This window comes from Phoxinus phoxinus, assembly GCF_949152265.1.
Source record: "Phoxinus phoxinus genome assembly, chromosome: 20".
NCBI lineage: Eukaryota > Metazoa > Chordata > Actinopteri > Cypriniformes > Leuciscidae > Phoxinus > Phoxinus phoxinus.
The window spans coordinates 4,531,515-4,592,462 of record NC_136895.1 but is presented as its reverse complement, the minus strand read 5'-3'; the positions used below and the strand labels follow the sequence as shown (position 1 = coordinate 4,592,462).

The window sequence follows — 60,948 nt, the reverse complement described above, 5'->3', positions numbered from 1 at the left end:
AGAGTAATTTTTTTGAGTGTGATTTAAATATAATTGAATAATAATGTATTGAATTATTTTATAAAACATACATTTTACAACATTTTTTAAATAAAAACTATTTCATCTTCAAGTGTGCAAAATTAGTTTCTATTAATTTATACGGGGAAACCGGGAGTACCCCACTAACACTAACGTTTAGGGAACGTTAGTTTATGGTTCTCTAAAGGTTAGTTTGAACCAAACCAAAAACGAACGTTTAAGGAACGTTCCCTCAGGGTTATAACGTTCCCTAAACATTAAGGGAACCAACCAACTAAAATGATCTCCTGTGGTTGCACTGTACCTCCACACAACGTTCCCGTTTGGTTGTTTTTGGTAATGTTTATTTAAACAAGCTCCATTTAAGTTTTTGACGTAGCATATAAAAGGTTTGCAGTCAGTTGATTTAATTCACTCAAAAATGATTGGTCTTATGAAATCCAAGTAAAATAAGCAGATTATCAAAAGAATACATTTAATTTTAGACTGATCAATTTAGCAAACAATACTTTTGTGCTTGATTTCGTTTTTTTTACTGTATTAGTTGGAAATACTTAAAACAAAAATCTATCAATCGAACGATTTTCACAAATAAGAAAATTCACTTCCAACAAAGTAGCTAAGTTCAGTGTACAAATTCAACCGTTACACCCCCACGCCAGTAGGGGCAAGTGCCTCTGTTTTCAGGTGACCGATTGAAATCCTGTCCTGTGTCCAGACTTCCGTGTTCTGCGATTTACACCAAAGTCCTTCTGGATACACAACTTGGAATCCGTCTTCTTTCAGTGGCTTTCGTGTAAATGGACGCTCAAGATAAATAGTTTGAGCACAGGTATGGAGCCCTTAACGTTATAGTGCTAGTTCATTTTGTATGAGGATGTTATAACACACTTCCTGTTTCCAATATTCGCCATAAATTCGTTTCCTCACCACGACCAAACCGTTCGAGATATCAAAAATCCCCTGGCAATTTTTCATCCTCAATGTCTTGAGTTCATGCACACCGAGTTTCGTGGCGATTGGTTGAATTGTCTAGGAAGAGTATTTTAAATTCCATTGCATGTGTTTTTTAAACTACCCCAAATAGCCGACTTCCTGTTGGGCTGGGGTAAAAAGTCAGAGCATGAAGGATATATGAACCGATGAGATCTATAAGTGTACCGAGTTTCATATTATTTCATGCAAGCGTGTTTGATTTATGGACCAAGTTTTCGGACCCCGTTCCAGGGGGCGCTGTCGAGCCCCCCTGCCACGCCCGGGTACCAGCTTCAGTCCGGCTCTAATGGCCGCGGGTTCTGACCCGTGTGCAAAGTTTCAAGAGTTTTTGAGCACGTTAAGGCCCCCAAAAGTGGCAAAAACCTTGAAAAAAAAATTACTATAAAGAAGAAGAAGAAGAAGAAGAACAAAAAATTCTTAGAAGAACAATAGGGCTCTGCGCCCTTTCAGGGCTTGGGCCCTAATAACAAATAATCCGAAGAAAAACAATAGGGCCTTCGCCTTTTTAAGGCTTGGGCCCTAATAATAATACAGGCTAATAATAATGCGGGTGAAATGGTGGCTCAGTGTGCATTGTCTATGCTAAGTTTAATGGTTTCTCATGCGCACACGAAAGTCTGCATATGTGTTATTTTTGCAAAGATCGTTTAGTGGCTCTGTAATACGCTGCTAAGAACATCATGAGAAGAAACAAAACGCTTATAACCTGCATATTGATGCCGCAGCCAAGGCGACATCTAGTGTACACATCTATGGCCTATTGGAACGAAAGTGGCGAACTTCTGTCAACCTCATCTATAAGTAACAATTTATTTTAATTCTCTACTAAGCAATACATTAAAATGTAGCAAAATTAATAAGCGCTCCAATCATGAGCACATTGGATTATCTAAGATAATAAACTGAATGAATGTCAAGTGACCTATATATATATATATATATGATGACGTTATAATTTGCATCAGATGACGTTATTATTTCCTCAGACTAACATTACTGTACCCTCGACATTTTGATCAATTATCACATTAATAACCAGTAATTAGCAATTAACTGTATATATTTTGTATCTGTTCATTCGTTATACGTGTTATTACTCCTGTTGTTTTATTAATTCATTATTAGCCGGCTTTAAGTTTGTTCTTCATCGTCAGTTCGTCAAGTTGTAGGTAAGTATGAATTAAGCAGCCTTTTGACATCTTAAAGTTTATTATAAAGAATTATTATACATTAATATAACACACAGACACAAACCACAAACACCGTAACTAAAACAAATAGCGGAAAATATTTTGCGTTTTTTCCTTTCCTCACACAACAGCGGTGAGTGACGACAACACGGAGCGGGAAAAAAGCTGCTCTGATTGGTCTAGACCGGGGCGCCCAAACTCGGTCCTGGAAGGCGCTGTCCCGTACAGTTTAGCTCCAACCTGCCTCAACACACCCAATAAAAGCTCGATAAGCTGGTCCGGGTGTTTAATTGGGTTGGAGCGGATTTCTTCAGGACAAAGGCTCAACAGGAGCAAGATTGGCCGCCCCTGGTTAGACGAGGAGAAAGAAACAACTGTGAAGCGCTGTTCTACTTAACACTGGTTTCCGAAACCTTAGTGGACGTTATCGAGTGTAAAATCACTCCCATGTTGCACACTCAACGAGAAGGGTATTCCTGCACAACCGGAGGCTGCAGTTTCAGGACCCTAGTTATTTTGTTACAGCGCCACCTACCGAACTGGATCACCAAAAACAGTAATTTATGATGGACGACATGGACACCAATCAGACTGTGAGTATTCAATTAAGTTTTATTTTATAACGTTTAAACGAAGCAGAGTTTACATAGCCAAAGTGAGAGCTGCTAACTATGAATTAACTAATTTGCATGAATTTAGAATTCTTGTTTTAGTTGTATTAATTACTACGACGTTCGTGGCCATGATGTAATAAATCCTTGTTGGGTTTTATAAGTATATCTAGCCAGCACATTAATTAAACTTAAAAAGATGACACTAGCATGTTGATGTGAGGTGTGTAATATTGACCTGCTTATTCTGTATTCGTGTGAAAACTTGCTTGTTGTTTGACCATATTGGTTAAGTATAAAATAATTAAACTGCCTGGTTGCACTACAATATGTGTTATTGTCGTCTTGGCGTTGTTTTGCAGTCATGAATGAGACGTTTGGCAGTTTTTATAGTTACAATTTATAACAGTGCATAAGTGTTAAACCAGAGATTTCAGTTGAACATGTTAAACAAATGTTTCTTATGTAATCCTCTCTCTCTCTCTCTCTCTCTCACACACACACACACACACACACACACACACACACACACACACACACACACACACACACACACAGAGTTGAAGCCTACCTACAGCCATATGTCTGTGCAGCAACTGATGGAAAAAGGGGGTCTTTTTGGTGCTGTTGTTATTGATTGCAAGAATGACATAAATATATACATTTTTGAATCATTCTTGAGTCTTGTCTTGCCTCTCTACAACCTTTAAAATATCTGGCTGTATTTTAGTGACTGCATAATATGCTGATTCCATCTTTATTTTACCTGATAATGAGCTAATTAGTTAAACTTGAGGTTAATCAATATACAGTATAATTCAAGAAACTAAGACTTGTTCCACTTTTTCAGCTGTTTAAAGATTGATATACATTTTTCATTTATATTTTGTGTAAATTAATTTGTTTAAATGTAAAATTGTGACTCACTGAGATTAAATATCTTGATACTATGTACAAACTAAACCACCTGGTTCCTAGAACTGCGGTCCTGAAACTGCAGCCTCCGGTTGTGCAGGAATATACATAGACATGTCTATGGGAATATACTACTGCACTCAACGGCTGTCAATTACTCGTTTTCCTTGACTCCTCCGAATTAACTGTGTTGAGTGAGCCGTGTTAACGTTACCATGCAGTGGAAAGGCGCCATTGGCCCAATGTTGGGACGATGTGTGCACGAGGCGGAGAGCGGCCCGGATTACACAAGCACTAAACATGATGGTCATTATGCAAAACACACTATTTGTCAACAAGTGGTGTTAAACACGAATAAGTTACCTTCACGACGATGACACTCATCACCGTCCTCCACCGACTTCGGGACTCCCCGAAGGACGGAGGCGCGCGCGCGGACATAAGAAGAGTGACAGCAGCGAACAGCCAATCGCATGCGCTGAACCAGAGAGTCAGAACTCACTTCTCGCGAGACTAAGCGCTACTCAACTCTCTCATCTGAAGATTCGACTGAAGAATATAAAATACATAAATGCATTTAGACAGCAAGAAGAAAATATCTTGCTATAACAAAAACATTTGTTTGTCTCATTTATACTCCACAATATAAACTAAAGACTAAATTTATTTAATAAAAAAAAATGCAGTAAAACGACAAAATTGTATAACAAATTAATAAACTTTTTTTTATTTTAAAATGCTATTTATTCCTAGGACGCAAAGCTGCATTATCGGCATCCTTACTCCAGTGTCACATGATGCTTTTGGAAATCATTCTAATATGATTTAATGCCCAAGTAACATTTCTTATTATCAAAGGATTATCACCATAACCCCTGGAATAAATACAAAAATTAGATATTTACATAAAATTACAATTGTGTTTATTTTGATAAAATATATGTACCCTTTTTTTAAACAGGGACAATGTGAAATATACATTAAGCTTAAAAGGAGAGATGCAGTATACCAGTTGTAGCACTTGTGCTAATGTCCCCCTGTCGCTGGGCAGGCTGAGGTCAACAGTCTTACAAAACATAAAACATAAATAAAAAATGAAATACACATGTTAATAATACCTTTATCCCAAAAACAGCACAACAATGATCACACCCTTCATTCATTCCACAACATTTACAAATACAATCTCACATACATATCAATTACAATACATTATGTAAACATGTTTATTTTAAAAGAAGCCATTTTTTGGCCCGATGTGAAAAATGTTAAATTGACGCATGTGGTCAGCTCTGTTGGCAGTTTATTCCACTGTCTGATGGCCACAAGAGAGCATAAGAGACTTATTTCAAAAACTATATACATATTCTTCTTACCAACTTTTGTGTAGACTTCATATGCAAAAGCCTCTACGGGCCGTCTGACCAGTTCTTATAAAAAGAGCATTTTTATCAGACATTTCTTAGGTTCAGTAATTTCACTTTAATGGAAAGGAATAGGTCCTGTTCAACAAAAAAATCACACACGTGGCATTGAATTCGTTACTAGATATACTGCGTCAGCAGAGTTCAAACCTGCCAAAAGACTCGAGGACATTGCTACGAACACTGCGTTTGAACCCTGGAATACAGGACAGGCTGGGGGCCAATGTTGCCATTAGGGATTGCTGAAGTCCAGTAGATCTGCTCCATCAGAACATCGAGCTCCTGAGCAACACACACTGCAGCTGCAGATCAACACTGACGGCCCTCTTCAAGAGTTCAGCAACACATCTGGCCCACAACTTCAGTGCTTTTAATATGAGGAACACCTGAACAAAAGACTTCTGAGGAAAACAACATGCCCTCTGAGTCAAATAATAGAAAGGTTCTCAGAGTCAAGTCACCTTTATTTATATAGCGCTTTTTACAATACAGATTGTATCAAAGCAGCTTCACAGTGATAACATGAAAATAATACAAAAAACAATTTCATCATCGTCCACCTTTAAGGCAGATCTATAATATTGTTGAATAGTTTCAGTCAGGATTCAGGCCACATCATAGCACAGAAACTGCGCTGGTTAAAATTACAAATGATTTACTTTTAGCTTCTGACCAAGGCTGTATCTCAATACTAGTTTTACTCGATCTTAGTGCTGCGTTTGACACTATAGATCATAAAATACTCTTAGATCGACTTCAAAATTACACTGGTGTTCAGGGACAGGCATTAAGCTGGTTTAGATCGTACCTATCAGACCGTTACCATTTTGTCCAATTAAATGGGGAAAAATCAAAGATAACGTCAGTAAATTATGGAGTGCCGCAGGGATCTGTATTAGGCCCCCTGCTATTCTCAATTTATATGCTGCCACTTGGTAATATTATAAGAAAACATGGAATAAGTTTCCACTGTTATGCTGATGACACTCAATTATATATTTCATCACGACCAGATGATAACACTAAATTATCTAAAATGACAGAGTGTGTTAAAGATATAAAATATTGGATGACGTGTAATTTTCTTCTATTAAATTCAGATAAAACGGAGGTATTACTGATTGGTCCAAAAAACTGCCCACAAAACCTCTTACAATACAACCTTAATCTAGATGGACGTCCTGTTACTTTATCCTCTACAGTAAAAGACCTGGGTGTTATACTAGACCGCAACTTGTCTTTTGAAAATCATATCTCAAATGTCACAAGAACAGCCTTTTTCCACCTTAGAAACATTGCTAAGCTACGTAATATGCTATCAGTTTCTGATGCAGAAAAGTTAGTTCATGCATTCATGACCTCGAGACTAGATTACTGTAATGCTCTATTAGCTGGTTGTCCTGCATCCTCAGTAAACAAGCTACAGTTAGTCCAAAATGCAGCTGCTAGAGTTCTTACTAGGTCAAGAAAATATGATCATATAACACCAATTTTATCATCTCTACACTGGTTACCTATTAAGTTCCGTATCAATTACAAAGTATTGTTACTGACCTATAAAGCCCTAAATGGTTTAGCTCCTGTGTATTTAAGAGATCTTCTATCGCCATATATTCCATCGCGCTCTTTAAGATCGCTAAATTCGAGGCTTCTGGTCGTACCTAGGATATCTAAGTCCACTAAAGGAGGGAGGGCGTTTTCACATCTAGCTCCTAAACTCTGGAATAGCCTTCCTGATACTGTCCGAGGCTCAGACTCGCTCTCCCAGTTTAAAACTAGATTAAAGACGCATCTCTTTAGCCAAGCATTCACATGATGCATCTCATACCTTTTATACTACAGTTAAATCAGATCAAATGCATTCATATTAAGAACAGCAGCTACGCTAATTATTTCCCATCTGCCTTTTTTGTTGTTATCTCGGGACGCCTGTCCCGAGATAACTCAAATAGAGTTCGTCAGCTCCAGTTATGTATCCAGCCTCTCATGGAGACTTCAGATGCCCCAACGTCTGTGATGAGACGACTCGACGCTGTGAAGAGACGACCCAACGCCGGCGATATGTTATGCCCTAAATTTCATGATTAACTAACTGTATTTTTGTATGTATATTTTTGAAATGCATTTTCTGTAAAGCTGCTTTGAAACAATGTGTATTGTGAAAAGCGCTATACAAATAAACTTGAATTGAAAAACTTGAATATTAAATGTCCCCAACTAAGCAAGCCAGAAGGCAAGGCAACAGCGGCAAGGAACCAAAACTCCATCAGGGACAGAATGGAGAAAAAACCTTGGGAGAACCCAGGCTCAGTCGGGGGCCAGTTCTCCTCTGACCAATGAGTGAACAGTGTATGATTATGATTCAGGAGCATTACAGGTCAGAAGTTCAGAATGAACCAGAGTATTTGTCCAGTTCCAGTTGGTTGAAGTCGGAGTGGAGAGGAGGAGAGACTGGTTGACACTTCAGGTCAGCGTCGTCGTCGTCGTGTCCTGGCGCTGGTCCTTCATCAGATCTGGATACGGCCTGGTTCCGGAGGACAGCGGTAAACCTCGGGATAGACAGAGAGACTAATATTAGCGTAGACGCCATCCTTCTTATGATGTACCAAGTACATCAGGATTTACGGGAAGTGTTCCCGGTCCCAGCTGTTCTAAACTATGCAGCCTAACATTGAGTTATATAAGTCTATAATGTGTTATGTGTATGCTAGGCCGAAGAGGTGTGTTTTTAGTCTAGATTTGAACTGACAGAGTGTGTCTGCTTCCCGGACAATGTTAGGAAGACTGTTCCAAAGTTTTGGTGCTAAATAGGAAAAGGATCTACCGCCAGCAGTCGATTTTGATATTCTAGGTATTATTAACTGGCCGGAATTTGGAGATCGCAGTAGACGTGAAGGACTATAATGCGTTAAGAGCTCGCTCAAGTACTGCGGAGCTGAACCATTTAGTGCTTTGTAAGTGATCAGCAATATTTTAAAATGTATACGATGTTTAATAGGGAGCCAATGCAGTGTTGACAGAACGGGGCTAATATGGTCATACTTCCTGGTTCTAGTAAGAACTCGAGCTGCTGTGTTTTGGACCAGCTGTAGTTTGTTTATTAAGCGTGCAGGGCAACCACCCAGTAGAGCATCACAATAATCTAGCCTTGAGGTCATAAACGCATGAACTAATTGTTCTGCATTATTCATTGAGAGCATATGACGTAATTTAGGTATATTTTTAAGATGGAAGAAAGCGGTTTTACAGATACTAGACACATGACTTTCAAATGAAAGATTGGTATCAAAGAGCACACCCAGGTTCCTAACCGACGACGAAGACTTAACAGAGCAGCCATCAAGTGTTAGACAGTACTCTATGTTATTACGTGCGGAAGTTTTTTGTCCAATAATTAGAATCTCTGTTTTTTCTGAATTTAGTAGTAGGAAATTACTAATCATCCAATTTTTTTATATCAGCTATGCATTCCGTTAATTTTGTGAATTGGTAGGTTTCGTTAGGTTTTGAAGAAATATACAGCTGAGTATCGTCGGCATAACAGTGAAAGCTAATTCCATGTTTGCTAATGATATCTCCTAATGGTAGCATATACAGAGTGAACAGCAGCGGTCCTAGTACTGAGCCTTGTGGTACGCCATACTGAACTTGTGATTGATAAGACATCATTTACTGCTACAAACTGATAACGGTCAGATAAGTATGATTTAAACCATGCTAGTGCAATTCCACTAATGCCAACATAATGTTCGAGTCTATTTAAAAGGATGTTGTGGTCAATGGTGTCAAATGCTGTACTAAGATCAAGTAATACTAATAGAGAGATACAACCACGATCGGATGATAAGAGCAAATCATTTGTGACTCTAACGAGAGCTGTCTCGGTACTATGGTACGGTCTAAATCCGGACTGAAAATCCTCGCAGATATCATTTCTTTCAAGAAAGGAACACAGTTGTGAGGATACTGCTTTTTCTAATATCTTTGACAGAAATGGCAGATTCGAGATCGGCCTGTAATTGACTAGTTTTGTAGGATCAAGTTGCGTTTTTTTAACAAGCGGTTTAATCATAGCTAGCTTAAAGGTTTTTGGTACGTATCCTAGAGACAAAGATGAATTAATGATATTAAGAAGAGGATCTATGACATCTGGAAGCATCTCTTTCAGCAGCTTAGTCGGTATAGGGTCTAACATACACGTTGTCGATTTAGATTATTTGACGAGTTTGCAAAATTCTTCCTCTCCTATAGCAACGAATGAATCAAATTTTCCCTCAGGGAGACTAGAATGCACTTCCTGATGCGATACTGTATTAGACGGTTGCATAGTTATAATTTTGTCCCTGATATTATCGATCTTATAAGTGAAGAAGTTCATAAAGTCATTACTGCTGTGTTGCTTGGAAACTTCTGGGCTTGAAGCTTTCTTTTTCGTTAGTTTAGCCACTGTTTCAAATAAATACCTAGGATTATGTTTATTTTCTTCTAATAGGGTTGAAAAATAAGCAGATCTAGCAGCTTTTAAAGCCTCTCTGTAAGCAATCGAGCTCTCCTTCCATGAAATCCGAAACACCTCTAGTTTTGTTTTCTTCCAGTTGCGCTCCATTTTTCTGGCTGCTCTCTTAAGGGCCTGAGTGTGCTCGTTGTGCCACGGCGTTGGACTATGTTCTTTAATCTTCTTTAAGCGCAGCAGAGCAACTGTGTCTAAAGTGCTGGAAAAGAGAGAGTTAAAAGTTTCTGTTGCAATATCAAGTTCTTCTAAGCTATCCGGGATGCTGAGATGATGAAACTGATTAGGAAGATTATTGATAAAGCAATCTTTAGTGGCAGAAGTGATCGGTCTAACATATTTATAACACGGAGTCGGCTTTGCAGCCTTGGCTAAATGAAGTTTACACGAGACCAGATAATGATCTGTGATGTCATCGCTCTGAATTTCAACGGCATCAATATCTATTCCATGTGATAGTATTAGATCTAGAGTATGATTACGGCAATGAGTGGGTCCTGACACGTGTTGTTTAACTCCAATTGAGTTTACAATGTCTTTAAATGCCAATCCCAATGCATCTTTTTCATTATCAATGTGTATATTAAAATCACCAACAATTAGTACTTTATCTGCAGCCAATACTAATTCTGATAGAAAGTCAGCAAATTCTTTGATAAAGTCTGTATGGTGCCCTGGTGGCCTGTGTACAGTAGCCAGCAGAATTTTCAAACGTGATTTATCGTTTACACTAGATATTTTTACATTAAGCACCAACACTTCAAAAGAATTATATTTACAACTAGATTTCTTAGTGGTTTTGAATATTACTATAAATTACAGCAACACCTCCTCCTTTGCGTTTCAGACGAGGTTCATGTTTATAACCGTAATCTTGTGGGGTTTACTCATTTAAAGCAATGTAATTGTTTGGTTTTAGCCAGGTTTCTGTTAAACACAGCACATCTAGGTTATAATCTGTAATCATATCATCAACTATTAGCGCTTTTGAAGTAAGAGATCGAATATTCAGTAACCCAAGCTTTATCATTTGCTCATTTGTATTATATCTGTTTTTTATTTGTTGAACATCAATTAAATTTTTAACCTTAGATGGGTTTGAACGTTTTTTGGATTTCCAAGTTCGGGGAACAGACACAGTCTCTATATGATGATATCTAGGTGAAAGAGTCTCTATATGATGATGTCTAGGTGAAAGAGTCTCTAAATGATGATATCTAGGTGAAAGAGTCTCTATATGATGATATCTAGGTGAAAGAGTCTCTATGTGATGATATCTAGGTGAAAGAGGCTCTATGTGATGGGATTTATCTGACCTGGGTGACGTGAGGCCGCTAGCAGACGGTCGGTTTAGCCAGTCTGTCTGCTTCCTGACCTGAGCCCCAGATTGTCATGGTTGAGCTCAAGACTATGAGCCATATTACTAGAGAGAAGAGCAGCACTGTCCCAGGAGGGATGAATACCATCTCTTTTCAACAGGTCAGGTCTGCCCCAAAAACTTTTCCAATTGTCTATGAATTCTATATTATTTAGCGGACACCACTTAGACAGCCAGCCATTGAGTGAACACAATCTGCTAACTATCTCATCACTCCGGCGAACAGGAAGGGGGCCAGAGCAAATTACAGTGCCTGACATCATACTTGCGAGTTCACACACCTCTTTAACATTAATTTTAGTGATCTCCGACTGGCGGAGTCGAACACCATTAGTGCCGACGTGAATAATAATCTTAGAGAATTTAAGTTTAGGATTAGCCAGCACTTTTAAATTTGCTTTGATGTCAGGCGCTCTGGCTCCCGGCAAACATGTGACTATGGTGGCTGGTGTCTCTATTTTCACGTTCCGTGTAATAGAATCAACAATAACTAGGGCAAAATCAACAGGATTCTCAGTGGGTGTTTCACTGAGTGGGGAGAATTTATTTGTTGTGGTAATCGGAACAGAAGAGCGGTGTTTTGTCCCGCGACTATAGCGTCTCACGGTCACCCAGTTGCCCTGCTGCACGGGCTCTACTTCAGCCGGAACCGAACAATGTACAGTGTTCACTAAACTAGTCGCATCCAAAGCCGTATCTAAAGCCCTTGCACTTTCACTATCCTCAATTAAAGTTCGATGCGTGTCTCTAGTTCTGAAATCTTCTCCGTCAGCCTGACTATCTCCCTGCATTTATCACATGTAAATCCTGTGCTGACAGAGAAAGCTATGCTATACATGTTACATGAAGTGCAAGTGACAATAAGAGGAGAAGACTTGACTTACCGTGTTTGCTGACTGATCACTACTTACCACAGCTTTGATGGATTTGTAAAAGGCTCGAGCGAAATAAATAAATAAATAAATAAATAAAGATCGCACGGATGGCACGCTAACAGGCTAGCGAAGTACTACTAGCGCGTTGTACTAGTAACGATTTCGATTGAAGCTAGCGATGTCAGGTTAATATGTGATGTTGAGTAAGTTATATTTTAGCAGTATAAACAACAGGGAATGATAGTAAATAATGATTCAAAACGGAAAGATATACGAAGCTAGAGACGCAAATCAATCGGCCCGAGTGAGTGAGTGTGTGCGTGTGTGAGAATGAGTGTGTGTGTGTGTGTGTGTGAGATTGAGTGTGTGTGTGTGTGTGTCAGATTGAGTGTGTGTGTGTGTTTGTGTGTGTGTGTGTCAGATTGAGTGTGTGTGTGTGTGTGTGTGTGTGTGTGTGTGTGTGATTGAGTGAGTGAGTGTGTGTGTGTGAGATTGAGTGTGTGTGTGTGTGTTTGTGTGTGTGTGTGTGAGATTTAGGGCTGGGCGATATGTAAAAAATATGTTATCGATAATCGCCTTAAAAAATACCGCGATATCCGATTATATCGTCTACCCAAGCCCCGCCCCCAACACGCCCCGCCGGAGACGTCACTGCCGACATATACAGTTAACACAAGTCATGTTGAGTTTTGGCTGCACTTTATCTATAGCCTGCAATTCAGTTAGTTTAATTTAATGATTGACACGTTAAAGGTTTTACTTTGTTAGTTCTGTGTTAATCAGCGTCTCAGACAGCCGTCGTTTTTTTAGCAATCTCTGGGGTAATATATACTTTAAAACTGCATGAATTGATTACCTTGAATTGTTTTACATCTATTTTGGTGTTCATTTGATTTATTATTGTTTTTTCGTTGCTAAAAACGACGAACTAACGTTAAGACCGAGTAAGGTTAACTTAGTCATGATGGAGTCAGACATTTGTTTTAAAGTTTTAAATAGCGATGTAAGTTAAACGAGGATTTATGTAACGTTAGCGTACATAGTATACAATACCTAAGCTACACACTCGTTATTAAATCTCGTTACATATGATGAATGTATGTAACGTTAAATGATGTATAGCCATAGCAGTTTTGCCCATTTGGGCCCCCATGAGGATTTGCTGTGGGCAACCCACTGTGGGCTAGCCCACAGAAAACCCACACAGGCCCCCAGTGGGTTAGCCCATGTGGGGCCCATAGCAGTTTTTCACTGTGAGGCCACCATGAGGGTTTACTGTGGGCATCCCACCACAACAGTACAGATAAATCATTGTTTTAAGATTAGAAGCTCAGGATTAATCAAACTATTTTAACAATCCCGTAAAATGTCATAAATGTTATTTCATTCAACAGTCCATCCCATACATAACTAAAACTGCACACAGTCAACAAGATAGCAAGACAAGTACTATCTTTACCTGTTTGCTTGCAGCTGTTCCCAGACAGACTGATAAAGTCAGACAGATCAGTACATTACAGTAGTTTAAACAACATTAGACTATTAGTCCCCCCCAAAAAAATCACAGCACTTATATTAATACATTCATAAATAACATAATAACATATATAGCAATGCATGATGCATCTTTATAAATACATTCATGGAACTATAAAACGGACAAATTAATAAATCAGTGTTTAATGAATTAGGAGCATGCGCATTGAAAGAGCAAATGCATGACTTATAAGGAACTATAAAAATGTATATAAATATAACTATATCTTCTAATTCAGTAGGTCTCAATGAGTATTTATAAATATATTGATAGAATAGTAATATTGCTCATAAAAAAGTACAAATGGAGCTATAATTCATTATAAGCGTATTATGAAATAAAATTAACTTATTTGTCACAATATAACACAAGCAAATGGTGGACTGATTTGTTTTGGTATTCGTCATCGTCAGTGATCTATTTATTATTATACAATTATATTTGTTATATTAATAAATACATCACTGATGAATTTATATATTTTTATATAATGTTATATTTCTGAAACCGCAAAAGAAAAAAGTTATAATATAAAAATTATATTATAAGTAATACAGTAGATAGCGTCATCACGTGGTTAATTCTAACCAATGAGACTGCTGGAAGGAGCTGTCTTTCTGGATTCGACTCTGATTCGACTGTACCGCCCAGCTGTGCACCAAACAGGTAACGTAACGTTAAGCTTTTTAAATGTCCATAGTCATTTGAGTTTTCTATTGAAATGAGTGAAACTGGTAAAAAAAAATGGTAATGAATTAATTATTGGTATTAAATTACACTCATTTTATTGTTTATCTGATTATAGGCTATACAGTAGAGCTAACGTTACTCTGCTGCAGTTTAAATTAAACTGTTATAACGGTCGACTAGCTGCTCGCCAGTCCGTTTTTTGGTAATCTCCAAGGTAATTTATACTTTAAAACTGCATGAATTCATTACCTTTAAGTGTTTTGCACCTTTTGGTGTTGTTATAATTTGGTTTATTGTTGTTTTCCCGTTTACGCGATGAACTAGGACCGAGCTAACATTAGACACAATGGCCGGGCTGAATCAGTCATGTCGTTGTTTTAAAGGTTTAACCGAGGATTGATGTAACGTTTGTGACAATACATAAGCTACACACTCAGATTACATCTCGTTAAGTATGATTATGACCGTTCATAATTGATAGACATCAATAAACACTGCGCGCTGAAGACAGCAAATCATACAAGTTGCGTTAGGCAATTTAACTTAACGTTAAGGTTAACGTTAACTTACGCGCTTTGTAATTTTACAAAGATATGGTCATATTACTATACTAACACGACTTAAAAATAACAGACTTTATAATTCTAACTTTAATTGATAACTGAAATAAAATCAACCATCTGTAATATTTAATTAACTTAATAATTAAATTATATCATAAGATATAATGGAAGTAAAACATTTAGGCCATGAAATAATATTCACATTAAATATGAATGTAATAATTTATCTTGAATGTATACATTTCATCAGAACGTTTGTCCAGACAGAGCAATATTTGACTGAAATATTAATTTTTGTTTCTTTTTCTCCCTTTTCCTTGTGTGTAATCAGATCATACTGCTGTAAGTATTCTGTGGGAAACACTGTCTTTGACACATTCTCAGTTTTTGCATTGTAGATTTGTCATAGACATTTACAAAAAGTTTCTTTGCACCATATAACTGTATTTTCATAAACATTTTTCTTATGTAATCTGTTAATATTTTGTGTATGTTTTCTAAAAAATGAGATGATCCTCATCCACTTAACAAATACTGTATTTGTCAGTACAGTGGTGTCATATGTAGCATACATTCTCAGATGTTATTGTACATATTCATGATAAGTTTTACTGGGTTTATAACATTAAAATTGTCCTCTCTCTTTTCAGTATTCATTGCCATCTAATCCTGATTGCAAAATTGAGCTCCAACCCCAGTTAAGCAGACCTGCACCAGATGATCAAGTCTTCAGGGTCAGCAGACACTACAGACAGGCTGGAGCTACACTCCTCCATGACCAGGGCCGGGTTTCCCGATAACGATGTATTTTAGCTCTTAAGAGCGCTCTCTACGTGCAAGGTTTCGAACGCTCGCGGCAATTCCACGCGCGTTTCCCAAAAATGCACTTAACATGAACGCGCAAGAACACGTTTTATGTGCTACTTAAGAGTCGCTGTCCATTTGCGAAGTGCTGAAATATAACCTTATATGGATTCCTATTCTGAACGTTTAACCTAATAATCGTCATCTGTTGTGGATTAGCAATCAAGACAAGTCTATATAAAGCATAGGCGGAGGCACTGACAAAATGGCTGAAAAAAAAATAGATACCTTTCAAAAAGATTACATTAAAGAGTGCCCTTACTTAACAGTGAGGAAGATGAAGAGGTGGAAGAGGAGAACGACGACTAAGATGGCATGGGACCACATGATGGCCAACCAAGAAATCGCCAATACATGGCATTTCGTCATTGACATATTTTTTTGAATTCATCCCTATTGCACAGTCTTTGAAGCATATTTTCCACATTACTTCTTTTATATATTTTTTTTGTTAATTCATTTAATTTAGGTGTGTATTTCTATCTTTTTCTTCCCTTTTTAATTATTTCATTAATAAATTCATGTAAACAAAAAACGAGTAAAATAAAGTGTACAATAAAGTACAATCAAAACATTATGTTAAATCTAGATAAAAGTGTAATCTGCCGGTTGTCCTGCAGGTGTCATCATAAATCTGTCTTCTTACGATGCACTTGTGGATGTACGATTACTCCAGAGCACTCGTAGTTCTAAGAAGATTTTCAAGTGCTACTTAAGCTATGATGCTTTTGGGAAACAGACCGTAATATTAAGATCAGTCGTACGATCGTTTTTACGATCAACTTAGGCTTACGATGCTTTTGGGAAACGCAGCCCAGGACTGGACACCACTGTTGTAAGTGATCTAGCAGTCATTCTGGATCTCTGAATTATCATGTTCAGAACATATTGCAGGGATATCATCTCTGGCCCTCGAGGACCACTGTCCTGCAGACTTTAGCACCAACTCTGGTCCAGCACACCTGAACAAGCGAATCGAGCTCTTTTGGTTAAAAGAGCGAGTGAGATTGATCAGGTCTGGACATAAACTGCAAGACAGTGCACTTCGAGGACCAGAGTTTAGAACTCCTGACATATTAATTAGTTAATACTGATGAAAAAATAATACATATTTATTTGTATAGATTTATGCAATATTTGACTAATATTCAGGTGTCTTCTCTCTTTTCTCCTTAAATGTGATTGTGTCAAACAGCTAAATAAACCGAAAAGAGAGCCAGCCAGTCACAGGTCACTGCATCTTTTTCTGTGTAAGTACATTTTTGACTGTCAGACACATTCTCAATATTTGCAATTTTTTAAATAAAAAAGACATATTCATGCTGCAAGTTAAAGCTATTATTGATTTCTTAAATACATTAAAGGGATTGTTCAAAACGTTGTTCCAAATGTATTCCTTACTTTTTTCTGTGGAATTTAAAAGAAGATATTTTGAAGAATGATTAATCTGTTTTGTCCATAAAATGAAAACGGCATTGGATCCCATTCAAAAAAAATTCAATTTTCAAATTTCATCTTCCACAGAAGAAATCATGCAGGTTTGGAATGACATGAGTGGGAGTTCAAGTTGACAAAATTATTCTTTACATTGTGTTGATACTTTTTGTAAATTGTTCTCATGCTCTCATTTCACCATGCCCTCAATTGACCTATGGCTAAGCCACGCCCCCAAACGCGATGAGCCAATCACAGTGCGCATAGCTAACCCAATACACTCGGACATTCTCTGCTTCCACGTCCATTGAAATGCATTGCAGTTCGTCAGTTTTCATTAGTTTTTATATGTTTTTTCTTGTCATTTTAAGTTTAAAATGGTCAAACGGTGTGCATGGGGTACATGCAACTCCGACACTAGGTATCCCAAGAGGCTGGGCGACGTTGTGTATTTTTGACCCTTTCCCAAGCCACATCTCAACTGAGATAAGTGTCTGCTCTGGATTAACTTATGCAGTAGACCACAACACCAACTAATAGGTCAATTGGTTCACTCTCTGTATGTTTCTCTCTCAACAACACCAATAACCATACATTTGTTTTTAATATTAATAAACAACACCTTTAACTATTTTTCCAGAACTTAAATTATTCTCAGGTTTCTCCAGTCAAAGTGCATTTAGAGGTTCTCAAAAGATTCTTTGTTCCCTGTGGTGGAAATGTCCTAACCCTTGGAAACCCAGCCATAACCCTTGGTTAACATTTCAATTGTTTTTTTCTTTTCTTCCTTTAGATGCTGACACAAAAAAACAGCCAGGCTGCAGCATCCGAAGTGGTAAACCATGGCTCCATAATGCAAGAGACTGGGATGGTGAAAGGAGCAGAAGAACCAGAAGACTGGAGATCTGGCAAAGATCTACTGGTATCCGAGGGGATTGATTTATTTTATTAGATGATTCATAATCCACTTAATGTGTTGTGGTTTTATAATATATATATATATTTTTTTTTACTCAAAATCTATTTAAAATAAATGCTGCTCTTTTGACAGTTCTGTTCAAACATTCCTGATTTTTTTTCTTCACGATTTACATGCTGACGACTGGATGCTAGCTACTGAAAATTCAGTTTTAACATCCCAGGGAAAAATTACTTTGTAAAATAGATTTTAAGTTGCAATAATATTTCAGAATATTACTCTTTTTGATTTATTTATCAAAATAAATGCAGCTTTGATGGGCTGAAGGGATTTCTTTCAAAAGTATTTTTTGAAAAACTTTTGAACGGTAATGTATTGTATTGTATATTTTATTTTTTACATGTGAATAAATGAAATTATTTGAAACATATGACTTCTGTACTACTTCAACTTTCAGTAAGTGCATGTATTGTGGCAAATGCAAAGTAGAACCAAACTAATCTTGTTGTTTGTTATCAATACCACAGGTATATTACAACACTGTGGATTGTCTGCAGTATGCCCACATTTTCCCCAGTGCACCCACAGTAAGCCCACACTTTTCCCAGTGCACCCACTGTATGCCCACACTTAACCCAGTGTACCCACAGTATACCCACACTTTGCCCACAGTGTGGGCTTGCTGTGGGCCCACTCTGGTTCCCATAGTGTGGGGCCCACACGTGCCCTGCATTTCACGCCAGTATCTGTGCCCTCAATGGTCCCACACGGGCCCCTAAGGGGTTTGCTGTGGGCCCACTCTACTTAGTGTGGGCCAGCCCACACTTTGGGCTGTCCCACTGGGGCCCCACCTGGGCCCTATAGTGTGGGGCCCACACGTGCCCCGCATTTCACGCCGGTATCTGGGCCCACAGTGGGCTGCCCGCAAGGGCCCCATTCGGGTCCCAAAGAAGCATGTTTGCTGGGTAGGCATCGATAAGTTACACTGGGCACTGACAGACAGCAAATCATGTAGCAGCTAACGTTAAGTTAACGTTATTATTATTTCTGCTAACGTTAAGTTACATGTGCTTTTTAAGTTATTTTTACAAAGCTACGGTAACGTTAATATTACTATCATGTTAACGCGATTTTACACAACTTTGTATGCGTTGTCTCACACACAAGCTGGCGCGTGCACCTCGGGGAGAGAGAGTGAAAGAGAAGGACTCTTGTGATTGGTTATACAGTATTTATCCGAAAAGATGATGATGACTGTCAAATAATATCAACCATTTGTAATATTTAATCAAATATTAAAATATGTAACTGAAGTAAATCATTTAGGCCATGAAATAATATTCACATTAAATATAAATGTAATAATAATTTCTCTTGAATGTATACATTTCATCAGCCCGTTCATCCATACAAAGCAATATTTGACTGAGATATTAATTTTTGTTTCTTTTTCTCCCCTTTCCTTGTGTTCAATCATATAATTGGTTCCGCTCTGTAAGTATGTATTAAGTAAGTATATATATATATATATGTCATATGACTCACTAACTGACACATTCTCAGTTTTTGTATTCTAGATTTGTCAGACATTTACAAAAACTTTCTTTGCACCATATAACTGTATTGTGACAAACATTTTGCTTATGTTTTCTGTTAATATTTTGGGTATCAAATTTCTTAAATGAGATGATCCTCACCCACTTATCAAATACTGCATTTGTCAGTACAGTGGTGTCATGTACATTCTTATATGTTATTGTATATATTCATGAATACAATTTTTAAATTGGGTTTATACCATTAAAATGTTGTTTGCCCTCTATCTATTCAGTATTTATTGCCATCTATCTAGTCCTGATTGCAGAATTGAGCTCCAACTCCAGTTAAGCAGACCTGAACCAGTTGATCAAGTCTTCAGGATCAACAGAAACTACAGGAAGGCTGGAACTACACTCTGCAGGACATTGGTCCTCCATGACTAGGACTGGACACCACTGTTGTGAGTGATCGATCTACCAGTCATTCTGGATCTCTGAATTGTCATGTTCAGAACATATTGCAGGCGACCTCATCTTTGGCCCTCGAGGACCACTGTCCTATAGACTTTAGCACCAAACCTGGTCCAATACACCTGGGACCGTATTTACAAAACGTTTTATCATGCACTTCGAGAACCAGAGTTGAGAAACTCCTGACTAGGGATGGGTACCGAAAGCCGGTATTAAACGGGCCCCGGGGCTGAATTTTGAGAGACCGCTGTATCGATAAGCTCGGACGTTATAGGTTCTGCTGTCGGTACTGGAGAAATTAAGAAAATACACATACTATTATTGCTATAAAGACGTTATTTTTAATAATTTTTTATCTCGCCATCCATTTCTAGCGCGCACAACACGACAGCCCTGCTTAATGAGGGACGACGGAGGACAGAACTAATCATTCAAACGTAGCCTGGTTATACTTTAGATCTGTGATATTAGTCTGATTTTATTTTAGATTTCGGCTTCCAAATATTATAAAAATAATATATTGAGGTAAACCATTAAAAACTATAGTAGCATTCTGTCCAGTGCAACTGCCTTCTCTTCGCAGCAGTGCGCTGTCATTTCTCCCTATAACTCATACTTAACGACAGAATCAGCACGATCAGTGATTGTTGTAAAATGCAGTCTAGCTACTGTTGCTAAATAATAATAATAATAATAATAAAAAGAGCTATTAGTCAGTAAAATGATCCGAACTTCCCATCACTCACTAAATTAACGTTATCTTACATAATTTCTAAACATTTTTATTTCGTTTTGTGAACCTTTTTATAAAACATGGCCATTTATTTTTATTTAAAGGGCTTGTCTGCTATTGTAGGCTAATTTAGTTAATGTAAGCAACTAATTTAGACGCAAGAACTGGGTGCCGGTGCGGTGAGATGTACATGCTCGGCCAGATTCGGCTCGAAGTCGTGCTTCTTCGGATGCGGAGCCGTGCACGCTAAAAAGCCGTGCACTGCGCTTGTGGCCTTGTGCACCCAACGCGCTCGACCACCCACACCGCAATGACAACATTTTTGCCGCGCGCACCATCGCGCTCGTGCGTCCGCACATAAATAAGAGATGCTTTATTTTCAGTTTTATAGATGGTTGTCTTATTTGTTTACATCTTACTTTATACACTTCAGGCTGTTGCAGCTGCTCATGGGAGAGACTGTATGATACTAGGTGGTACAGACTGAGACATGCACAATAAAAAAATTGCCTTCTGCATTTTTGTTTTGATTTCCCTCCATTGTACCGAACTCGTACCGTACCGTGATGTCTGAACCGAAGTATGAACCGAACCGTGACTTCTGTGTACCGTTCCACCCCTAACCAGCGCAGGTTTTTTTTTAAAATCAAGTAGAATTTCTATAACTCTGTGTTGAACTGATAATCACTATTTTGTGTGTTAAACACAACCAATACAGACAACTTCATTATAAAGAAAAATAACAAATCAGAATAATATATGATCATAATCTATGACAAAAATGCTATTATAAACTAGATTAGTGGATAATTCAGCAGTAAAATTTACTCTAGAAAAATCACATGCACAACAATTTTATAAAATCTGAGCATTTAGTAAAAAAAAAAAATGTTTAGTGAATAATAATTCATTACATTTATATAGCGCCTTTCTGGACACTCAAAGCGCTTTACATAGAAGGGGGTAATCTCCTCAACCACCACCAATGTGCAGCATCCACTTGGATGATGCGACGGCAGCCATATTGCGCCAGAACGCCCACCACACACCAGCTTACTGGTGGAGAGGAGACAGTGATGAAGCCAATCAGTATATATAGGAGGATGATTAGGAGGCCATGATGGACAGAGGCCACTGGGCAAATTTGGCCAGGATGCCGGGGTTACACCCCTACTCTTTCGAAAGACATCCTGGGATTTTTAGTGACCACAGAGAGTCAGGACCTCGGTTTAACGTCTCATCCGAAGGACGGAAAGAGACATAGTGGGGAACAATTAAGAGACATTTGGCTCTCATTTATCAATCTTGCGTCGAAACGGGCGTATATGTTGGCGTAAGATTATGCTTACACTCCTCTCACCGCCTGATTTATGAAGCTGTGCGTACCTTTGAAATTCAGGTGTACGCAATACCTGCCTCTTGATAAATGCCGCGGCTGAAAACGATCGTCATTAGATTAACACGCCCCTATATATTCACGTCTCCGCCTCCCCCACGCCCTCATTTTACGCCATGGACACGCGGAAGACGGCAAAGAGGAGAAACTTCTCCGGTGGAAATCCAGTTTAAATCGCTGGTTGGTTGAGCAAATTACCTATCACAATGCATTATTTTACAGCACGTGTTTTGAAACTATTAGCGTTGAATTTCGCATGACGTCACATGTTTTTTTAGTAAAGATGGTCAAAACGGTGGCGTTTTAGTAAAGACGGTCAAAACGGAGGACTTAGAAACGATGACGCAGAGGCTCACGCTCGGCTCTATGATTGGGTGTCATCAGTCATGGCGTATCCTTCCCTGATTCGTCAGACACCCATCACATGACCCGTCCCCGGGAATAAAACATACAAAAACAGCCGGGACTACGTAACGTTAGTGACTGCAACATGAATAATGAATTACAAGCGTTACTGACGTTGATGCCTTTGCTAGCAGCTGTTGTGCAAGTCAATTCTGCATTTTACAATCCTAACTGCCTACATGCGCCTGTTTACACCGGCACGCGCATGCCCAGTGTTGGAGAGTGGTCACGTGATCCGCGGTTTCAGTCGTTTTAATGTGGACGGAGATCAATTCTAATACGCCGCTAAAACGCTGGTGTGGACGGAGATCGTATTCGTTTTAATTCTCCGTTTCTAAACTATCCCCCTTAAAGGGATAGTTCACTTTAAAATGGATATCACCTACTACAAGTGCGGATATCGCTCATATAAATTTTTTTGACGACGTAGTTAAAGGGATAGTTCACTTTAAAATGAAAATTCTGTCATCATATACTCACCCTCAAGTTGTTTCAAACCTGTATGAGTTTCTTTCTTCTGCTGAACACAAAGGAAGATATTTTGAAAAATGTCAGTGACAAAACAGTTAACTGGTCCCATTGACTTCCATAGTATTTATTTTTTTCTACTATGGAAGTCAATGGGACCAGTTAACTGTTTTGTCACTGACATTTTTCAAAATATCTTCCTTTGTGTTCAGCAGAAGAAAGAAACTCATACAGGTTTGAAACAACTTGAGGGTGAGTATATGATGACAGAATTTTCATTTTAAAGTGAACTATCCCTTTAACTACGTCGTCAAAAAAATGTATATGAGCGATATCCGCCGCGTTACTCTGTCCTGTTTAGAGCTCAGATTTCTCTGCCCGAGCCGATTATTTATTTATTTAGTAGACCTTCCTGAAATTAAAGCACTGTGTAGGACTATATAATGTGTATCTTTATTTAATTGTTTATCTTTGTTTAATATATATATATATATATATATATATATATATATATATATATATATTAGGGCTGTCAAACGATTAAAATATTTAATCGTGATTAATCGCATTAAAGGGTAACTAAACCCCTGGTCAGAGCCTGACTCCTAATCTATCCTATCCTAACTGATGCAATTCTATGCTACTAACTAACTATGCTTCTAACAATACTACACTAACAACTATGCTAATTAACTACCTAGGCTACACTAAATAATCAAAATAACTATATAAATGCTATGCTAAATAGATTCTAAAATACTCTATCCTGATCGTTTTCAATACTCGCAATTCCAACTCCTGACTCGCTACAGTGGTTTTGACGAAACAAGATGGTTTTATACTGCCAAGGGCGTGGTAGCTCGTACCAAGGGCGTGGTGAGCTGGAACCTGCTTACGTCACGTACCACCGCAAACATCCAATAGGAAAATTCAACTGCAGTAGCCACCGTTCAACCTGAAGAGGGCAGCACTCAGACGTTTTTACATCATATATTGTAGAATTAAAAAACTTTCAAAAAAGTTACTCGAATCAATGAACAGCATTAATAAAGCCCCATTCTTACAGATCATTAACTAAAAAAAGTTGGTTTAGAGTTAAGTTTGCCTTTAATGTCATAGTTATTTAACTCGTGATTAATCACACATTTTTATCTATTCTAAATGTCTCTTGATTTCTTTTTGTCCCATTATTTTTCTCATTTTAATGCTCTTATCAACATGGAAAAGTGGATCGGCTTGCTTTGTGCAAATGTTTTTTATTGAAAACAACATTGGCATAAACTGTTCAATTTCACACTAACATTCTCACTTGGAGCAAATAATCTCTCACACAATGTAACTCTGTCCATCAATAAAAGGGTGAAAGAAATACTGACGAGGTGACGTTACTGATGTTGACGAGTGGGCGTAGAAACGCATCAGCTGTGTGTGTGTGCTTGACCATCAAGTGGTATTTAGACTGGACGATGATAGCTCAGTTCACAACGACAACACACAGATCACTTTGGTCTTGTCAATTGAACCATTTGGCAACTTTTTAAAAATAAACTTTCCATTCAGAATCTTATTGGCATCCAATTCGTCGACTCGCGCTCATCATTCATCAACTCAAAACGTAACGTTAAAGGGGGTCGCACACCGGACGAGAAGCGCAGCACCTCGTATTCACCTCGTGGTGTTGTAGTTTAAATAACGTTATTTGTTGTTGCAAAAGCATGTGAAAAAACGACAAAGTTTGCTAGGCGTGATAAAAATGTAAATAAAATCGTGATAAAAAATTGACGCCGTTAAAATGGGTTTGCGTTAACGCCGTTAATAACGCGTTTAACAGACAGCCCTAATATATATATATATATCAGTGATGCGCGGGTTCGATCGAAAATGCGGTCACCCGCGGTTACGAGTCATCCAAAAATATTTTTAATGATATTCGGGTCGCTGTCGGTCGGGTCCTTTGAAATAAAGATGCCAATTAAACCTTTGTCATTTATATAGTACTAGACTCAATGTTCTATGAAATACATAGGTCTACACTTTATTGTCTGACTAACTGCGCGAGGATGACGCACGAGCTCAGTCTGCAGAGATGAACGTGGGAAATCCTTATTTACCTTTTGAATGTTGAGCGCGTTATTAACTTTTGAATAAAAGCTGACGCGGGACAAAATGCCCGATTTCCCAACACGTTGAACTGAGCAATGTCATTGTGCCATTTTAATAGGCTACTTTTAAACGCATATAGCTCAGTAATGTCAGTTTTATGTATTTGCTGAGAGGGGGAAGGATTTTTGTTGGGAAAGTCAGGGGAGAGACGCACACGTCGATTAGACTGGATAAACACATGCAGAATCTTAATAGTTAAGAAAATGAAACGAAATAAATGAATAAATCAAGCCTTTATTACAAAACACTGGCTATATCATACAGCATTCAGAAAAATGCGCACTCCTAGTTCCTCCGTCTATGGCAATGACGCTACTATGAGTATTTACTAGCTACTTTAAAAAAACGCGGGTCAGGAAGCGGGTCGGGTACAATATTTTCTTTCTCTTTTTTTTGCGGTCCGAGTTGCGGACGGGTTAGTTGAAAACGTCGGTCGGGTGCGGGTTGTTTATACATTGACCCGCGCATCACTGATATATATATATATATATATATATATATAAAACAAAAAGAACCGATAAGAATACTGTTAAAGTACCGTATTGATAAGCAGTATCTGTAAGAGTAGTAATACTGTTAAACCCTTAATGATACCCATCCCTACTCCAAGCATACTGATTAGTCAATAATCACTGATGAAAAATGTATCCATTTTAATTTGTATAGATTTATGCAATATTTGACTGTAGGCCGATACCGATAACCGATATATTGGCCAATAAATCTAAATTTAAATTTTGACATACTTTGAGAGCCTGATTACAAAAACAAAAGTCTCATCATTAAAAGCCATGTCTCAAACACTTTAAAGGGTTAGTTCACCCAAAAATGTAAACTTTGTCAGTAATTACTCTCCCTCATGTTGTTCCCCGTAAGACTTTCGTTCATCTTCGGGACACAAATTAAAATATTTTTTTAATTACAGTTTTTCTCAGTCGCTTTGGTGCATTTCTCACATCATTATTTACATTTGCACAACAGTTAGTTCAACCTCCACAACATTTAGTCATGTGTGCACATCATAGTAGCAGTTTCTCATTCCTTAGAACAAATTGCAAATGCTTTTGGACATGCATCAATTGCTTTCATACAACTCTCTGCTGTTTTCTAACATTATCATTTGCTTATGTCATGTCAGTCAAAATTAACTATACTTGTGAATGCTGAATAGTCATTCCATATAAAACTAATAGTCCTCCTTTCATTGCTTGAGTCATTACATACAAAAATGTTGAACTAGTTGTCAAAATCTGTCAAAATCTGACAAACAATTTTTGTATGTCTCCTAAGTTGAACAATTTATCTTAGGTGAATCTCAACTTTCACTGATGCGAAGGGGTGTGTGAAGCATTACTGTAGTTGCATCCAATGATAAGCCACTTCTCTACAATCACTGTCAGAGCTGAATCCCATAAACCCCCACTTTACAAGCATATATGAACCAAGCAGGACATAGTGTGTACCATTTCAACGCATTCTCATACAGAAATGGAAGGCCAGCCTCGTGGAAGAGGGGTGAGGGTGCGGGTGCGAGTGCGGTGCAGGACGGGGACGGGGAAGGGGAAGAAGAGGCCAAGTACATAGGCGGATCCCTGATGAAATCAGGGGTACAATTGTGGATCAATTGTGGTACAAATGTTAGGGGTACAACAGGGGTACAAATGTTGTCAATCACGGCCTCACAATGAAACATCTGCTGACTTTGTTAGACACTCTTTACAGGGACATAATCCCTGAGAATGAGAGGGGTCTAACTGGAGACCATCTGAGCAAGCATGTTGTTGTTTTGGATTGCATTGCAAGAGATGATATTCGTTGTGATGATGAAATTATGTGGCCAGACAGAGGGGAACGTCTGGATGTGCATGAATGATTACAGTACTATGTATGTTGTATGTTCAGTTCCAATATGTACAGCAGTATAGTTTACAGTTGTGCACAGCTCTACCCAAAGGGAGTTTATGTTTGTTGTAAATAAGGGTGTATTTTTTCTTTTGCACAATGCTGTGAACAAATTAGAATTGCAAAGAGCATATGCAGTAAAAATGTGAAACATTCAGTGTCTTGTAGTTACCTCACTAAATACAGTAATGTGTAACTTTACTCTATTTTTCAAATGGCTGTGCAAATAGTATATAGTGCTGTCTTGAGCATTTTCAGGTAGTGTCACCAATATCTGACTTTTTTGCATTGGAAAACATTTACAGAGTAAACTGTCATAATGAAAACATGACAAAGCCATTTGACTATCTTGTTCATAAGCAATGGTGTCAAGACTTTTCATCTTGATGACACTGACACTTTCATTGACATGAATACTTGCTTTTGAGGAATGAGCGATCCATTTTGAGCAAGTGACACGCTTTTGCAGGTTATCAACTAGGTTTTGCAGTTTGTACTAATTGTTTTGAGAACTGCATTAACTGTTGTGCAAATGTAAATAGTGACGTGAGAAATGCACCAAAGCGACTGAGAAAAACTGTAAAGTCTCACTCCTCCATAGGCTTCTATTGTAATTGAAACTTGCCAGCCCAGAAAGTAAGACGATGTTTAAAATAGTCCAAGTGACTACAGTGGCTCGCTCAACCATTAAAAACCACCGTTTTATCAAGCGACGAGAAAAAACATAAAATAACGACTTTATTCAACTCTTCATTTTCACGTAGTGTTACAGCACAGCGCTTCTGTGTTGTACGTCAGAACGTAGCCTCACTATTTGCCAACGCTGGTCATGCATGTGATGCTGAGCCTACGTTCTGACGTGTAATGCCTGGTTCAGATTACACGATTTTAGCCCGATTTTGGCACGATTCGTTTGACGTAGGGTGTCGTGGAGATTCGTAAACGACAACGGCCGTCGGGACGCAAGATTCGATCGTTTCATCTCGTATAGTGTGTCATAGTGGGCGACAACCTATGTCGTGTCTGTGATGCTTCACGACATCACGACAAAAAGACTAGCATGTTTAATTTTTTTCCGGTCCTCCATGACGAGTGAGAGTGTGTGTGTGTGTGTGTGATCGCTAATAGGTGAGCGAGAGTGAGTGAGTGTGTGCGCGTGACGTGAGCATGTGTGAGTGAGTGAGTGCAAGAGAGTGCGTGTGTGCGCTAGTGAGTGAGCGAGAGTGAGTCTTTGTGTATGTGTGTGTGTGTGTGAGTGAGTGAGCGCGAGCGCGTGTGTGCGCTAGTGAGTGAGCGAGAGTGAGTCTTTGTGTGCGTTTGTGTGTGTGTGTGAGTGAGCATGTGTGCGTATGTATGTGAGTGAGTGAGCATGTGTGCGTATGTATGTGTGCGAGTGAGTGTGTGTGTGTGTGAGAGACGGCACGCGATGGCTGGTCGGAAAGCAAAGTGTAGTATGACATGTTTCTTATCCACGACACGACAAGATTTTACGAGTCAAAATCGCGTAATCTGACACAGTGACTATCGTAACAGACAAAAAAATAGTGTAATCTGAACCAGGCATAACACTACGTGAACTCACTCAAAGGCACACAGAGAAGAAAATGAAGAGTCAATAAGAATAAAGTCGTTATTTTTGTTTTACGACTAATTGTAATTACTAATTGCTTTTGTAATTCGACTTTGCTTTTCCAGCGAGTGTGAGCGGTACATGAGTGGAGCTGTATCATAATTTAAAACCTACACCAGGGGCCTCATTTATAAAACTTTGCGTAGGATTTGCGTCAGAAGTGGCGTACGGATGAAACATAGGACGTGCGTACGCACAGAAATATTCGGATTTATAAAACCGTGCGCACGCACATCCTACGCAGCTTTCCCTTAATAAATCACAATCAATTCTAAATGTAGCGCAGCTTTTGCGGCTTCATGTCACGCCCCTAGTTGCCCATAAATAGTCCGTGAAACGCCCACAGGTTAATATTCATCGATTGCGAAATCATGGCAAACACAGAGAGGAAATAAAAAAACCGTAACTTCACTCAATGTGAAGTAGAAGTTATCGTTGGCGAGGAGGAAAAGAGGAGATGTTGTTTTGAGGGCACAGTGTGGGCATTACTAATGCCAAAAAGGCACTTGAGTGGCAAAAGGTTGTAGACGCCGTAAATGCTGTTGCCTCACAACCTCGGACCGTGGCCGAAATAAAAAAGAAATGTTCGGACAAGATCAGCCATTGTGCGTCATTACGCATTGAGATGGGGCATTTTATTTCCATCCATTTAATTGCATCTGACAAGCTACAGATGTCGGTTATAATCTACGTTCGAAATAGTTCAGTGCAAATGTCATTTCTTGCAGCTTTCTGAATGGTTGAGACATACGTCATACGTAAACAAACTAAAGGCATATGCATGAATACCATGATTCCGTAGCTGATGAAGAAATTTTTACTATAAAAACAACTTTCCCAAATGGACAATTAATACATCTATCTATCTATCTATCTATCTATCTATCTATCTATCTATCTATCTATCTATCTATCTATCTATCTATCTATCTATCTATCTATCTATCTATCTATCTATCTATCTATCTATCTATCTATCTCCCTAATTATCTGTCTATAATTGCATCTATATCTGCTCCGCCAGACGGACACATTGACGAGAATATCAGTTTTGTACATTATTTCGTTCTGTTTACCATATTATTTATGAGGATGAATTGCATAACATGTCAATATTATTGCAGAACATATTTCACTTTTCTTTTTGCATATGTGTTCATTTGCATTTCTGTTGTCATTTTCGTTTGATTTTGTTTGTTACACTGCAGATCGATCGAACGGGTGTTCATGTAGGCTGTTAATTGTAAGACTTGTTTTGTGAAGTCTTCATGTTATTTATGAGAGGCAGTATTGCCATTTATTTTACACAGCGGTCTACAGTTTCACACACTTTCACGTGTTTCTTCCATCTGCCGACGGTGTCGCCATTTCTCATTACACCCGTTTGTGTGCGTACGCCTGGGTCAGAGCTTGCGTGAAGGACCGCACATTTTCCCGTGAAGTTTGCTTTTTATAAATACCAATTATTGCGTAGAGAGCGGCGTACGCCTTCTTTTGTGCGTACGCAACGTTTATAAATGAGGCCCCTGGAGAAGGTTAAATAACAGATGACTGTCATGCTATGAACATGACATGACTAATGGAGAAAGTTCACAGCTGTCAAGATCTTGAATTTGCTCTAAGTATATTCAAAGATGTTGGATGATTTTAGGCATGAGGATGGTTTGTCAACAACCAAGTTCTTGCAACTTCTTTGAGACCATAAATATATAATGTATGGATAATTTCATGTACTCATGTACTGGTAATGTGGTTTAAGAGGTACGGTACATTGCCCTAATGAATTCTCCTTCTTTTTGCAGGTCAGTGAGGTGAACACAGTGAAGCCACAATTCAAACACAATTCACAGTTCTTGTATTTCTATAATACATTAAGTAATAAAAATGTAATGTTACTGTTTTGTGTCAGATCTTCATTTCCAGCTGGGTTGAGAAAAAAAGGTCTTAATCCTGTATTTAATTTTGATTTCAGGTGTTGTTAGCTATTGAAAAGTTGGTGTGCAGTTTATATTAATTAACATTATATTATATTCTTGAGGGGTTTTTCAGCAGTAAGGACAAAACCAGTTTTGTAGTAATAATTCAAATTAATTAATTCAAAACTATAAGTAATGGCCTAATTACTAGCAGCTACCATTAAACATACAAATCAAAACCAGTACAAACTGTAATGGAAATGTTATGGAAATTTTACATTTAGATGTGTTTCTTTTGCTTTTGTATGGGTACAACTTGTATTAACGTTGAACTTTCATTTACTCATAAGCATTTAAAGGAATATAATCATATAAGCTAAAGCACAATAATAAAATATGTAACCAGAAATGCATAAGTTAACAAGCTTGAAGGAACAAAATGTTCAACTGGGTCATGTGAAGGCAAAAGACTATAAGTGTGAAAAATGTGTGCGCAGCTTTGATCGAACTAAAGATAGACAAGATGTGTGAACAAGAGCAGCAGCTAACAACAGGAAACTTTTGCAGACATGACGTTGCTCAGACCAGTTAGAATTTGGGTTGGACATGAGATAATGAGCTAAGACATCTCCATTTAGGGTAACAAAGGATTTTTACACAGGGTGTGTTAGGGTATATAACCTTGGCGAAAGGGACTAGCCTTCGCCTTCTCATGTCAGATGCTCTCTGTGTGAGAATGCCATAGACCTTCTCATATCAGACGCTGTCTGTATGTTGAACGTCTTATTTCATGCATGAAATAAAATACTTTGTTTAATCTCTTGAGAATCGACTTTGTCTCCTTCATCCAGGTTTTAATATTGAGTAAATTTCCACAACAAATGGCGACGAGGATGCGATTGCAAAACCGATGATCGTCGTGAGGGGAACAGTTGACTGGCCATCCCGAGAGAACACTCTACGGCTCAATATCCTCAAGCTTGAGGAAAGAGAATTGTTCAACTCCTCACGACGACCTAGGTGGACGCAATTCCAAGAACTCACAGACAGTGAGACTCACAAGACGGTGAGAGAAAATTTAAATTATTCACATGGTGGATAAGAAAATTATTTGCGTATTGAATATTTTTTCTAAAAGGGTCAGAGTTTTGGAATAAGCGTTTCCAAACAGGGTTTGAGAATAAGCCTAAAAGTAAGTTCTCAAATGCCATGTGTTAATTCTTCTCTAAAAGGGCCAGAGTTTTGAGAATAGGTCTGATAGAAAATTTCTCAAACACCAGACAAGGTGCTCGTTCGAAGGTTCGGACATTAGAGGAGGCACTTGTTTGGGAAAGACCTGCATCGACGGAGACAGGCAATTTTGAAAGTCCTAGATTGACGAATTTAGGCATGTCGTGGTGGCCACGCTGAGAGAAGAATTAACACAGTAAATATAGTGCGTGGTGACCACGCGGGGGAAAATATTTAAATACGCAAATATAAATACTGTTGATTAAGAAGAAGGAAAGAGGAAAATTTATAGGTAAATATAAAGTAATAAAATAATAAATAAAAATACGCAAATATGGATTAATAAAATTAATTAATATAGGGAAATTGAACAAACAAAATTGTCTAAGTAAAAATGTGTAACGAAAATTCAAAAAAGAAGGATGGAGAACAGGTTGATTTCTCGAAGGGTTCATAAAAAATAATGGACAAAGCAATAGGAATTTGGTATCATGAATATGTGCCGTATTTAAAAGAGCAATATGGGTTCAATGGGGGTTTAAGCGTGTCACATTTGACAAAAACAAAAGCAAAATTGGTCTACTCACGTTGTCAAGAGGAAAGACAAGACACATAGAGAAACGCATTATGCAATCTTAAAAATGACGTATCTTTGAAAAATGACGTCTGACATTGTTTCTTCTTCTCCCTATAATGGCATTGTTTTTTTGTTTGTTTTTGTTTTGTGAGAATAAGATAGGAGGACAGGATGTATCCGGCTCATCTTCCACCTCCTCGCAATCCTAACCAGATTCCAGCAGCCGAGGCAGAAGGACGGGGTCAAGCAGTTCCTAACGCACCACACAAAGAACCATACCACCGCTCTGCAGCCCTCCAGAAAATGAAAGTAAAGACTTTGTTCTTGGATGGATTGGACAGTGACATTTCAAAAGCAATTCAAAAGAGCTGTGTCGGATGGCAATGGCCTCCACAGCAGAAATGAGACGACACGCAAAACATCATGAAGACATCATGAAAGTGCAGTGAAAAATCAACGCAGCCAAGCAAGACAAAGACCTCATGTTGGCCCTGGTGACAATGCAAGGTGTGTATATGGGCAACAACGACTCCACCCATCACCAACAGAACCAGAGAGGCAATGGCAGAGGAGGAGGCAGAGGACGTGGTCGTGGAAAAGGACCAAACTGTCAACAACAACGCCAAGAGCCCTATGATCCAGACAAATGTTTCAAATGTGGACTTAAAGGACATTGGTATAATGATTGCCCACACGGCGAAGGCGGGAGTCAGGCGGATTGAAGGGAGGAGGAGGGGGTGAGCGACGGGGTTCCTGTCTCTCCAGCAGATGAGTATAATTTACCTTTATTTTCTGATTATGCTCTATGCAATGAAGACTTGCTTGCTAGGGTTTTTCTATAAGGCTAATTTTTCTTTACCCTTGATAGAAATGACTGTTAATGACGTATCTTTACTATTTCTGCTTGACACGGGAGCTTCCAATTTGGTAATTAAAGCGACAAAGTTTGAAAAACCAGTTCCACTATCTGGGAAGACGACTTCTTCCAGAAGTGCAACTGGTCATGTGGTCATAGAACCATATTCGAAAACACTTGAGTGTTTAATTGAAGGGGAAAAATAAAATAATAATGTGCATTGTTTTTTAAATTACTAAGTTATGCCCAGTGAATTTAATGCGAAGGGATTTACTTTGTAAGTAGGGTGTTTTTGTTTACTGTGGTGATCAGGGCTTATCAGCTGACATGAGAATGACGCATGAAACTGAAAGCACAGAGGATTTTTCTCTGTTTGTATATGAATGGCAAATTTCTGACACATGTCTGACCACAAAGCGGCTCATGACAGAGTGTTGCCATCTTCTGAATCTATGAGAGACTCAGATTTACATTGCACTTCTCATGTAAGCACTGATCATGATGATGAATATGCGCAGCGATGATTTAATGTTGACATTGATAATGTTGACATAGAAATTGTGACGACTGACTATGTGTATGGGACTGACCAATGGTGTGTTTTGAATGTGAAATTGACTGACAAACAGACAGTGTTTTATGACATGGAAAATGCACAAGCCTCATATCGCTGGCCAAACCAGTGAAGGCTGAATGGCGTGACGCGGGTCCCTTCATGGCCAGGTGCCATGAACTGACCGACTGGGTCATAATAGATCAAAAAAAAAAAAAGAATGATCTGCCAAAATGAAGGTACCAAAAATAGCCATGTCATGAAAACACAGAAGTTTGAGAGCAGTCACAGTGTTGGATGAGGAAGTGAAACTAAACAGACTGAGTTTAACACAACTCCCTGTCATAACAGACGGGTTGGAGAGAGTTTCCAAAATGTTTATGGGCTACTGATAAAAAAAAAAAAAATAGATAAAAATTATGTAGGTCTGATTGCAGATTGTGAGCCGATTAAAATAAAGCCTAAATCTGAAAATAGGCAAAATAAAATGCAGTATCCACTAAAAAGGAAGTGGCAGTTTGTAAGTGCCAGGCTCATACTTCGGGTAGTGATGACGTTTCTAAGGAAAACAGGGTGTCAGAGTTTAGCAGCGAAGGCTGTAGCTCGACTTCCTGTTCAGATAACCATAGCAATACAGCTGAATGAGGAACTAGGTGACAGAAGCGATGCAACAACAACAACGCTTCTGCCTATGATAAAGAGAAATGGAAGAAGGCAGGCCGTGAATGGAAAAATGGACAATGGGGCCCCAGAAACAAATGGAGATGTTTACTATTATGCAAAATAACTGATTTACCAAAGTTTTTTCCACAGTGGCAGCAGATTTTTGCAGCAGATGTTTGATTTGTGGTATTAACAATGTGGGGAGGGGTCAGGCAATGAGACAGGGGGGCATCCCAGGCCGCAGAGACCATTCTCAAATGTAATGCTCGATTATATTGAATTATCAAAATCTGACAAAAAGAGATACTGCGTAGTGGCAGTCGACATGTTTTCAGAATGGGTAGAAGCCATGCCAACAACAAAGGCAGATTCAAAAGGAATGGCAAAACTATTCCTACAAGAAATTGTCCCACCATGGGAATTTTCAAATCCTGAAAAATTATTAAGTGACAATGGTTCACATTTTGTAAACAGTGCAATTTCAGCAGTTGAAGCATTCCTGGGTACATCCGGAAGCGGGAGGAGCTAACTTACATGAGAATGAGAAAGAGGGGACGCGCACAGCTCTCATCATTTGAGATTCTGTTTGCTCGCCCACCTCAGATGGACTGGGAGGCACGAAATCCTCGAACATTGCCTGACACCACTATTTGTGAGCATGACATGTTGCAATATTGTGTTGAGCTGGATAAGGTGTTCTGTGATATCTCAAAACAGGTCCAGGCAGCAGTTGCAGAGCCAGCTGAGACGGCCCTGCACAGCTTCCGAGGAGAGTTCGTGTTGATAAAGGATCTGAGACGAAAGCATTGGAAGGCGAAAAGGTGGCAGGGACCATTCCAGGTTTTGCTGACAACTCAAAATGCGGTGAAAGTCGAGAAGCATCAGCTCATGCGGCTAGCTGCAACGGAAGAAGAATCCCACTCAAAGCTAACGAGTGCCAAACAGAGATCAGACTAACCAGAGACGTGTCATCCCGTAGGTTACCAATTTGAAAACCACCGTCACTGGAGAGCAGACGAATCAATAGTAAGAGACGATTGTGCAATTTTAGGAGTGGTCAGAACTGTATCAAGGACTTTGTGGAACTTTAACGGCGTGGGCATTGAAATAACCTGTCTGATCATATCAACTAGACCTGCCCTGAGACCAAAAATACATCGAGAAACGGGACTGATATCGTTCAAACAAGAACATTTTCTCGCCTGACAAGGTTGTAATGTGTGGCAATAGGTCACTAAATCTTATCCTCTTAATTAGTGTGGCTGTAAGCCTAGCACGAGATGATAGCATATAGAGGTGAAAATGACAAAGGGAAAATGGGGTAAGACCATGTATTTTTGTAAGGATCCATGTCAAGGGCAATATGTGTACGGAGGTAATCAGGATGCTATCAGAGAGGGTCTATTGACCAAGGCGGGGTATGTCTCACTTCAGGGTGATTAAATTAGAATATTAGAGTGATGCCAGAGTTTTTGGAATTAGAAGAAATCACTGAAAATTTAGGAGAATTAATAGGGCTAATTCCATGTACTATGTAGAAATTACTGAATGTGAAAATTCTATAGAAATCAAATTATCTCCAAAGAAAGTCAAATGCCAGAACCCATCAGAACACAGCACTAGAGACTTTGACAGGGTATGGGCAGTGAAAGCGCAATTAGGCGACGTATGTTTATGTAAATTAGGGACCCAACAAGGGGCAATAATGGCTGGTACAGCACACTGTAAAACTACGATAATCATGAATAATAACAAATGTATAACATCTAATGGTACAAATATCACATGTCCAGGTGACGACAAATGTCTCGGAGAGACAACAGCTTGAACAGTATGTGCACACCCTTCCTAAGAAATGGATGGGGTGCTGTTATCCAGGACTTTTAGATGTAGGAGGTTTATTTGAAAATATGCAAAATGTTAGGAACCTCTTGTTGTTTTAATTTGACTGACGTCTATCAAAATGTATCAGACATAATAGAACACATGAAAATGGCCATAGCCACTCCAGATGAAATGTAATCTTCACTAGATAATTGGTTCTTGGGCCTGCAGGGGTGGACGAAATTGTTAATAAGTACCATTATGCCAATCGGATGTTTGATTTTCATTTTGATTTTTCTTTTAATGATTCCATGTTTAATGAATTGTATTTCTGGAATCACTGCTAAGGCAGTGACTGTAACAATGGTGAGAATGAGTCCAGGGGAATACACAACAGTGATAAGTAGAGCACCAGAGGACGAAGTTAAGGTGTTAGTGGCTGATGATGATGAGGATTATGAGAACAAGAGCGAACATGAGTTTGACTAGGAAATTAAGTAACCATGGAAAAATGTACCTGTTGTGAATTACTATGATTATGGAAGAGTAAATGTAAAATTGTGTGTATGTTCTTTGAATGAACATATGGGGGATTGTTATGGAAATTTTACATTTAGATGTGTTTCTTTTGCTTTTGTATGGGTACAACTTGTATTAACGTTGAACTTTCATTTACTCATAAGCATTTAAAGGAATATAATCATATAAGCTAAAGCACAATAATAAAATATGTAACCAGAAATGCATAAGTTAACAAGCTTGAAGGAACAAAATGTTCAACTGGGTCATGTGAAGGCAAAAGACTATAAGTGTGAAAAATGTGTGCGCAGCTTTGATCGAACTAAAGATAGACAAGATGTGTGAACAAGAGCAGCAGCTAACAACAGGAAACTTTTGCAGACATGACGTTGCTCAGACCAGTTAGAATTTGGGTTGGACATGAGATAATGAGCTAAGACATCTCCATTTAGGGTAACAAAGGATTTTTACACAGGGTGTGTTAGGGTATATAACCTTGGCGAAAGGGACTAGCCTTCGCCTTCTCATGTCAGATGCTCTCTGTGTGAGAATGCCATAGACCTTCTCATATCAGACGCTGTCTGTATGTTGAACGTCTTATTTCATGCATGAAATAAAATACTTTGTTTAATCTCTTGAGAATCGACTTTGTCTCCTTCATCCAGGTTTTAATATTGAGTAAATTTCCACAACAGAAACCATTAAATATGTGCAAATCAAGACCAATACAAATTTGTATTGAAGCCATGTCAGAACCAATACAAAATTGTAATGGAAACCATTAAATATGTACAAATCATGACCAATACAAACTGTAATGGAAACCATTAAATATGTACAAATCATGACCAATACAAACTGTAATGGAAACCATTAAATATGTACAATTCATGACCAATACAAATTTGTAATGAAACCATTAAATATTCAAATCATGACCAATACAAATTTTTAATGGAAACCAATACAAACCAATAGATCCTAATGGAATATGGCCCAAAACACACTACGTAATGGACACCATTCCGTAATGGTTTTAATGGTTAACGGCTGATGGTTTGTAATGGTTTTGTAGTGGAATCCATTAGCATTTCTGTAATGGTTTCTATTGTTTTTTTCAGCAGGGTGGGAAGGGGTATATAAGTGCTGTGATTTTTTGGGGGGACTAATAGTCTAATGGTGTTTAAACTTCTGTAATGTACTGGTCTGCCTGACTTTATCAGTCTGTCTGGGAACAGCTGCAAGCAAACAGGTAAAGGTCGTATTTGTCTTGCTATCTTGTTGACTGTGTGCAGGTTTAGTTAAGTATGGGATGGACTGTTTAATGAAATAACATTTATGACATTTTACGGGATTGTTGAAATAGTTTGATTAACCCTGAGCAAATCTTAAAACCATGATTTAACTAAGTGGTGGCTTGCCCACAGAAAGCCCACTGGGCCCCAAAGGGTTTGCCCTAGCCCACACTGTCCCACAGAAAACCCGCACTGGCATGTTTGCTGGGTTAGGCTACCAGTCCATCATAGCTTTAAACATTTGTTTGTTAGCCAATGATGAAAGCGGGTAAAAAGATTAAAATATCTAATCCTGCTGCTCCCTCTGTTGGACAACAGCGATATTACAGCCTCCATCTTACCGTTGAAGTGAATGAATGAATGGGAATTAGGTTTTTCACTTATATCCCGGGAACAAGAAGGCGAAAAATTCTGAAACTCAGAGCATAGAGAGTGCTCGAGGAGCCCTGTTGAACGAGACCATCCCGGGGTTTTCGGACGATTGGGGCCGGGAGTTATGCCCGTTCAAATACATATATTTTTTTGGCGTATATCTCTGGAATGCCCGGGCCAAATCGCACCACACTCGGATCGAGGCTAGGTGAGGACGGGCCCTTTCCAACGAGCTCTCCCGCAAGGATCTGGGTGGTCTGGGTCGTGAGTTACAGCCGTTAGAAATTCGGGGGTCTTGCGAATTGATGGCGGACGCCATTTCGAATCGCGGGTCATCATGTGACGTCACAGGCGGGGAGCGTCTATTCTCTATACTACTCATTTGTAGAGCAAACACGCAGTTTTATAGACACGGTGAAATATAGTTTACAAACAGTATCAACATGGATCAAATGTTATATTGCCCTAAACTATCGACCAGCGCGTTATTTGACAGAAACGCCACATGCAGCCTAACGGATGGACCGGAGTACACAGGTAACAACATTAATACTAATGTGAAAATCAGAGGTGGAGGAATTTTTTCTGGAAACATTTACTTGAACTTCACTACATTTGAAAGACAAATATTGTACTGTTTAGTTTACTCCACTACATTTCTGTCGAAGTCCTTGAGTAGAAAGTAGTAACGTCAGTCAGTGGGCGATTCGGGTTGATGTTGGTGGGCAAGACTGCACATTTCGATCCGATACTTTTTCATTTTAAAAGCCTTTAATGTTAAAAGCCTGCACTTGAACTTGTAAGTTAGCACTTTCCTGGTCTGGAGCAGTGTGTCATGATTTATGAGGTGAATGCGTCATTAATATGCTAAATCTGAATACGTTTGCATGACTACTAAATATTTAGTGATTTGTGCGCTCAGCCCGCCTGTAATTAATCAGTGACTTTAACCAAACTACCATAATTATAGTAAATGTGCTATTGTACACTAGCCTGCTGTTCAAAAGTGTGGGGTCTGTAAGATTTTGAATTCTCTTCTGCATTTATTTGATCAAAAATAGAGCAAAACCTGTAATATTACAATTTAACATGGGCTACCCAGATAGCAATGAGTCGGCGGACCACCGGCGGTGCTCCGGAGGCAGTAGAAGCGTCAGAATGGCGTAATCGCAAACACGTTTGCGGGCGCACCGCTGGCGGCAGCCGCTTTTTAAAAGCGGCAGCCGCCTTCCTACCGCCTTCGTTCCGCGGCCGGCCCGCAGGCCAACCGCCGTTCCGCCACCGTTATACCGAAGGCGGCCCTTCCGCGGCCCGTCGGAGGCAAGCGCTGTTTGAGCGATCTGCCGCCGCTTATTGAATATATATTTTTTATATTTATAGCATGCAGTTTTAACAAGGATAATGATTGATCAAACCAGACAAATTTACATTTGACGTTTTATTTCCACATTTCAAAGTACAGTAACTGTCATTGAAACAAAATTTGTAAGATCACTTAAATATAAATAATAAAATTATATATATATATATATATAGACACGATAAAAAACATGCAGGTTTCCAAATAAATGTTGGTAAAAAAAAAACAGCCTTGCCAGTAAATTATAGCACTTGCAATAATTGTTAATAATGTAAAGAGGTCAGCTCTAAGATGAAAAGAATTACAGTAAACATTATAACAAGTAATGAGGATATTTGGTACCAAAGAAAGTGCAGGATAGCAAATAAATCAAGATATAACATCACATTTTCAAGCCATTTCTAACAATAGGATAAGTGGTAGCCTAATAATTTAGAGTAAAGCTCTGGACTAGAATATACCATTATAATGGCATTGCTGACCTGGGGCACAAGATTTACACTGTGCTGCAATAAGATCTGTCTCTAGTATCTGTGATAAACAAAACTTGACGTGTATATATACATGTATAAAATGTATATATAAAAATACTAAGGTAAAAACAGTAGTAGAAAAGACCATTATAACTACAATGCTGACCTGAGGCACAAGCATTTGCAAGCTATATTTAACAATAGAATAGTTAAGCACGGTAACAAATGAAATAAGCAGCAAATAGTATTTAAAGTAATTGAGATCCTTGGTAATGCAGGGTCAGGGGGAGAATAAAAAAAATAAAAAAATAAAGTTAGTTCCACAGTGAACAGTGTGGATTGGGTGAGTAGTCTGGCGCTTCTTGATGTTACTGACTGCAGGACAACGAAAGAGTTACAGTTGTCAGTGATGCTGGGGTGTCAGTAGTCAGCCTAGGTTTAAGGGGTTGGCTGTGGGTCCCTCTCAGCTGTGCGGCGCCTTTTTCCGCCTTCACGGTCAGATGCTCCTTTCAGGTAACGCGTAACATTAACCTGGACCGCCTCATCAGTGGCATCCTGGGTTGCCGGGTTCTTCCGGATGGCCCCTGTAGAAAATACAGATGTGTCATGCCATTCAAATGGAATAAGGCCATACACATCTACTTAAATATAAAAAAAAAATATTCAACTTACTTTGAACAATGGTCTTCAGGAACAGGTCTCTAAAACATGCTTTATCCCCTACACCAGTCCAGGTTGTATTAATGGAAAGCGGATTAGAGAATATACTCTGAAGCATTCGCCACACTGTTGTCTTTAGGTCCCTCCCACATTAGATAGCCAAAAACCGAAGCTGAAAATCCAAAAAAGTGTTACAAATTACATTTTTCTGAAGCTTCTCATAATTAAATATAAAATGTGACAGGCTGTGGATTCAGACTGTAGAATATGCAGGGTACAATCTTAATTTGACTTTTTAGATTACCCTACGGCGTTATAAACGAAAGCAGCACACTTACAAATCGTTCCTGGAGCTCTTTATCCTGCCTCAAACTATCGTCAAGCAACGCCAAATTTTCCTGGGTGTCTAGGGGGAGTAACAGATCCCCTGGCAGAGATAACTCTCCAACAGACACATTGGCACTGAAATGTTGCAGCATAGTGTCCATTTTGTGGTCCATGTGGCACAACATCGCCAAACTCTCCAAGACGTCGCAGCATTAGGGTCTGATCTGCACCTACAGGGGTTCCCGGAATAATAGAATAAAATAGTTAGTCCTGGTCCCTCAACTACTAAACTATGACATTACTATCTAGGTCTACTACATGTACAGGTGGCCCCAGTGGGAATTAAACCAACAACTACAGGTGTTGTTTGCAAGTTGTACCTGATTGCCCAGTGCGAGCAAACGTCTTCAACATTGTCCCAACTTGCTTCACCTGCTCTTGAAGTGAGCCACTGTCATCCGAAGCTACAAATTTAAAGGCATATGATAGTTTTGAACCTACATCACACACAAAAAAGTAAAATTTAAGAAGAGTGGATGTTCTCACCTACTCGTGCATTGCTTTCCCTTAGAGCTTGGTTCTCCTCCCTCAGGGCTCGGTTTTCAGTCCGGAGTCTCTGGAAATCTACATAAAAAAATAAAAGGCACTATTTTCAATACTGTTAAAACACTGGCCATTAAGACATAGGCCTAGAATATACCTTCATAGCTGAAAACTTCATGGTGAACACAAGATGCCAGGGGAGTCCAAGGACCAATAACGGAGTGATTACTTTCCCCTATTGATAATCATTGACGTAAAAATATGTTCGAAGTTATTGCATACATTTAATGAATTGGACTTAAATGTAACACTTAGTTTAGCGCAAAATCCTTCTCCTTTTGGCCCAGCAACTAGACATTGTGACTAACGAAGCATTTACCTTTAAAGCCAAAACGATTGTCCAACAGTAGGTCTCATGGGTGAAGATAACCAGTTATGCTCTGGTCAAGGTATCTGCAAGAAAATGTGAACAAAGCCGCATTGTTAACGTTAGGAATATACAGTAGCTATGCTGTGGGAGACAAAACTGATCAGCCAAACGTGGAACAGTGAAATTGTTAAAAAATAAAATGTATTCATTGAGTGTACGTTAGTGATTAAAGTGAAAACAGAATTGTCCTCAAACATAAAAAGTACAGAATTAGAAATCACAATAGCCTTAAATCCAGTACAGTAACACACAGCACAACACTTGCTAGCCACTGTAGCTACACGGTGAACTGAACTAGCCGCATATTTGTTCGGACAAAAAAATAAATTAAAAACACCTATATACATCATTCTGTTTTGTTAGAAAACACCAGAAGTTAAACTTAGTCTTTCTATATGTAAAATAGTAAAATTTCTACGTGTACTAGGCTAGCAACATTGCTTAACCTCAACAAAAGTTAAAAAACAGCATGTGCTAGCTAACACTTGCTAGCACCTCTAGCTAACGTTACTGGACTAGCAGCATTGTTCAGGCAAACAAAATAATTTAAATTACCTATACATCGTTATTTTTTATAAGAAAACACCAAAAGTTAAACTTAGATGCAACTTTAAAGCTTTGGCCACCTAACGTTACTGTAGCTAGTTATATTTCTACATGTAACGTTACTAGCAACATTGCGTAAACAAGGCTGAACAAAGATGACGTTACAGATTTTAAATATATAAACTAAAAACAATGTAAACATGCTATTGCGTTACACAAAAAGAAAACATGTACTTACTTAAACGATGGTAGTCGATGACTTTGCTAGTTAGCAAACTGCAGGCTGTAACGTAGTAAATACTGACAGTAACTCGCGATTGAGCGGCGACCTTCTTCTTCTTCTTCTTCTTCTTCTTCTTCTTCTTCTTCTTCTTTCCAATTTTACGGCGGTTGGCATCCAGCTTTTTGGTGCGAGCGGCGACCTGCTGCGAATGTGCTCGGGAGGGGCTAGCCTCAGTGGCTCCAGTGCGTCATCGACAGTAGGGGCGGGGCGGGGCCAGGAGCTATTTCACAAAACTATCAGCGCAGCTCTGAAGCCAGAGGAGAATTTAGAGTTTTTCCTTCCTTCAGGTCAAAACAGGGTTTTGATATTACCATGGTTGCACTTGCAAATGAATACAAATATATCAAGTAGGCCATACCTTTGGCCATGTTGCAGATGTATTTCACTGTTCACTGATTAGTCAGGCATTGGTAAAAAGTCTAACTTCATCAATTTATTCTGCTAAATTGTTCATACCATGAATGAAATATCTATTTTAAACCTAATCAGAATCAGAAAGTTATTTATTGCAAGTAAGTAAGTAACTTAAGTTTTACAAAATGAATTATTTTTGGTTTATTGGTGCATGTCTCAATTGTGCATAAATCAAAGAAATGTAAACAATTTTCACCTAAGAGCATAAAATAATTTGATATATTTTACATATAATCACTTCAGAGTTTCAACGTCATTTAAATGTAATTTCCTAAACCTTACCTTATGGAATCAAGAGTCAGGATTTAAACCCTAATGGCTTTGGAGCAAAAAAAAAAAAAAGCTATAATTTAGGCTATTATGATTTTATAATCGCTTCAAATGTGAAAAGTAGTTAAAATGCTGTCAGTTCCACTAACTCCCAACATGCGTTTGCAACATGGCTGGTCGATTTGAGAGTAGAAATCTGTATTTCAAAGCGGCTTGCCGCCAGCTGGCCGCGGTCCATTAGACGGAGGCAACCGCCAGAGAAAATGAAGCAGTCGGCCCGCCGGCTATTCGGCGGCGGCATCTCGCATAAAATGGGAGTGACGTATTCGGCGGCAAACGTTGTATCCCCGCCAGCGAGACGCACCTATAGCCGACAGCTTAGGGCCGGCGGCAAAAAGAAGCCGTGTGGATATTTTTTGCTATCTGGGTATCTGTTTTTTATGTCATAGTAAACTCATTTATTCATGTGATCAAAGCTGAATTTTCGGCACCATTACTCATGATGAGAATTGCTGATTTGCTGCTCAGGAAACATTTCTTATTATTATCAATGTTGAAAACAGTTTCATATTTTTGTGGAAATACATTTTATGCCGAATTATTTGATGAATAAAGTTGAAAGAACAGCATTTATATGAAGTAAAAAAAATTAACAGTGTAAAACCCTTGAGTGTCACTTTTGATCAATTTAATGCATCGATCATTGTTGAATAAAAATATTAATTTCATTAAAAAAAATCAACATTTCGAACCGTTATGTACACTTTACAGCACAAAGGTTTAACAAAAAAGAAATAAATACTAGTCCCATACATGCATAATTTCAGGAAAGAGAAAACGGGTTGAGATGGAGAAAGTGTTGTTATGAGTAGAGACATTTGTAACCAACACAGAGATATAACTCTAATATAACCAGCTCAACGTGATCATATTCTCTGATTATTTCTCCTGTGTTTTCAGACTCTTCTCTGTACATCCTTCTGGCTCTTCCGGCTCTGCTCATCGCTGGACACTTACTATGGTTTCTCTCTAAGAAGCTTCAGTCTCCAGGTAAAACTAGAGAGTAAAACGATTACTGGCGGACTTCTGAAAATCAACATGTATCTACTGTACCTAACACGCATCCAAACTGAATCAAGATCGGAATAAAACCACAAGAATTAAACTGAAATGGTCAAATTTGTATCAAGCTGTAATAAAAGCAGTAGCCTATACCAATTATTGCACTATGCTGTCACTAAACTTAATAAAATAGTGTTTAGTTGGGCTACCAAATGTTTTGACAATCACAATAGCTTACACTTATTGTTTGGGAGTCTCTAGTTATTACCTCTCTGATTCATGTCCGCTTCAGCCTGATGTTTCTGATTTTATTTGAACTTTTCCTTAGGCTTCATGCAGAAAGTAAACATCATGCATGCAACGTTACCTGAGGGAATGGATAGCAGCAGCAGCGACGTCTTCGTGGACTCATATGAGTATTTACCTGAGGGAATGGATAGCAGCAGCAGCGACGTCTCCGTGGACTCATATGAGTATTTACCTGAGGGAATGGATAGCAGCAGCAGCGACGTCTTCGTGGACTCATATAAGTATTTACCTGAGGGAATGGATAGCAGCAGCAGCGACGTCTTCGTGGACTCATATGAGTATTTACCTGAGGGAATGGATAGCAGCAGTGCTCGACCATCGACCAGCGATCACCAGGTGTTGTCACAGGACCGTCCTCAAACACCCGAACAGGAGCTGACTCCAGACACCGATGCGCTTGAGACCGAGCCCATGGTGGATTACGCTCGACCATCGACCATCGCTGCGGTGTTGTCACAGGAGCCTCCTCAAACACCCGAACAGGAGCCGACTCCAGACACCGATGCGCTTGAGACCGAGCCAATGGTGGATTACGCTCGACCATCGACCAGCGCTGCGGTGTTGTCACAGGAGCCTCCTCAAACACCCGAACAGGAGCCGACTCCAGACACTGATGCGCTTGAGACCGAGCCCATGGTGGATTACGCTCGACCATCGACCAGCGCTGCGGTGTTGTCTGAGAGAAACCCCAGCAGCCCAACAGATGCGCCTGCGCAGAACTACCCGACAGGTAACTGAGGACATTAATACACATCAAAACTCACATGTGTGCAGAAATAACAGTGGGACACGTGACATTCACAAAAGTTCATTATTTGCATGTGATTGAAAGCCTTGCCGGCTGAACATTTCGTTCACACACACCCGAAGCTCACAGGCACTAAAAGCCTGTCAAACAGCGCCTGGATACTGGACTGTTATCTTTCTTACATGAACTTCAATGCTAAACCTGCTAATTATTCACATGTGTCATTGTCAGCCTGTTCACTGATTTCATTGGTGATCTCCACAGCGGTTGGTTCCTCGCCTGATCTGCACAAGTGTGTTTAGCCACAAGCAGTTCAGTCTCATGCTTTTGTGTGTTTTTCAGGAACCTTTGACTATGTTTATCAACTGCGAAAGAAACTGGCATTGAAGTCCCATGGCATTGTCTATGAAGGAATTAGAAAATCTGATGGCAAACAAGTATGTTGCTCTTCCTGGATACACCAAACGTTCTGCCTCTTGTTTCCTTCTGTCTTTCCAGTCCTGACATAAACATCAGTGTTTACAGTTTTGATCAAAACATGTTTTAAAAAAGATTATCATGTAAACAATCAAAAATGGATCAGTTCACTTATGCTTGCACATATTTTCTTTCTTTTTTAGGTGATCATCAAATGTGTTAATATGTGCCAGTTTGATTTCCACGTAAGTTGAAAAGATTTTATTATTCATAAAACTGAAAAAGACAATCAAAGCCTTGAAGCATCAGTTGTAAAGTACATGTAGAGTTCGTTGTTTGTTAGTAAGGAGGTTTGAGGTCCGGAGTCATCTCACCTTTTGTCAATCTCTTCTTTTAGATTGGCTGTACCAAACCTTGGTGTCGAGAGGCGGCACTAATGCAGATAATGAGGCACAGCGACCATGTCCTGAAGTTATACGACTGGTTTGACAGGGAAGTTTACAACCTGTTAATTATGGAACATCCAGGTACCCGCATAACCTTGTGGGACTTCATCAAAGGTAAGGGAGGTCGTCTGACTGAAGCAGAAGCAAAAGACATCATGCAGAAACTCATCGCTGCGTTACGGGACTGCAGTGAAAAGGGTGTTTATTATAAAGACATAAGCCTGAAAAAAGTGCTCATCGACCCAGACACCATGCAGATCAAGTTGACCGGCTTTTACAGAGCACTGTCCGTCAGAGAGAGACGTGAGTTTGCTTTTTGAGCACAAGTCACTGATTTATTATGCACAGGATATGGAAATAAGGGCGTTTTAAAGTTATTTTAACACTGAAAACGTATTGCTTACAGAAAGACCCGAAGTGAAATCAGTGGCAGAGAAGAGAATTCAGGCTTTAATGGCAACAAATGAAGGCTTACACAGAGAGCTGAAGAGGATGGTCAAAGGACAATGTCTTTGGTTTGGCAGGAAAAATACAGGCTTGTCCGAAGGTGAGACCAAAAACAAGAACGAAATGGAAATAGCATTGCTTGAAAACATATAAAGCTCTTACACAAGTGACAGTAAAGTTACCTTGATGACAAATAAGCGAAGTGTAAAGCACAGCGGATAGACGGTGAAGTTTAGCAATGAATAAATGTTCATGGGCATCCAGATAATGCCATAGTAACAGCAGCAAACATTACCTTACTTACATAAACGACGTATCTCAAAGTCATACAGGACTAATCAGCTCTCTTCTGAAAACCTTTACAGAATACCAGGATCTACTTCTGAAACTTCGTGACAGAAAGTCAGGGATCACCGTACAGAACATTTTAGATCATGACTGGTTTAAGAACACACCAGACACTGCGGTGTTATCACAGGAGCCTCCTCAAACACCCGGACAGGAGCAGACGCCAGTCGAGCCAACAGAACGTGAGTCTCCAGTTATCATGCGGTGCTGTAGTCTAGTTTGTTGTAGCCAGTTGCCCACTGTGTCATATTCGTGTCGTTTTCACTGTGCTGTATGTAAAATTAGCATTGCCTTGTCTTTATTTGAAAAAATATGACTACCAGTGTGCACGAAATGACTCGATTACTGAGTGTCCTGTTACAGTGTTTACTTCCTTTTTATTCACATATTCATATCTTTTTAAACAATTACTTTATTTGTGAAAAATTCTGTAATAGGATTGCAGATTCAAGAAGTTGCCATTTAAAGTATAAGGAGGAACATGAATTTCAATGCTAAACCTGCTAATTATTCACATGTGTCATTGTCAGCCTGTTCACTGATTTCATTGGTGATCTCCACAGCGGTTGGTTCCTCGCCTGATCTGCACAGGTGTGTTTAGCCACAAGCAGTTCAGTCTCATGCTGTTGTGTGTTTTTCAGAAACCTTTGACTCTCTTTATCAACTGCGAAAGAAACTGGCATCGAAGTCCCATGGCATTGTCTATGAAGCAATTCAAAAATCTGATGGCAAACAAGTATGTTGCTCTTCCTGGATACACCAAACTTTCTGCCTCTTGTTTCCTTCTGTCTTTCCAGTCCTGACATAAACATCAGTGTTTACAGTTTTGATCAAAACATGTAAACAATCAAAAATTGATCGGTTCACTTACGCTTGCAAATATTTTCTTTATTTTTTAGGTGATCATCAAATGTGTTAAGCCGCGGCAGTTTGATTTCCACGTAAGTTGAAAAGATTTTATTCTTCATGAAAATTACTATCAAGAATTATTTATTAAATTCTTATCCGGTGATTGATAATTCTGCATGTAGACCGCATAAGATAAAACTGAAATAGACAATGAAAGCCTTGAAGCATCAGTTGTAAAGTACATGTAGAGTTCGTTGTTTGTTAGTAAGGAGGTTTGAGGTCCGGAGTCATCTCACCTTTTGTCAATCTCTTCTTTTAGATTGGCTGTACCAAACCTTGGTGTCGAGAGGCGGCACTAATGCAGATAATGAGGCACAGCGACCATGTCCTGAAGTTATACGACTGGTTTGACAGGGAAGATGATGACCTGTTAATTATGGAACATCCAGGTACCAGCATAACCTTGTGGGACTTCATCAAAGGTAAGGGAGGTCGTCTGACTGAAGCAGAAGCAAAAGACATCATGCAGAAACTCATCGCTGCGTTACGGGACTGCAGTGAAAAGGATGTTTATTATAAAGACATAAGCCTGAAAAAAGTGCTCATCGACCCAGACACCATGCAGATCAAGTTAACCGGCTTTTACGGAGCACTGTCCGTCAGAGAGAGACGTGAGTTTGCTTTTTGAGCACAAGTCACTGATTTATTATGCACAGGATATGGAAATAAGGGCGTTTTAAAGTTATTTTAACACTGAAAACGTATTGCTTACAGAAACACCCGAAGTGAAATCAGAGGCAGAGAGGAGAATTGACGCTTTAATGGCAACAAATGAAGGCTTACACAGAGAGCTGAAGAGGATGGTCGGAGGAAAATGTCTTTGGTTTGGCAGGAAAAATACAGGCTTGTCCAAAGGTGAGACCAAAAACAAGAACGAAATGGAAATAGCATTGCTTGAAAACATATAAAGCTCTTACACAAGTGACAGTAAAGTTACCTTGATGACAAATAAGCGAAGTGTAAAGCACAGCGGATAGACGGTGAAGTTTAGCAATGAACTAACGTATCTCAAATCTCAAAGTCATACAGGACTAATCAGCTCTCTTCTGAAAACCTTTACAGAATACCAGGATCTACTTCTGAAACTTCGTGACAGAGAGTCAGGGATCACCTTACAGAACATTTTAGATCATGACTGGTTTAAGAACACACCAGACACAGATGCAGTCGAGTCAGACGGTGAGTCTCTAGTTATTACCTCTCTGACTCATGTCCGCTTCAGCCTGATCAGTTTCTGATGTTAGTTTGAACTTTTCCGTAGGCTACGTGCAGTTTGAGGGAATGGATAGCAGCAGTGCTCAACCGTCGCCCAGAAACCCCAGCAGCAGCTCAACAGATGCGCCAGCGCTGAACTACCCGACAGGTAACTGAGGACATTAATACACATCAAAACTCACATGTACAGTAGGTAGTCAACCAGAATGCCTATTACCGCCATATAGTGTTGTCAAAAGTACCGACTTCGGTACCAAGTCGGTACTGAAATTTAAAAAATGTGACGCTTTGAGCGCTGTTGAGCGGAATCATAAACGCCTCTGATTGGCCATTGTGTTTGCGAGCTCATCGGATATGTCTGTGATTGGCTACAATGATCAACGCACGGGAACGTTTGAGAGCACACGGAAGTGTTTGAAAGTGTTTTGAAAGCAAAAGCAGGCGTCTATCAGCGCCAGTGGGTCGATCCGCTGATAGACGCCTGCTTTCAAACGCTCCCGTGTGTATCTGTGTAATCGCTCGCTGAAGAGCGTTATTGATGTATATTTACAACATGTTTTTGAAGCGCTGATCATTGTAGCCAATCACAGACATATTTGATGAGCGCGTGACAATGGCCGGCCAATCAGAGGTGTTTACGATTCTGCTCAACAGCGCTCAAAGCGTCACATTTTTTAAATTTCAGTACCGACTTGGTACCGAAGTCGGTACTTTTGACAACACTACTGCCACAGCAAAGTCACTGCAGCAAAACTAAACCAGTCGCATTTCAAAGTCATTCCTGAAATGACCGCCAGGTGGCGCAGAGGGACATTTAGCAAAACAGCAGCAATTGCCGCATTTTGAAACGTAAGTGGGGCTAATGTCAAATACTACACCTAAGGTCATTTCCAAATAAGCCTACAACAAACGTGACAAATAAAGTAAGAGCTATTGACATTCCCTGTACAATAATGTAACAAAAGTTGAAACTGTGTCAGAACAGAAGCGTATTCAGCGCGAATAGCAGCGCAATAGCGAACAAACAAACAAAAAATAAATACACAAAAGACCATCATAGACATATCTGGCAGTCAGTGAACATAAATGATGCTGATTATTTTTACTATTCTATTGAGGAATGAGAATGAAGAGCGCTTCTCTCTCGTGTGCGCACACACACTGACTGCTGGACTACTGAGCTTCTGGCTAGTACACTCGTGGTCGAGTGGTAGAGCTTAGAATGATGTAGATGACAGCGGTTTAAATCCCGAACAAACATGGGCTACTGTAATTGTTTTATCATTATTAATGGAGAGAGATTTGTCTAGTTCTAAAACTCTGCTACAGCATTTAGGTATTTTTGTGCTTATTTGATGACCACCATGCATTTCCATTTTACACTAAGGAACAAATATTATCCAACAGAATGACTGAATTTGTATAATAATTCTAATCGTAATTTCAAAAGCAGTTCTGTTACGAACAGAAAAAAAACTTTATGGGGTTCCCTATACAGAAAGAGTTTTTAAAGATGGTTGTGCAAGGTGCGATTTGCCAGGGGGATTTCCATTTGGTCTAAATTCCCCTGCTTTTGCTGTGCTAACCATTCTTTTTCTTCGAAGCAACAAAGGCTAAATCATTTGTTACAGTTATTTTTAGTTTTTTGTTGAAATACAGTATTGTCAGCTGTAGCCTGTGTTTCTACCCTGAGACATTTAATATCGAGAGAGTGAGAGTGACAAAATAAGCTAAAAAGAGACCCAGCAGAGACCTGTGAGAGAGAGGCAAAGGAAACCGCCCGTTCTTAATTTGTTGCTTTGTAGGCAATATTTTCATTTTGTACCGTTTTAATTGTAGCCTACACAACAAAGCTGCAATTTCTTTGTCAATACACATTTAAAATGTCGCAAATCTTTCGTTGCTAAGAAAAGTGTTTGTGTATGTCTTGCCTTCTCAAACCTGTGAGAAATATGACCCCACCCAAACCCGTGTCCCGTCCCACTGATGGTACTCAAAATAATGTCACGGTTGGCAGGTCTGCAGACTAATAACTAGATTCGTTTAATAGATGAAATTACTGTCACACCACAGTCAGTTCTTCAGTCGAGCAGTTTTAATGATTCTTAATATTTGAAACAATATTTAATTAATTAATTGTGTTACTGTGGCAAGCAGGACGAGGCCGAGATGAGCATCAGTCTCGAGTGTCTCATGGAGGAGCTACGGGAGCATAAAAGCAGGAGCGACGACAGTAAAGAACAGGAGAGGACATCTACATTAGACTACAGTGGCGTCCGTGAGGGAGCGGAGGAGTCTCCACCGCTGGAGCCTGATGGGGAGGAGCAGTGAATGAGGATCTCCTGCCCGGACCCGGAGGAGCCGTCGCCGTCCCCCAGGAGTGTCGAGCCGGCACAGGCGCGCCAGTTCTGTTCGTGACGTCACAGGCGGGGAGAGCGCAGTGTGTGAGAGCAGGTCAGTCCAGCAATCATCAGAGTTCATGCAAACACACAGTCTATAGACACAGTAGTGAGATGCAGTTTACAAACGCAGTCTCGAGACTCAAACAATAGGCAACATGGAGCCGATGTTGGATTACGCTCAGCCCAGCAGATGCTGTCTGAGGACATTAATACAAACCAAAACTCACATGTGCAGAAATAACAGTGGCACACGATTACTGGGGTGCTTCTCACTCAACTCAAGCTTGGTAACAGTAACAATGAGAACGTAAGAATGCAGATTTGCCATTTTAACTGAAATTAGGACTGGTGTTGCTTAAGAAATATATTTATCCACTAAGCTGCAGTCGTCCTATAGGCTCGTCTTCTCATGAACAGTGTTTTTCTCTTTCTGACATGTCATACCTGTTGGGTTTACATTTTTTAAATTAAATTGAGTATTAAAAGGGTTGCTTGTGTGCGCTGGTGTTTAATCCAGTCTTTTAACGAGGCGCCTGTACCCATGTTAAACAGGCTAGGCTATTTAATCAATAACGTACACAGCGTAGAGGAGAGTGACAGTCAACTACTTTGAATATTATAGCATTTTGGGCATAAATATGTAAATAGTGAAAAGATTGACATTGAAAAATTGTTGTTGTTGTAATCGTGTCCAGGTGCAGGTCCACCATCTGATCTGGATACGGCCGGGATCCGGCGGACTTCAGGAACAGGGGAGAGACTGGTGGACACTTCAGGACTGCGGTGCCGTTGTCGTGTCCGGGCGCTGGTCCTTCATCAGATCTGGATACGGCCTGGATCCGGCGGGCTGCGGCAAACCTCAGATAAACAGAGAGACTAACATTAGCGTAGGCGCGTAGTTGTTGCATAGGCGCCATCCTTCTTATGATGTAACGAGTACATCAGGATTTATGGGAAGTGTTCCCGGTTCCGGCTGACCTAATCTATGCAGCCTAAATTGAATTATATACACACACACTCACTCAATCACACTAGGGCTGGGCGATATGACGATACTAGCGTATATCGATGATGTCTCGCAATTATCGCAATGTCGATTATAACAGTCTGTTTACAGACGATAATCATCAATATCCAAAAATGAGTAGGATTAGGAATAGAAAACCGATTCTTCTTGATAGCATTCTTTAAGCGCAAGACGCGGGAGAACATGTCGCGCTGTTTTCTGTGCTGCACTCTTACAAAGACCCGTCTCTCATATAGTACACGGACAAATACACACAGAATTATATCTCACAATTATCCTTCTAGTGAATTTATAGCATCAAATAAACATGAATAAACATCAGAAGAATTGTTGTTTCAACCACGGAAAGACGTCAGTAGCCTACACGCGTTTTTTCAAGTTCAAATGCCCGTAACCAGTCGGTTTTGTCTTAAACGGTTGAGAAAGTAAAACAGTCAACAGTGTGGAAATTATTAGCAACACTAACATAAGCAAAGCTAATGTTTTATGCTCGTTTAATCTCAAACTAACAAAGTAAAACCTTTAACGTGTCAATCATTAAATTAAACTAACTGAATTGCAGGCTATAGATAAAGTGCAGCCAAACTCAACATGACTTGTGTTAACTGTATATGTCGGCAGTGACGTCTCCGGCGGGGCGTGTTGGGGGCGGGGCTTGGGTAGACGATATAATCGGATATCGCGGTATTTTTTTAAGGCGATTATCGATAACATATTTTTTACGTATCGCCCAGCCCTAAATCTCACACACACACACACACACACTCACTCACTCACTCAATCACACACACACACACACACACACACACACACACACACACTCAATCTGACACACACACAAACACACACACACACACTCAATCTGACACACACACACACACACTCAATCTCACACACACACACACACACTCATTCTCACACACACAATCTCTCACACACACTCTCACACACACGCACACACTCACTCACTCGGGCCGATTGATTTGCGTCTCTAGCTTCGTATGTCTTTCCGTTTTGAATCATTATTTACTATCATTCCCTGTTGTTTATACTGCTAAAATATAACTTACTCAACATCACATATTAACCTGACATCGCTAGCTTCAATCGAAATCGTTACTAGTACAACACGCTAGTAGTACTTCGCTAGCCTGTTAGCGTGCCATCCGTGCAATCTTTATTTATTTATTTATTTCGCTCGAGCCTTTTACAAATCCATCAAAGCTGTGGTAAGTAGTGATCAGTCAGCAAACACGGTAAGTCATTTCTTCTCCTCTTATTGTCACTTGCACTTCATGTAACATGTATAGCATAGCTTTCTCTGTCAGCACAGGATTTACATGTGATAAATGCAGGGAGATAGTCAGGCTGACGGAGAAGATTTCAGAACTAGAGACACGCATCGAACTTTAATTGAGGATAGTGAAAGTGCAAGGGCTTTAGATACGGCTTTGGATGCGACTAGTTTAGTGAACACTGTACATTGTTCGGTTCCGGCTGAAGTAGAGCCCGTGCAGCAGGGCAACTGGGTGACCGTGAGACGCTATAGTCGCGGGACAAAACACCGCTCTTCTGTTCCGATTACCACAACAAATAAATTCTCCCCACTCAGTGAAACACCCACTGAGAATCCTTTTGATTTTGCCCTAGTTATTGTTGATTCTATTACACGGAACGTGAAAATAGAGACACCAGCCACCATAGTCACATGTTTGCCGGGAGCCAGAGCGCCTGACATCAAAGCTAATTTAAAAGTGCTGGCTAATGCTAAACTTAAATTATCTTAGATTATTATTCACGTCGGCACTAATGGTGTTCGACTCCGCCAGTCAGAGATCACTAAAATTAATGTTAAAGAGGTGTGTGAACTCGCAAGTATGATGTCAGGCACTGTAATTTGCTCTGGCCCCCTTCCTGTTCGCCGGAGTGATGAGATAGTTAGTAGATTGTGTTCACTCAATGGCTGGCTGTCTAAGTGGTGTCCGCTAAATAATATAGAATTCATAGACAATTGGAAAAGTTTTTGGGGCAGACCTGACCTGTTGAAAAGAGATGGTATTCATCCCTCCTGGGAAGGTGCTGCTCTTCTGTCTAGTAATATGGCTCATAGTCTTAGAGCTCAAACATGACAATCTGGGGCTCAGGTCAGGAAGCAGACAGACTGGCTAAACCGGCCGTCTGCTAGCGGCCTCACGTCACCCAGGTCAGATAAATCCCATCATATAGAGACTCTTTCACCTAGATATCATCACATAGAGACTCTTTCACCTAGATATCATCACATAGAGACTCTTTCACCTAGATATCATCATATAGAGACTCTTTCACCTAGATATCATCATATAGAGACTCTTTCACCTAGATATCATCACATAGAGACTCTTTCACCTAGATATCATCATATAGAGACTCTTTCACCTAGATATCATCATATAGAGACTCTTTCACCTAGATATCATCACATAGAGACTCTTTCACCTAGATATCATCATATAGAGACTCTTTCACCTAGATATCATCACATAGAGACTCTTTCACCTAGATATCATCATATAGAGACTCTTTCACCTAGATATCATCATATAGAGACTCTTTCACCTAGATATCATCACATAGAGACTCTTTCACCTAGATATCATCATATAGAGACTCTTTCACCTAGATATCATCATATAGAGACTCTTTCACCTAGATATCATCACATAGAGACTCTTTCACCTAGATATCATCATATAGAGACTCTTTCACCTAGATATCATCACATAGAGACTCTTTCACCTAGATATCATCATATAGAGACTCTTTCACCTAGATATCATCATATAGAGACTCTTTCACCTAGATATCATCATATAGAGACTCTTTCACCTAGATATCATCATATAGAGACTCTTTCACCTAGATATCATCACATAGAGACTCTTTCACCTAGATATCATCATATAGAGACTCTTTCACCTAGATATCATCACATAGAGACTCTTTCACCTAGATATCATCATATAGAGACTCTTTCACCTAGATATCATCACATAGAGACTCTTTCACCTAGATATCATCACATAGAGACTCTTTCACCTAGATATCATCATATAGAGACTCTTTCACCTAGATATCATCATATAGAGACTCTTTCACCTAGATATCATCATATAGAGACTCTTTCACCTAGATATCATCACATAGAGACTCTTTCACCTAGATATCATCATATAGAGACTCTTTCACCTAGATATCATCATATAGAGACTCTTTCACCTAGATATCATCATATAGAGACTCTTTCACCTAGATATCATCATATAGAGACTGTGTCTGTTTCCTGAATTAGGAAATACAAAAAAATCCAAACCCATCTAAGGGTAAAAATTTAATTGATGTTCAACAAATAGAAAACAGATATAATACAAATGAGCAAATGATAAAGCTCGGGTTTCTGAATATTCAATCTCTCTCTTCAAAAATACTTAATGATATGATTACAGATTATAACCTAGATGTGCTGTGTTTAACAGAAACCTGGCTAAAACCAAACAATTACATTTCTTTAAATGAGTCCACCCCACAAGATTACGGTTATAAACATGAACCTCGTCTGAAAGGCAAAGGAGGAGTTGTTGCTGTAATTTATAGTAATACTTTTAAAATTACTAAGAAGTCTAGTTTCAAATATAATTCTTTTGAAGTGTTGGTGCTTAATGTAAAAATATCTAGTGTAAACGATAAATCCCATTTGAGATTTGTACTGGCTACTGTATACAGGCCACCAGGGCACCATACAGACTTTATCAAATAATTTGCTGACTTTCTATCAGAGTTAATACTGGCTGCAGATAAAGTACTAATTGTTGGTGATTTTAATATACATGTAGATAACGAAAAAGATGCATTATGATTGGCGTTTAAAGATATTATGAACTCTATTGGAGTTAGACAACACGTGTCAGGACCCACTCAATGTCGTAATCATACTCTAGATCTAATAATATCACATGGAATAGATGTTGATGCTGTTGAAATTCAGAACGATGACATCACAGATCATTATCTGGTCTCGTGTAAACTTCATTTAGCCAAGGCTGCAAAGCCGACTCCGTGTTATAAATATGTTAGACGATCACTTCTGCCACTAAAGATTGCTTTATCAATAATCTTCCTGATCAGTTTCATCATCTCAGCATCCTGGATAGCTTAGAAGAACTAGAGGTATTTTGCATCTCATAGAAAGAGAGGACAATTGCTTACAGAGAGGCTTTAAAAGCTGCTAGATCTGCTTATTTTTCAACCCTATTAGAAGAAAATAAACAAAACCCTAGGTATTTATTTGAAACAGTAGTAGAGATGTTCCGATACCCTTTTTCCCTTCCCGATACCGATTCCGATACCTGGACTCAGGGTATCGGCCGATACCGAGTACTGATCCGATACCTGGGTGTGTATCTATACAGCTGCAATTCATACTAGCCCTGTATGAATTGATATAATTATTTTATGGTGTGCTTCAGACTTATTCCTTAATAAAACATGAACAAATACATACAGTGAACTAGAATTTTTTTTTTTTATCTGACATACATTTCACAGTAGTATATTATTTATTTTTAAGTGAAAAATAACTTCAAATGCAGCAACAAATCTAATACTGTAAACTGAAAAGGGTATTTAAGTTTTACAATATAACTGTAAATCTAGGAATGAAAAAAATTATATATGAATAATTTAAGAAAATAATCTCTTTAAAACTAAAGAATGACGGCGTCACTATACCCACCCAGTGTTCTTGTCAAAGTCAGTAAAGACAGCAGGGTCGCGTCGCAGCTCCAGATGTCGGTAGTAAAGCTGATTGTTTGCACATCTTTTAGTTTAACTTACGTGAAATGTGTTCACACACTGTCTCGAATAGCTTAGGGAGCGCTGTTTTAGAGATGTATTTGCGACCAGGCAAACTGTACCGGGGCTTTAAATGTTCAATTAAGCGGCAAAATCCAAAGTTTTTGACGACTGACAGTGGCTGGTCATCCAGAACAATAGACTCGATAATTTTGTCGGTTATATTCGCCAAACAGCGCACATACTGCTAGCGCGTGCATTTTAATTTCTTCTTTGCTGCTCTAAACGGTGGTTGCTTGTGGCGACACAGCACAACTTCCTGTGTTGCCGCGGGCAACCACTGTTTAGAGCAGCGAAGAAGACTTGATCTCCGATTTGCAGCGTTAAGCAAAGCTAGCGTGCAATAACTAGGTATTGTTTATGAAAATGGTATCGGATCGGTACATGGGTATAAGTACTCGCCGATACCAGCATTTTTATTGGTATCGGCGGCATTTCCGATACTAGTATCGGAATCGGAACATCTCTAAACAGTGGCTAAACTAACGAAAAAGAAAGCTTCAAGCACAGAAATTTCCAAGCGGCACAGCAGTAATGACTTTATAAACAACTTCACTTATAAGATCGATAATATCAGGGACAAAATTCTAACTATGCAACCGTCTAATACAGTATCGCATCAGGAAGTGCATTGTAGTCTCCCTGAGGAAATTTTTTATTAATTTATTGCTATAGGAGAGGAAGAATTTTCTAAACTCGTTAAATCATCATAGGAGATATAATTAGGAAGCATCGCATTAGTTTTCACTGTTATGCCGACGATACTCAGCTGTATATTTCTTCACGCCCTGACGAAACTTACCAATTCACAAAATTAACTGAATGCATAGCTGATATAAAACACTGGATGACTAGCAACATCCTACTACTAAATTCTGAAAAAACAGAGATTCTAATTATTGGACAAAAAACTTCCACACGTAATAACCTAGAGTACTGTCTAACACTTGATGGCTGCTCTGTTAAGTCTTCGTCGTCGGTTAGGAACCTGGGTGTGCTCTTTGATACCAATCTTTCATTTGAAAGTCACGTGTCTAGTATCTGTAAAACCGCTTTCTTCCATCTTAAAAATGTATCTAAATTACGTCATATGCTCTCAATGAAAAATGCAGAACAATTAGTTCATGCGTTCATGACCTCAAGGCTAGATTATTGTAATGCTCTACTGGGTGGTTGCCCTGCACGCTTAATAAACAAACTACAGCTAGTTCAAAACACAGCAGCTCAAGTTCTTACTAGAACCAGGAAGTATGACCATATTAGCCCCGTTCTGTCAACACTGCATTGGCTGCCTATTAAACATCGTATACATTTAAAAATATTGCTGATTACTTATAAAGCACTAAATGGTTTAGCTCCGCAGTACTTGAGCGAGCTCTTAACGCATTATAGTCCTTCACGTCTACTGCGATCTCAAAATTCCGGCCAGTTAATAATACCTAGCATATCAAAATCGACTGCTGGCGGTAGATCCTTTTCCTATTTAGCACCAAAACTCTGGAACAGTCTTCCTACCATTGTCCGGGAAGCAGACACTCTGTCAGTTCAAATCTAGAGTATAAACACATCTCTTCGGCCTAGCATACACATAACACATTATAGACTTCTATAACTCAATGTTAGGCTGCATAGATTAGGTCAGCCGGAACCGTGAACACTCCTCATAAATCCTGATGTACTCGTTACATCATAAGAAGGATGGCGTCAACGCTAATATTAGTCTCTCTGTTTATCTGACGTTTGCCGCAGTCCGCCGGATCCAGGCCGTATCCAGATCTGATGAAGGACCAGCGCCCGGACACGACGACGACGCAGTCCTGAAGTGTCCACCAGTCCCTTCCCTGTTCCTGAAGTCCGCCGGATCCCGGCCGTATCCAGATCAGATGGTGGACCTGCACCTGGACCCATCCATGACGCATCCCTCATCCGCCCTGTGAAGGCCTCATCGACACGACAGCCATCGGCACTGATCCTCAACAAACCCGTCTCCATACCGGCGTGATGACTCCGACTTCCAACCAGATGGAACTAGATAAATATTCTATATATTATTATCATGTTATCACTGTGAAGCTGCTTTGATACAATCTGTGTATCTCTCACACACACACACACACACTCTCACTCTCTCACTCTCACACACACAATCTCTCTCTGTCTCTCACACACACATACACACTCTCACTCAATCTCTCACACAGACACACACACACACACACAGACACACACACACACAGACACACACACACACACACACACACACTCAATCTCACTCACACACACACACACTAGGGCTGTCACATTTGAGAAAAATCAAATTCGAACGAATATCAAATACCAAGCTATGTATTCGAATATATTCGAATATCATCCCCCGCCCCCGCCCCCCGAAAAAAACACACACACAAAAAACAAAACAAGTAACGGAGCTTCAATCACAACTTACTAACAGTCATGAACAGGACTCCCAAAATTACACTTATAGGACTCATATCCTTGCAAATAAACCTTGCCTTTACACGTGCATCTGGCAATTGGTGCCGAACGGTTGTGCAGGAAAGTATGCAGTTTTACAATGTTGGACGCCTGGCGATGCTCTGGCCGTCTGCTGCGTTTCTGGGGCTGTTTACACCTGGCCACTTCATTGGTTTTCTCAGAACGGATAGCTATCTATCCGGTATTCCATTTACACCTGGTCACATAGGCCTAAATGTGTTTTTGCAAAACGGATATAAATCCGATCTTCAATTCCCGCGCTATATATGGTTTTAATGTCACCGAAAGCAACAGATATGAGCTGCATTTTATTGATCATCACATCAGCTAATATTTCAAAATCAAAGACTGCAATAAGAGAGAGCGGCAGCCCTGGTAAGATAACTTAGTTTCTTTACTTTTAATGAAGATTATTATTATTGTGTGTTAAAGCGTCTGCGACTTACTTTCACTTTGATTTGCGATAGTTTGCACGTTGGCTTGACGCT

The 60,948-nt window shown here is 39.3% G+C and overlaps 2 long non-coding RNA genes across 2 annotated transcripts; both read left to right on the top strand.

Moving 5' to 3' along the window:
* The first annotated feature begins 14,056 nt into the window (after positions 1 to 14,056).
* Positions 14,057 to 15,487, top strand: LOC306988605. The gene is made up of 3 exons (XR_013795452.1): positions 14,057 to 14,123; positions 15,042 to 15,052; positions 15,361 to 15,487. It is a non-coding gene; the product is annotated as an uncharacterized lncRNA (long non-coding RNA).
* A 902-nt stretch (positions 15,488 to 16,389) lies between these two features.
* LOC306988604 lies at positions 16,390 to 18,350 on the top strand. The gene is made up of 3 exons (XR_013795451.1): positions 16,390 to 16,409; positions 16,770 to 16,824; positions 17,802 to 18,350. It is a non-coding gene; the product is annotated as an uncharacterized lncRNA (long non-coding RNA).
* Positions 18,351 to 60,948: the final 42,598 nt, after the last annotated feature.